Here is a 62,330-nt window from a genome sequence, read left to right on the forward strand (position 1 = left end):
ATGATGATGACCCCTACTCCCCCCCCTATTTTGGATGGATGAACCGTCAGTTTGAATCATCCATCTTTCCACGTCGCCTGTATCCCTTTCCCCATCAGGGATTGTAAATTCAGTGATGAAATCTACTAGTGCCTGTGCCTTAATAGTGGTCCTGGGGTGGTATTCTATGTCGAATTGGCTAAGCTCTATGGCCCACTAGACCATCCTCCCAGCAACTTCGAGCTAGTTCATGGCCTTCTTTATAGGTTTGTTTGTCATTACCATGATAGGGTTCGCCTGAAAATAAGGGCACAACTTGTGTGAAGCAACGATTAAAGCAAATGCGATCTTCTCTATCCGTGGGTATTTAGCTTTTGGCCCCTGGAAGGCCTGGCTAACATAATAGACTAGAAGTCGCCTTCTGTCCTCTTCTTGAATCAAGGCAGCACTTACAGCTATAGTTGACACTACCAAGTATAAATACAGGTTCTCTCCCTCTTTGGATAGACTCAAAAGGGGTGGATTGCTTAGGTATTGCTTGAGTTCCTGGAAGGCCTTCTCACATTCATTAGTCCAAGCAAAAGCTTGCTTCAATGTCTTGAAGAAGGGTAAGCACTTGTCCGTCACCTTAGAGACGAACTTGTTAAGTGCTGCCATTCTTCCTATGAGCTTCTAGACTTTTTTGATAGTCTTGGGTGACATCATCTCAAGTATGACTTATACCTTCTCTGAGTTTGCTTCTATCCCTCTTTAGGATACCATAACCCCAAGAACTTCCCTAAGGCTACTCTAAAGGCACACTTACTGGGGTTCAACTTCATCTGGTACTATCTGAGTGTGACGAACGTCTCTCTAAGGTCGTCTAGTTGAGTAAGCTCTTCTTTACTTTTGACGAGCATGTCATCCACATATACTTCCATGTTTCTCCCGATCTACTTGCTAAACACTTTATTCACTAACCTCTAGTAGGTTGCTCCTGTATTTTTCAGCCTAAAGGGCATTACCTTATAACAATAGAGCCTTAGCTCGTGATGAAAGCGGTTTTCTCCTGGTCTTCTTCAGCCATCTTGATCTGATTGTACCCCGAAAATGCATCCATGAATGTCAATAGTTTATGCCCTCTACTATGGAATCCACCAACTGATCTATCCTTCATAGAGGAAAACTGTCATTTGGACAAGCTTTGTTTAGGTCCATAAAGTCGAAGCACATTCTCCACTTTTCGTTCGTCTTTTTTACTAGGACGACATTGGCGAGCCAATCTAGGTAATAGACTTCTCGAATAAAGCCTACTGATAACAGCTTCTTGACCTCATTTTTAATTGCTTGATTTCATTATAGAGCGAAGACTCGTCATCTCTACTGAACGGGCTTCTTCTCGGGGTCCACGTTTAGCCTATGTTGAATGACTTTTGGGGATATGCCTAGCATGTCTTCATGACTCCATACAAAGATGTCCAAGTTTTCTTTGAGGAACTGGACGAGCTTCTTCTTCATGTCTGCACTCATGGTCGTCCCTACCTTGGTGGTCTTCATTGGCTCCCTATCTACCAACTCTACAGTTTCCAAAGCTTCCACCTTCTCCTCTTCTTTTTCCTTGATCATCCACGTATGATTTTCCTTGGTTGCAAACATTGCTTGGTAACATTCCCTAGCTAGTACTTGGTCTCCTTTTACTTTGCCTACCCCATTTTCCGTTGGGAATTTCACCTTCAAGCAATAGGTGGACGTGGCTGCCCTCCAACGGTTGAGTGTGGGTTTTCCAATGATCACATTGTATGAAGAGGGATAATCTACCACCAGGAAATCTAACTGACGGGTCAGTTGTCACGGATAAGACCCTACTGTGACCGTTAACGTCATTATGCCTTTAGGATATACTCTGTCCCCACTGAAGCTGACAAAGGGGGACTCAAAAAGGCGCAGCCTTCCTGGGTTTAGCTTCAACTATTGAAAAGCGGAGAGGTAGATGATGTCCACGGAGCTACCATTATCCATGAGGATTCTCCTAGTATTGAATCCTTCTATTGTGAGCATAATGACCAAGAGGTCATCATGAGGCTGCTTCACTCCTCTAGCATCTTCTTCCAAGAAAAACATGTCCCTATCCGTTTATCTCTACTTTGCAAGGGATATTCTGTGGACGCTGTTTACTTGCCTCTGATATGAATTTTTGAGGGATTTGAATGACCTGCCTGTCGACGGCTCACCTGTGATCGTCTTTATCTCCTCGATCACACTTTGTAATCGTTGGGATGTGTGGTCCTCATCCTTTGGTGAGGCTTCGTGCTTGTCCTTGTTGTCATCCCTGTACTTGCTAGGTTCTCCCTTCTTCACAAACCTCTACAATTTCCCTTTTCATATAAGTTCCTCTATCTGCTCCTTCAGGTCCCTATAATCTTTTGTGTAGTGGCTGTGATCCTTATGGAATTGGCAATACTTTTTTTTGTCACATATGTTAAGCGACGAATGTAATGGCCTTGGCCATTTGAGGTAGTTCTCTTCTTTAATCTACAGCAAAATTTTGTCAACAGGCATAATTAAAGGAGTGAATTTTACCGTCCAAGGAGCCTTTTCGTCTTTCCTTTTACCCCCGTCAATAGTCTGACGATTTGGGTGCTCCCTTTTTCGTCTTCTCCGGTCATCTTCCTTCCTTCCTTTTTTGTTGGCCTTCTCTTCATCTCTTATCACGGCTAAGGCGTCTTCGACGTTCATATATTTATGTGCCTTCAGGAGCATTTCTGCCATCATCTTTGGAGGATTCTTCGCGAGCAAGACCACGAACTCCCTGGATTTCAATCCAGCTTTAAAGGTTGTCAGCTACACCTTGTCATCAGCTTCGTCTCCCTCTAAAGCTTCTCAAGTCAAATGCTTCACGTACAACCTCAGGGTCTCCTTCTCTCCTTGTCTGATGGTGAGTAAGTGGTCTACTGGCCTCCTCGGGCATTGTCCTTCGATGAAATGGCGTAGAAAAGAACTGCTCAACTACTCGAAGTTATCGATGGACGATGTTGGTAACTTCATGAACCACTCCCTTGTAGCTCCTTTGAGAATGGTGGGGAAAGAGTGGCACAGTATTTTGTCAGGGGGCTGTTGGAGTCCTGGTGTCATCTTGAAAGTATTGAGGTGGTCCAAGGGGTCCTTAAGTTCATCAAACGGTTCTAGCTAAGGCAAGCGAAACTTTGACGGCACTGGGCACTCTAGAACTACCACTGTAAAGGGTGAATCCGTCGTCCTAACCATTCTATCCGGGTTTCGATCTATTTTCCCTTTGATGGCATTCTTTAGCTCGTCCATCTCTTTTCTCATTTTCCAAAGAAGATCTGAGCTCGTTTTGTCTAGAGTGGCCGGCCTTCGATGGTCACTCTTCCTTTGACTATCACCCTCGTCTTCCTGATTGGTCTTGGACCAGTTCTCCTCTTGTTGAAGTCGCTGCCTCATCTTCTAGTTTTGTTTGGTGAGCTCTTCCACACTAGCTATAAGTGCTTGGATTTGTAGGGCTAGTGCTATAGAATCCTGATTGGGCAACATCTGGATTTACGAATTGAATGGAACTATGCTTTCGAACCTAGGTGTGATGCGAAAATGTCATCCCCACAGACGGCGCCAAACTGATGATGCATAAGATTGTTAATCTTGTTGGTTCGTCCAGATGGAAATGAATCCCCATCACTACTCCTGCAAACCTAGGACAAAGTCTCTCCTAAGGTGGTCACCGATGTAGTGCCTGCCATAATGTCTCCGATGCCAAAGTCAGTATATGGAAGTTCTTCGGGAATAATAAGAAAGCTCTAAATATCAAGTACTTTTTGGGTGAATCTTATGTACCTTGTTTGTCTTTGATCAGTGTGTATATATAGCTTCATAGTTTCTAGTCGTTGGGGCCTTAATTGTGGCTTTAATGCACCTTTTGTAACGCCCCTGGGTTCATGAATATGGGTTTTGATGAGGCTCCAATGGTCTGACAATTGTTTGGTAATTGCCCGAGGTATTGAATTCTCTCATTAATGACTTGCCTGTCTCCATCTATGTCATGTCAAGGTGGATGAATATACTCAATCAAGTCGTCCCGAAAAAAAGGAGTTCGTCGGTCCTATCAAATGGTTCTGGCAAATTTAAATGGGTTTGATGAATTTGGGATATAGGTTTAAGATTTGGGTTTTTGCTAGTAATTTGATCTTCAACATTGGAAATGATGATCTCTAGAGGCCGCTATGTCCTGCCTGCCAAAGAAATTTTTCAACAATGATTTCGATTCAACAATGTTTTTGGGATGAGAGAGAGAGAGAGAAAAAAATCTGATGAGGTGAGAAAATAAAATAAAATAAAATAAAAAATTATTTGCATAAGCTATAGTGACTCCTAAATTTGGACTAGAATTGTAGTAAAATCTCATTTTGCCTCAAGGGTTCATTATTTGATGTGGGTGATTTTTTAGTTTCACTTGCTAAATTTCAATTTTATGTTATTTTGCATTGGCTAATGTGAATGCTCTAATGTTATTTAGTGGAAGGAGGGGACAAAAGGAATTAAATAAAAATAATACTAAGTAGATGAGTAATTTTGGAATTTTAAAAACCGAAATGAGTGAGAACTTCTAAGTTTAGTTTGGTATTGACTACTGGGAATAACACAATGGTACCATTTTAAGTTAGCATTCCTAACCTATAATAAAGATGCGATGATTTTCTTATAACTCAACTGGTTGACATATTCTGGTATTTCTAAAACATCTTGGGGTTCAAATTTCTTATCACTTGTTATAACTATGGAATTAAAAAAAAAAAAAAAAAAAAAAAAAAAAAAAAAAAAGGTAGGCATCTATATTGTGCAAATGTGATTATAATGATGTCAAGTATTACAAAACACTGAGTCCTTTATTATTGTGAAGCTATGGAACTTATAGTTCCGGAGAGAAGTTCCTAGTTGTCAGAGGCTACTTGCCCTATGTAGATGCAAATAAATCTACATTTTTTATACTAATATATGAAATGACGGAAAAATAATTAAAAGTTGGCAACAATTTAGCCAGCCATTATTTTTGACTAGTGGATAGGATTTAGTGAAAATAAATTTTGTTATATAATAACCACCAAGGTCAGGAGTGATACAAATTATTTTATTGGGTATATGTGTTGTTTTGAGATAGTGGATAATTTATTGTAAATTTTGAAATATAAAATATGTTTTTGTTAAATCCATCAAAATGAGCCTATGAAAAAAAGGTTGGTCGTTCAAAAATGTTAGGTTCATAGAATTGTATTGGCAAACCACCAACGATTGTAACACTTAGAATCTTATTTGGTCTTGTTTTAGTATTGAAAATATATCAAAGAACTAGACAGTTGATATACATCTAGATTGTCACTGTGCTAGAATTCTACACAAGCTCGGTCGATTGAGATTCATGTAGAGTAAATTCTAAAGGATTTTCTATGAGCTATTTAATCTAGGGTTACTTGCATTTTCTTGAGGTGCAATTTTTTCATTCATGCCACATGCCTCAATCCTATTTAATCACATTTATTTATTCATCAAAAAATACCAAAATATTACCCATAAATTATTTTGGGCCTCCATGAATATTTCTCATCCCATTGGTCCACAAATATTTCATATCTAATTATCTAAATTGGGTCATGATATAAACTATTACAAAAAGCCCAAAAAACACATATTTTATCAAATTTTATTATCATTATTTAGCTAAACCCAAAACCGGCCCTATGAGCCCAATGCACACATCACATTCTATTTAAAACCCAAAAATACTTATACTTGGCAATATTTGAAAAGCCCATGATTCAAGTCCATCACAAAACAATTTTATCAATAGAATTGAAATCCATAATCAAAATCCATGGCAATTTTATCAATGGAATTCAAATTCCATAAGCAAAGCCCATGGTTCAAGCTCATGACAATTTATTTATCAAAAATCCAATTCACATTAGCAATATCAAAAACCCAATTCTCATTGGCAATATTAAAAGCTCAATTCACAGTAGCAATATATCAAAAGCCAAATTCTCATTGGCAATATTAAAAACTCAATTCACATTGGTAATATATCAAAAACTCAATTCTCATTGGCAATATCAAAACCGAATTCTTATTGGTAATATCAAAAGCCCAATTCTCATTCGAAATATCAAAAACTCAATTCTCATTGGAAATATATCAAAAACCCAATTCTCATTGGCAATATTAAAAGCTCAATTCTCGTTGGAAATATTAAAGGCAATATATCAAAAGCCCAGTTCTCATTAGCAATATCGAAAGCTCAATTTACATTGGTAATATATCAAAAACCCAATTCTCATTAGCAATATCAAAAACGCAATTCTCATTGGCAATATTAAAAGTCCAATTCACATTGGCGATATCAAAAGCCCAATTTACATTAGCACTATTAAAAGCCTAAGCTAATTACTTGGCACTATTTAGTAAAAAAACCAATGTTATCAATACTTGACAAAATATTATATCATAAGTATTTCACTTAAAATCCAATGATAAACAATGTTTTAAGTTCTTAAATCTATTACTATAATATTACAAACTCATGGAATCTATGACAATTATCTATTCTCAAAACCCATGGAAATCATCTTATAAAAGCCCATGGAAAGTTATGATTATTTATCTTAAAGCCATGAAATATATTTATTTCATACCATATTATAAACTTATGTTAACTATTTATGTTACGTAACTATATTCATTTTTCCAAAACTCATGGCAAACGTATATCAAGCACATGGAGAATTATGAATTTGTGCTGCTAATATAAAAGCCCATGGAGAATTATAATTATTTATCTTAAACCCATGACATTTATTTATTTCATACCATATTATAAACCCATGGAATTTATATAAGAACTCATGGTCACTATTTATCTTATATTACAAAATTTATGATATTTATTTCCAAAACTCATGATAATTATTTATCCTACAAGCCTATTATGATTATCTATAGAAATAATTAAACTTATATCAAATATTAAACTAAACAAATTTTTATTTAAAACTCATGGAAATTAATATCCAAAACCTATCATAAATACTTATTAAATCTCATGAATACATTTCATTTTCACTAACAACTAAAGCCATGAGGAATAAAAATCCATGGCAATATATGGTAACTTTGTCAATTTTGTAGGGCTTACAATGAGAAAGCAAAAGATAGGCCTAAGTGGAGAGAACCACCAAGTTAGTAGCCTTCCAAAATACTCAGCCCTCATGGCCAAGCCCAAATTGAAATCTCAGCCAAGCCCAAATCCAAAACAGCCCATGTGTGCAAACTGGCCCAACAGTAGAACTCCCTTCAGTTTTGCCTTCAACTAGAGGGCACCTCAAGAAGTAACTAAGCTCCCAAAACAAATTAGGAGCTGGCCACCTATCCCATCAACCTCTCTACCACTACCAATTTTGATGTGAATAGTACCAAAGGCTGGGCCAACACCTAAAAAACTAATGGGCAATAAATACTCTTCTTCTCCAAGTTTTGGTCACAACTCAAGGAAGCCATAACCAAGACCTCCAAGCTCATGAAATTCTCAACTAAATAGTTTATTTTATTATTAGAAATGTATGTAATTGATTCATGAACCAAACCCATGAATTCCTGAAGGGGAAATTTAGGGAAATGTGGTTTGGAGGGCATAAAAAGATCCCCAGTGAAGCTCCCTAAAGTAGGCTAAAAGATTGACACTTGGCTTAGGGTGATAGCTCCTACTCATTGAAGCTGAAATCTTATTTGCAGCAACCAAATTCTAGCCCCATGTTTGTCTTGATCTTATTGGCTGAGATCAATCTCTAAATCCTAGCACTTAATGGCATTACCCAAAGAAGATAACATACCCAAAAGCAAGTCACACTATTTTTTACCAAATCCTAAGTTAAATGCTCTGAATTTCAGCTCCATCTGACATTACCCAAAGGAGATAAACATTTAAAAAAGAGATCACATCATTTTTGGCCAAATCTCATGATGGATCTCTTACTGATTAGACCCAAAGTTTTTGGATTTTGCTAATTGCTCCCTAAGCTTCACTATAAAAGGAAAGAACCATTACTCATCAATGGGGACAAAATCCTCTCAAAGTCTCCATCAATCTTGCTATTTTTAGCCCTTAATTCAGAAATAAGTTCATAGGCCCATACCCATCAAGTCACAAATATTCCTTTTATTTTCTAACAAAACCCAGCACCATAAAAGTCTCATGATTAGCCACAATCAATCTCTCTTCACCATAGCCAAAAATAGCCAAGTACCTTTGCCATTTTATTCCCACATCACCATATATTTGCTCACCCACTCATGTAAGAGTAGTTTCCATCATTTACCAGACATCCTTCCATATATTCCATTATGGGCATAAGAACCTTAGTTAATATTTGCTGCACGAAATTGGGGGTCTTTCTCTTCCTTCATTCCATCCTAATTTTTCATCTTTTACTTGTAATTATGAAGCCTTTAATTTTTGTTTATTGCTATTATAATGAAGGTCATAATGTCTTGGATACTATGGAATTTTTCCCTCATGTTGACCTAATAATAATCAGGAAAATATATGATTTTTATCATCTAAACACATTTATTAGCTTATCAAATGTTACTATTGAAGGTCTATCATATTCACTGCTAGACAATTTTCCTCATGTACTTGTTATAATGGGCCCACTTTTATATTAACCAACTATGGAGGAAATGCAAAAATTTTACTATGCAAATACATTTATTAATTTTCTAGAAATCTACCGTTGGATAGTTCTCTTGTTTACCACTGGACTATTATTTAAGAACTTATTGTGGTGGGCAATCCTTTGTGCTAGCTCATCTTTGTGGAGATACTTTTAGGGCCTTATCATGATCTTTGTTGGATGCAATCCAGAACTTGAGCAAAAATAGGCCTTTCACACTTCACCGATAGCATTTGGGCCATATTCCAAGCCCAAAGTAGAGTTTTGGTCTTGGCTTCCCAAATATCATATTGGCAATGAAAAAACCGCCCCCGGCACATTTCAAGTATACTATATAAGTAAACCTAGAGCATGTTTTTAAGTCTATGGGAGAGTACTGTTTTGTACATAGTATATTTCCAAGCTCTCTTGAAGCATCAATAGGAGACCTAGGCTCATACAAAAGATTTGGTGATCAAGTAATGTTGTTTTATCCAATTTACTAGTCCAAATATTTGAAAGGTGCTTTTGGAATTGTGAGAGGACATTCATGTGAAACAAATCCAAAATAGAAGAGTCTGTGGATTTGAAGCTATATGTTGTCACGTTAGTAAGTACTACAAGAGGTAGATTTAGGATTAAGTCTGTTGTATAAACTTTCATTCTATTTTAGTGAATTTGTCTACCTTGAGGATTGTAAGTTAAATCCCCTCAAAGGTTTTTATTGTGAAATGATTTGTTGGTTTTCCGAGTTCACCATTTTGGCTGTCTCTTTGTGATCCATGTTCATGTGATGTTCATCAATTCAGATATGAAACATAATTATCGAATTAATTGCTTGGCTAAGAATTGATTAACTTTGTCAACTAGGGCCCGGCCAAAACCCCAACAAAAAGTTATACAAAATGTTTTAGCACATGATTTTATAATACCGTCATTGTCTATACTTTTTGCCTTAGTGTGCATGAGGAAAAGGAATCTATAAATATTAAATATAGTCAAATGGTCTAGTAAACATTGGTGGAGATATGGTTGATAGTCCAAATAAGATCATGAACCACATATGAAGTGACCCAAACTAGGGACTAGAGGTCCTGAGAACTAAGTTCAATGGGAAGAACAAATCATAGAGTGTTGGTAGGAAATGCACTCCAAATTTTTAATTTATTTATTGGGCCTATCCCCATGGTATCAATGCATCTATCTTGTAATGTGTGGATGGCTGAGTTTTTCAAAAACTCTTAATGAAATCTGTAGCTCTTGTGAGTGCGATAGTTATTATGTGGTAATTATTGGCTGAAAATAACTACCACCTATTGCTTACTAATGAAAATTTGAAGTCTACAACCAAATTTCTCTGACACATCATCCAACAATGTGATCCTCTATTCAAGGGAGACCAATCCATGCTCGTAGGGATGGAGATTCTCCTTCACATGACTATCTAGGAGTAGGCATTCAGAAAACAATGGCAATAACGGCAAAAAAACCACTTTTGTGATATATTCTGCAAATGTTGTTTTGCAGTTCCGTTTTTAAATGGCCAAATCGGTTGAATGTCAGAAAATTTCGCCACATCCTATAATCTGGTCTAGACCAAAATTGGCCTTAGAATTGAGACTAAGTGTGTGTTTGGCAAAAATTATTTTTGCCAACTTATTTTACTATTCAGCTTATTTTTGCTACAATTCATGAGCCCTACTACAATTTTTGGTACTACTCATGGGTCCTATTGCATTATTTCAGCTAAGGGTCTATACTATAGATAAAGGTAAAAGTTAGCTGAAATAGTACAGTAGGACCTATGAATAGTATCAGAAAGTATAGTGAGACCTATAAATAGTAGTAAAAATAAGATAAATAGTAAAATAAGTTGGAAAATTAATCATGCCAAACGGACACTAAACGAATCAATGTGCATTTATGTAAAATTGGAGTAATATATCTTCTATTTATTATAGTTATTTCTAGCAACCAGAGGGAAAATAATGCACCTTGATCATTTTTGTATGTAGCATTAGCAATTTAACACCCGGTGTCATTAGCAAAGATACATATTTAGAAATTTTCCTTCCTACAAGACAAGCCACGGGTTGATTGCAGTAAAGGAAAGTCTAAGAGGAGACTTCATAACTTCATCAAATAAAGAATAGGGTTGACGAGAATTTGACAGTTTCAATGCCAGCATGGAAATTCTCTTATCCGTTGTCCCATCGCATGACTAACAAAACCACTATTTGTGCGAGGAAAAGATTTCTCAATGCCTAAACGCCAAAGAAGAAATAAGGGAAGTGTTTTTTATGCAAAAAATTCGTTTGAGCCATAGCCCAAACTGATGTAGAACAGACAGCAAAAGTCTTCCAAAAGCAACAACAGCACTGAAAGTCACGGCGCAAAATCAAGACGGGTGCCAGTAAGGCCATCAAGGCAACGATGTCCGGATTGCATGAAATTTGGCAGGTTAAAGGTGAATGGTATTCTGATCCAGACTTGAGTTTTTTCGAGTGTCACTTAAATTTAGGCAAATTCCTTCATTAAGGTCTCGAAAACATTGTTTTTGCTATTTATAGTAATATTTGTTTTTCTTTAATAACTTTTGGTTTAAAAATCAAAATAAGATCCCGTCTATTTTAGGACGTCTCTTAGAGAAAGTATTTTCAATTTTCGTAATTATTTCAATTTTGCAATTTTTGGCAAAAATTACTATTTTGCCACATAATTACGTGATTAGTGAGAATCAGGGTTTCTGGGCATTTTCCTAGCCACCCTAGGGTTTCTTTTTACTATTTCTCTCTGATGGATTCCAAAACCCTATCACCTTGTGGATTGAAGAGACCCTCATGGATTCAAGGTTTTCATTTACAAGCTAATGTGTATAGTTTCTTTTTCCATTCAGAAATCAACGTGTTTGTTTTCTTGTACCTTCTACAACATCATAAACTCACACCAATGCACTTCGTACCCCAAAATTCTCTTTGCACAAGGTTCACTTCAAGTACGAATTACAACTGTAAACTACAAAAAATTCTACAAGTTTGCACACAAAGTTCATTTTGATTGTGAACTGAAAAATTTGAGCTCGCATGCAAAGTTATCTTTTAATACAAACTGCGATCATGAACTACAAAAGCTCAGCAAGCTCGCACACAAAGTTTGTTTTGATTGCAAACCAAAAATCTCATTAGCAAGCGTAGTTTGGTAAGTTTCTTATATGTGAAAATAAAATAGTAGTCATAGTTATTTCTTACAGATAAATCACTCTTCCTTGATTTGAGGGTACTTATTGGCTAAAACTACCACGTATTCTCCCCCGCAAGACTATCTCAGAGCAGGGGGAGTAGACAAGTAATTTATAGACTTTCTTGTAATTATACTATTGGGCTTTGTCAATTTCAGTTTATTACTTATTCCTTTTTTCCTGTTTTCTATGGTAATCAAGTGATATTGTACTTGTGCTATTATATTGTCAAGTAAGTCATGTATTTCTTAATTTTTTTTTTTTTTTTTTTTTGGTTTGATCATTTGTGCACTTGATTTGACTTTATTTTTTCACTCTCATTGGTAATTTGTACATGTTTATACTACAATTAAGTTTGGTAATTACCAAACCCAACCCTTTTTAAGTGAAATCTTGCCTCAAATTAAGCTTCGTCATTGAGAGCAATGTAAAAATTGGTTTGTACTCCAAACATAAGCAATGCAAAACAAAATATTCCCTAGCCCCGGAAGATAGGCTAAGGAAATCAAGAGCAATGACCATAATAAATATCTCTACCATTGTGGAAGGTATCAAGTTTCTTGCTCCTCTTCCATTTTCCCTATGTTTGCCTTCATAGCCACCTCAGTCTCTCTTTCTCTCTACATGTCCATCTCGACCTCTTATATCTCTGCCTATCCCTTCAACTACACTTGCAACTTCAGTTCTCACATCCTGTCCTACCAAACTTTCATGTTATACTAATAGTCTAGGGTTTAGTAGCATATATATACTCATGTTAGGATTCATTGTAATACAATTTATTGTACTACACTCTTATGTAATAAAGATGTAGCCCTTAAGGGATTTCTCTGTGGATGTAGGCCGACAAGGGTGAACCATGTAACCCCCATGTTTTCAGTGTTCCTATTCTATGCTTCCCCTTTTGTATCCACTCTAGCATATACAACATGCTATAGCACATCGTGTTGCTAATATAATATATTTAACATGGTATTAGAGCCAAACTTTGTTCTTGGCATCAAACAAAAATCTTTACACAGCAAAGAAATTTCCCACGTGCACACAGATCAATCCTCCATACTAGCCACTTGCCTTGCTGCCTCTCAGATCTGGACCTCAAGGAATTATGCAACCATCGTCACTCACACCCATGTCTAAGATCCACAAACCAAGCAATTCATGCCCCTCTTTCAGATCTATACAAATCAAGCCTTCACCTAATAAAACCAACCACACAGATGTGCTACTCGACCTTTCATGAGAAAAACCTAGAAGTTTAGCCACCATCGGCAGCCACATGCGCCTCCACATGTAGATAGAGTCCTCAGCTCTTTCTCCCATGCACCGCCACAATTTCCTCATGTGTAGCTCATCCATTGGTCACACATGCCATCCTATCAGCCATGTCGACCGCCCATTTGCCTATGGAAGAAATCTAGTAGTCATCCACTGGAGCATGTGCCTCCATGCGTCGACCAATTTCTAGCCTCTCCTCCACACGCCAGTAGACACATCATGCTCTAGCCATGTGCCGAAGAACCCTTGCTGATGTCATCTGACGCCATCCAATGATGTCATCACTCTACGTCAGCAGCCATACAAGCACATCCACGTTAGCCCTAGTCCATGTCACTAACACATCATCGTATGACATCAGCAACTCTGTAGCCAGATCATTGACCCAACCCAGATAGTGTAGCCCATTGACTGACCTTGACCGTTGACCTTTTCTATCGATTGACTTTGATTTTTTGCATTAACCATTGACCAAAAGTCAAAATATCCAAAAAGGACTATCTTGCTCAGTTTTTTGGCATAGATTCTGATTTTGGACTCTATTTCTTTATTTGAAACTCCAAGATTGGTCAATTGGCACATTGTTCATCGTGGTTTCTTCAAAGGGATCTTCAAGGGATCTTCTCATGCTTATCTAACCTCAAGCCTTCATCGAGCTTCTGCCTTGAGTTTTAGGGAGGGTGTTAGAGATATATTAGACATATTAGCCCAATGTAATAGGCACAATCCCACTCTTGCATGTACTAGTAGTCTAGGATTTAGTTGTCTATATATACTCATATTAGGGTTCATTGTAACACACACAGGTTATTATACTACACTATTACATAATAAAGATGTAGCCCTTAAGAGATTCCTCTGTGGATGTAGGCCGACAAGGCTAAACCACATAACCTTCATATTTTCAGTGTTTCTATTCTATGCTTCCTCTTCCACATCCACTCTAGCATATACAACATGGTATAATACATCATGTCAGAGATTTTTTTTGGGGGGGGGGGGGGAATCTTAGTATGTGTGTACACAAAAAATTTTCAATTTGCCCCAAAATATTTAATCTTGGCTCCCTCCTTCCAAAAAAGTTATAAATTGGCCCATGAAATCCAAAGTATATGTCCTATTCTATCCCTTTTACCAAGTTGCCTGAAGAATAATTACAATAACCTCTAGATAATAACAAATAATAATAATAATAATAATAATAATAATAATAAAGCACAAATCTGGTCTAAAGAAACCCAATTGCCCAAAAAATAATATGAATTAAAACACAATTGCCCCAAAAGTAACATGAATTACCTGCAGACAAACTAATATTAACATTAAAGGTAAAGCACAAATCTAGCACTATATCAAATCATATGATTTTCAGTTCACTCAGTGTGAATTTTGATGTGATTGATTTTTTTTTTTTTTAAGTTACTTTTGGAAAAGTTTTTAGTTGTGTTTGCTGTAATAATAATGTTAATTTTTTTAATTAAAAAAAATTTATAATGAGTTTGCTATAATAAATTGTTTGGTAGTGTAACTTTTTAAGAAATAAGAGAAATTTGTCAATCTTATGTCAAAATATTATTTAAATGGTTAGGTAGATGTAGGATAAATTCCTTATAATTAATTATTGTTGCCTTTTTTTAAGATCATGGAAAAATAATGTTCAATTTTGATTTTTTTATTAAGAAAAATTCAAAATAATTTAGAAGCTCATATTGAAAATGCAGTATTGTCAACATCAAGTTTGATGTCCTAATTTCTAAAATCATCAAATAAATTTTTGAAAAATCACCATATATAAAATTGATAATAGTTCATTATAGAATAATATAGAATTCTCAAAAAAAGAAAATGTTAGAAATACAGAATGATTGTATTGTATTTCATAATGAAAGAATATACATGTGTGCCTTTATATAAGAGGCATATGTGTGTAATACAAGTAAGCCTATGTGTGCGGTACAAGTAATGTGTAGTACAAGTATAAGTGTGCTAAACAAGTAAACTAGCTGGGCCTAAAGCCCATAACATAATATACATTAACAGCCCCCCTCAAACTCAAGGTGGATGTGAGACCAGCTTATGGTTGTCAACCAAATCACGAGTGCATCCCTTAGGAAGTGACTTGGTGAAGATATCTGTAAGTTGATCTTTGGAGGATACGGAGAATAGCTTGAGAGCACCATGGACAAGATGATAACAGATAAAATGACAATCAATCTTGATGTGTTTAGTCCGTTCATGGAAGACATCATTGTGAGCAATATGAATGGCACTCTGGTTGTCACAATAAAGGGGAGTAGCAGAAGATGTGGACACAACCAAATCCTTAAGAAGCCACCATAGCCAAAGGAGCTTAGATGTGGTATCAGCAAGAGCAAGATATTTTGCTTCAGTACTGGAGCGGGCCACGAAAATTTGTTTCTTACTTCACCAAGAAATCAAGGAAGAACCAAGGAGAAAGCAATAACCTGTAGTGGACCTGCGATCAGTGGGGTCTCTTGCCCAATCAGCATCAGAGAATGCACGAAGTACAAGAGGAGACTGAGCTAAGTAGAAAAGGCCATGGAAGAGAGTGCCCTTCAGATATCGAAGTATGCGCAGAACAGCAGCATAGTGAGTTGATCGTGGAGCAGACAGATACTGGCTCACTTGATGAACAGCATAAGAAATGTCTAGACGAGTAACTGTGAGATAAACTAAGCTGCCAACCAATCGTCTGTAAAGAGAAGGATTAGACAATGGTTCCCCCCCCCCCCCCGGAGGGTGTCAAATGCACATTAAGCTCAACTGGAGTGTCAACAGTTTTGCTATTAATGAGTCCAGCTCGAGACAAAAGGTCAGAAGCATACTTGGCTTGAGTAATATAGAGACCATCTGTGGAATGAGTAATTTCAAGACCCAAAAAATAGCTGAGATTTCCAAGATCTTTCATCTCAAACTGCTGACTGAGAAAATCCTTGAGTTCTTGAATGTCTTTAAGGTCATCACCAGTTATGATCATATCATCCACATATAGAAGAAGCAAAATGGTGCCTGTATTAGTGCGACGAAGAAATAATGCAGAATCATATGGACTGGCAGTGTAACCCAAGCGAAAGATAGTGGAGCTGAACTTGACAAACCAAGCTCGTGGAGCTTGTTTAAGGCCATAAAGTGCACGTCGAAGGTGACAAACCTTGTTTAAATCAACAGAGAGGCCAAGAGGAGACTCAGATCCCCATTAAGGAAGGCATTTTTAACATCCATCTGAAAAAGATCCCATTTACTAGCAGCAGCAACAGCTAAAAGGGCACGAACAGTAGAGATAGGAGCCACTGGAGTGAAAGTCTCTTTATAATCAATCTCATACTCCTGTGTAAAACCTTTTGCAACAAGACGAGCCTTGTAGCGCTCAATGGACCCATCAGAGCGAGTCTTGATCTTATACATCCACTTACAACCAACCACAGACTGTCTAGGAGGGAGAGTAACCAGATCCCAAGTATGGTTTTTGGTTAATGCATCAAGTTCCTCTTTCATTGCAATCTACCATAAAGGGTCAGTGGAGACCTCACAATAGGTCTGAGGCTCATGAAGAGTAGCAAGGGCAGTGTAACAATGATAATCAAGTAAATGTGGTGGAATGGATATTACCCGGGTTGAGTGGCGAGGCAGAATGTCTTGTGGAGGATCTTCAGGCGAAGCAGGAGCAGGGGATCTAGGTCTAAGGTGGGGTAGCTCGTCATCAACCTATTCATTTTCGACCTGTCTAGGAGAAGCATCAAAAATATCTGGAGAGAAGTTCAACGGAGGATCAAAAGTATTTGTAGAAGGAATAAGAGATTCATCTGGAAATATTTCTAAAATAGATGAGGTAGGTAGGGAAGAACGAAAGTGAGAGATTTCAACAAATAATCGATGTTCCCAAAAGACAACATTACGAGAAACACGAAGTCTATGAGAGACAAGATCATAACACCAATACCCTTTTTGAGTTTCACCATAACCAAGGAAACAACAAAGTCTAGATCGAGGCTCAAGTTTGTTGTGCTCATGAGGCTGAAGAAGAATGAAACAAGCAGATCCAAAGGAGCGAAGATGATGATAGTCAAGGGGTGACCCAAAAAGACGCTCATACGGAGTCTGATTATGGATGACAGTGTTTGGAATGCGATTAATCGCATGAACAACATGAAGAGCAGTTTCACCCCAAAATGGGGCAGGAACTTTGGCAAAAAGAAGAAAAGCACGAATAGTGTCAAGAATATGACAAAGTTTTCTTTCAGCTCGACCATTTTGCTGAGAAGTACTTGGACAAGTTAGATGATGTACAGTGCCCTAGGAATGTAACAAAGCTTGAAATGCAAATTAAGTATATTCAAGAGCAATATCAGAATGAAAAGTTTTGATACGTTTGGAGAATTGTGTTTCAACCATTTTTGCAAAGTTGCTGTATATTGGTAAAATTTCAGAACAAGAATAATCATCAATAAAAACAACAAAATATCGAGATCCACCAATACTAGCAACAGGAAAAGATCCCCAAACATCAGAATGAATTAACTCAAAGATACTATTAGAAACGGATTCACTATTATTGAAAGGTAAAGCTGGTTGTTTTCCTAACTGAAATGAAGTACAATTAAAATTTTCTTTGGACACGGAACCTAACAGACCCTTAGTAGCTAACTGCTGTACCCGAGAAGATGATGCATGACCAAGATGAGAATACCAAAGTGCGAGAGACGGTAAGGAAGAAACTGTAGCAGCTGCAGCAGCAACAAAAATAGGAGCAACAGGTGGAAGATGAAGATTGTCCACGGGAAACATACACCCAACTCTAAGGCTAGTCCCAAGCTCTTATCCTATCCTCGGATCCTGCACAATACACCTAGAATAGTAAAAAATAAGGCGATAACCTAGTTTAGCTAATTGTCCCACAGAGCACAAATTATAGGATAGGTCAGGTACATGGAAGACTCCAGGAACAGAGAGGTTGGAGGTCGAAACAAAACCTAGACTATTTCTATGCATGGTGGAACCATCAGCTATATGAATATTTAGAAAATGTAGTGCAAGGTCAAGTTTGGAGAATAAGGATGAGTGAGGTGTCATGTGATTGCAACAAGCAGAATCAAAAGGCCAAGTTTGAGACTTACAGGGTAGAACTGAAAGAGCAGTGGAAAGAGATGCATTATCAGCCATACGAACAACCTGAGCTATGATCTCTTGTAGTTCAGTGGGAGAGAGGTTGATAGTCGATCCAGAAGACTGGGACTCAACTGAAATGGAAGCCATCAGCGGAGTAGACTCAGTATTAGCAACAACAGCAGTAGATTTGTTGCGACGGTAACAAGTCTCAATGGTGTGGCCAGGACGCTTGCAATAGTTGCAGAACTTTTTGTTGGTCTGCTTGCCGCAATTGCTAGAGCCAGAGGAGTCACCTGAGTGTTGAGGTTGCTCTATGGGCGAAGCAAAAAGAGTAAGAGCCAAAACATTAAGCTTGTTCTAAGCTTGAAGGGTTGCAAGACGAGCTTCTTCTCTAACCAACTCGTTCACAGCAGTATCAAAAGAGGGAGCAGGACTGCGATTTAGAAGTTGACCTCGAATGGGCTCAAAGTCCTTGTGAAGGGACATCAAGAATTCATAGAGGCGAAATTCATCTCTGATGGAAGCATATTGCTGAGCATCCTTTGAGCATGCCCAAGTTGGATCAGAAAGGTCAATTTGGTCCTAAATGAAGCGAAGCTAATCATAGTAGTCATTGATGGATTGCCCTGGTTCTTGCCTGAGTTGATGTAATTCAACCACTAACTGATATTTCATGGAGCCGTGAGTAGTGGAGTACCTTTTGGCCAACATATCCCATGCTGATTTTGCATCATCAAAGTTGCCCAACAGATTGGAGATGGAGGGAATGGAAGTGTTCCGAATCCATGTGAGGATCATGTGGTTGTAACTATCCCATCAATCATGCGACCATGGAAGGCAGTATCTTCTTCACTTGCTCCTTTGACAGGAATAGTGACCGCACCAGTACAGTAATGCCAGAGCATGCGACCCTTAAGAAAACTGCGCATAACTTGAGACCAAGATAAGTAATTCTTATTCCCCTCCAATATAGTATTGATGGGGCGAGGAAGAAAAACATCTGTTTTATCCACTTAGAGACACAATGTGCAAAAACAAACTGCAAAAATGAAATCTACGCGAAAAACTGGGTAACGAGAACCTGGACTGCAAAAGTCAACCCTGGAGAAATATCAACGGCCGATCAAAGTCAACAGTCAACGGTCAACGGTCAGCAGATGACGTCACAGGATGACGTGGCGCTGATGACGTCACGGATGACGTTAGCTGGAACTGATGACGGCGCATGTGGCACATGTGGCGTGTGGGTCTCTGACGCAGAATCTTCAAGTTGCGCGTGATGGCGCGTGCTGTCTCCGATGACTTCGAGGCTTGCACCGACGGGTAGATCTGTTCAAGACGAACGCAGTAATATCTCCAGAAATGTGATCGGAGCAATATTCGCGGTGGCGATGACACGTGCAGTGTTCTATGCGGTGTTGAACTCCTCAACGACAATGGCTGCAAGTCCGGAACCCAAGGACGATGGCTGGAAGACGTCGGAGGTTTAACGGTGAGAGGCTGCGGCAACTGTTGTGATAGCGAAATCGATGTTAAGAGTAGAGTAACACCAATAGAGACAAGACTGCTAAAAAAAGGTCAGAGCAGTTACTCTGATATCATGTTAGAAATACAGAATGATTGTATTGTATTTCATAATGAAAGAATATACATGTGTGCCTTTATATAAGAGGCATATGTGTGTAGTACAAGTAAACCTATGTGTGCGGTATAAGTAAAGTGTAGTACAAGTATAAGTGTGCTAAACAAGTAAACTAGCCGGGCCTACAGCCCATAACATAATATACATTAACAAAAAAAAGAAAAAAAGAATAATCTAGAATTACCACGAATATAATTATGATGTTAATTAACACAATGCAATTGAACAAGCTTATGTTAAGTTTGGTCTATACCAATTTTTCTTTCCGAACCCTGATTCCATCCCTACATTGTGCTCCTAATATATTTAACAACCTTTAACAGGACAGTGTCTAGAGAGAAGCTGAACCCAACTGCAGACCCGCAGGATGGCATTTTAAGTTTTCAACTGCCGCAATTGAGTGCAGTCTGTGTATATACTAGTATCGCAATAATGTAGTAGTGTGATTTCAAAACGTATTTAGAAAAAGCAATGCAAATTATTGTACGTACTTGTTTAGTCGAAAACAAGAAGTCAAAAAAAGAAAATTCTCGGAATTGTCAAACCCATTAACCCTCATTATACAAATTTTCTTGATTTCTTTTACCAGTGAAAATGAAAATTTTTGGTGGCATGTTTCTCCAGTTATCACATATTTCAACGCGGTGTAGACTTTTTGACTCATGATTGCCGCAAAGAAAATTTAGGATGACTTATTTAGTACCATAATTTTGACATAATTTTAATTTAGTAGATTATAAGTGGTGAAGGAAAAAAAAAAAAAGTAATGAATTCAAATGATAAGCTGATTTAGGATTACAAATTTTTGTACCATAAATTTTTTTTTTATGTGATAAATTGTTAATAGAAAAAAAAAAATGGACATTTCACTTTCATATAAATTTACAATTTATTTTTTCTACCACTCTCTGTTTATCCCGGTAAAATTGTAATAAAGTTATTATAGCACAGAAAAATTGTCATCCTAAAATCGGTCAAGCAGCGCTATAGCTAGACTTGACTTTGGAATTTCGCGGATAAATTTCAAGGAAAGTTTCGGTCCGTCAATGGGGTCCATACTTTTGAAAGGTTACTTGTTCATTCATTAAAAAAAAAAATGGTTACTTGTTCAGTTTCAACATACTTTCAACTACAACAAAAGAAATTTCCGCAGTTTCAGTACTTCCCATTCAAGAAAGCCTTCTTCCCCTTTCAATGAACGTCGTGGTTCACAAATCCTTGAACTTGTGCCCGATGAAATCTATATTGTACATATCCTCCACTGCAGCTACCATTTCTATAGTTCTTCCACATGAAAACGTAGACGGAAGTCCAGTTCCGGCTCTCTTCAAAGACCGACCGCCAGACTATCATATGTTTCTAATGTTCATCCTGTTCACGTTTTTGGGCGCATTTAGTGCCTTGGTGCTCCAACACAAACCAAGGTTTGGAAAAATTTTCAGGATTTCTGCCATTGCTTCCATGTTGTCCGCACTTGCAATTGTCCTTAATGCCGTAGCTCTCTGGTTTGCAGGCCCGCTCCTTAAGCACATCAATTAATTACAATGAGTATGAATAAGATTTACTTATTATGTATTAAAACAGTGTTATAAATAATATTGTTAAGTCTTGTTGTTTGGGTAGTTAGTACGAAGTTGTCTCTTTATTTATTGATATATATATATATATATTTTAAATTCAACAGGGTATGGATCGTAGATTTGAACCCTAAATATTTTTTCTATGCAAACAGTAGTTAGTTTGTCTATAAAATTCCTAAAAATTTTAAACAAAATAGTGTTTCAGTCTTTGGTTAGATTATTTCACTCACTATCCATAAGACATCTCGAAAACTCCATATACGAATAGCATGATAGATTAAACTAGAGAACTCGGTTTATGTTATGCCATATACCAATGGTCTCACCAACTAGGTAACCTAGTAGGGATGAATTTTCCCATCTATTTAAAAGGATTAGGATCCTCTTTCTTTTAAGCTCAGTTTATTTTGTCCATTACAGTTTAAATTAAATTTTACAACTCTAAAAATGTAATGTTATAATTTTAGGCCTGCAAGAAGGCCGAAGACACTCTTATGGGTAACCCATCAGTTAAAAAAGTGTAGTATTTCCAAAGACATACATATAAGATTTATAGAATGAGTCGGAATTTGGTAAGGAAGTAGTGCAAACCCCATAGTTTACCCCTCCAAGTATAGTGTGCCACATCAATATCACACACAATCACTACTCATCCAAATCCAAAAACGCATATGCTCTCTCACCAAACAGCCAACATGGGCCAATCTTCTCTAGATCCACCTTTCACCAGTTACCACCACAGTCATCCATGGTCATGACTCCAATCAAATCACCTTCCACAAACAAAACCCAAAAACCAAACAGCCACCATAGCTCCATATCTCACCAATTATCCAAACCCACCATTTCAAACTGATCCAAAAATCAAACCCAACTTCAACCACCTTCTCAAAGTCAAAATTAGTGGCAGAGAAAACCAACTTTTGTGGTGTTCAAGGTGAAGGAACTAAGATTCACCACCAATTGTGGCAGTGGCAGGATACCTTCTATCAAGTACTACGTGAATGGGCTTCTCCAGTCTTCGTTGGCGAACACAGCGTAACTTTCCTCTCTGTCTGCTGCAAGCTAGTAGGTCCCGCACTCGGTTTGGACTTGGTCTGCGTCTTTACCCATGCTTAGCCAATAGAAGCCTGCCCTTTAAAGTCTGCGGTAAAGGCTGACCTCCCCACAAGATCCGCAAGTCTTGTCATGTATTTTTTTCAACTTTCTTTGGGCCTCCTCCTGCCCCACACATCTAGACAAGACCCCACCCGGCATCCTGCAGTACAATTACCCTTTTACCAGGGCATAGTCCTTCAAGATCTTCATTTCTGCGATGTCTTCTTCCTCGGTCAAGGCCTCCGCCAATCTCCTTCACACTATTCCTCCTGGAACCTTTCCTTCAATGTCTCAATAATAGACTTTTTCCTCTTGCCAACTTCTATCCTGGTGCTATCCCCTTCAAAAATTATTTGTGAGCCTAGTGTGGCTAGTGCATCTGCAAACCGATTTCCATTCCTTGGAGCATGTTCTATCTCGAAGGTTGAAAACTTTTCCTCCATCTTTTGGGCCATTGCTCTGTACGGGGCTAGGCTGGGTTCTTTTAGGGAGAAGCTCCCCTTGGCCTGGCAGACCACCAAGTTTGAATCACCCATTACCCTTAAATGTTTGACTCTCATTTCGAGAGACGTCACTAGCCCGGTTAGATAGGCTTCGTATTCTGCCATGTTGTTCGAACAGGGGAATTCCAGTTTGAATGATAGCGCCACTGTCTCATTTTCTTCATGGTAAAAAACTACTTCCACTCCTCCTGATTGGGCGGTAGAAGACCCATCAAACTTCATTACCCATTGTTCTTTGACTTCTTCAACCATGGCTACTTCCCCTGGAACTTCATCATCCAGCGGGAATTCTTCCTCTCCTGAAAACTGCGCCAACAAGTGTGCTATAGCCTGACTTTTTATCACCTTGGGCATTTCTGCTTTCAAGTCGTATTGTGACAATGTAACAACCACTAGGATATTCTGACAGAGAGGATCGGTTGCCGCAACAAAACTTTGACAACATAGGACTTGGTCATTAGCCATACTTCGTAAGCCAAGAAATAATGGTGTAACCTCTGCGAAGTATGGCTGATGAAGTATGGCTGATGACCAAGTCCTTTCTGCCCTTGGGTAACGAGTTTCTACATTTTTTAAGGCACGGCTGATGTAGTACACTGGTTGCTCAATGCCACCTCTATCCTCTTGGGCGATCAATGCACCAATGGCATACAAGTTAGTGGCCAGGTAGAGTAGCAATGGCTTTTTGTGGATTGGGGCTTGCATAGTAGGGAGGTTCATCATGATCTGTTGCAGCCTTTTGAAGGTCGTCTACTGCACTTCTCCCCATTCAAAGCTTTGTCATTTCCTAAGTAATTTGGTGAAAGCAGAAGTAATTGATGCTAGCCCAGGGATGAATCTTCGGATATATGAGACCTTCCCTAAGAAACTTTTTAACTCCTTTACCGTGGCTGGAGGTCTCATAGTTGCTATGGCCATAGCCTTGGCCGGGTCCACATCTATTACTCTGCTGTGAACCAAGAAGCCCAAGAATTTCCAAGAGGACACTCCAAATGCGCACTTGAGAGGGTTCATTCTTAGGTTGAAAGCTCTACACCTCTCAAATACCTTTTTCAACACGTGAAAGTGTTCCTCTCTCCTCCTTGATTTCACCACTATGTCATCCACATAGTCGTCCAGCTCCTGATGCATCATGTCGTGAAATATGGACATCATTGCTCGTTGATAAGTTGCACTTGCATTTTTTAACTCGAAAGGCATCACAGTGTAGTAAAAGTTGTCCATGGGTGTTCTGAAAGCAGTTTTCTCTGCATCCCTTGGTGCCATTCTGATCTGATTGTACCCACTGAATCCGTCCATGAATGAAAACATGGCACTTCCTGCCGCAGAATCTATTAACAAATCCATATTTGGTAATGAGAACTCGTCCTTCGAACAGACATTGTTGAGATTTTTGAAATCTACATAACATCTTATCTGCCCGTTCTTCTTCTTCTTCACTGGTACTATGTTAGATAGCCAGCACGGGTGTTGAATTGGCTTAATGAATCCTGCGACCAGCCATTTCTGCACCTCCTTGACTATTTGCCCTTGTATCTCAATATGGAATATCCTGGTAGGCTGGGCCACTGGCTTGGCCTCTGGGTCCACATTCAACATATGCGCCACTAGCCCGGGATCTAGCTCTGGCATTTCACTGTAATCTCATGCGAAGACGTCTTTGAACTCTTTCAACAGTAGTATCAGTTTTGATTTTTCCTTTTCTGTCAAACTTGCATTAATTGAGATAGGTCTTGGTTCTTGTGAGCCAGACCCTAGGTCAACTTCTTCCAACTCTTCTTCTGCCACTACTTGTACATCCTTTTCTGCCACAACTTCTTCATCTTTCTCTTCGTTTTCCTCTTCCTCCGAACTTTTTTAGGCCACACAACACACCAACTCTTGTGCTGCCACTCTTAGGTGGGGCCCGCTTGTATCCCACAGGTGGGCCCCGTGTGCATTCATAATTTGTACACAATCCTACTATCAAGGCCTCGAACCTTGACACATTGCGATGTGTCATCTGATTCTACAACGGGTGCTTCCTTCCTTTTCTTTTTTCGTGCTAGCAACTCCCTCAGATCAAGTTCCGGATCACTTTGGATGTCTTCCCACTTCGGTACGAAGGTGCCTCGTGGCTTTGATACTGAGCTTTGCCCATATGGAGCCCATTGGTCGTAGAACATAGTTTCTACTAAATGAGCCTCCGCTTGCTCGAATGGCACGGGATTTTCTGTTATGCGTATCATTTTGTCATTCATCCTTCCCTTCACACACTAGTGATAGGTGGACGAGACCAATCGATGTTTGTGCAACCATGGTCTCCCCAAAAGCACATGATATGAGACCTCCATCTTCACCACGTGGAACTGGGCTAAGGAAGCTATGGGGCCCACCTTTAACCACAGTTGGATGTGGCCTGCGGTGTATTCACCCCTTCCGCCAAACCTTGTCACTTCCATTGGGCATCCCTAAATCTTTCTTTCTGAAATTTCTGCTGCTTGTAAAATGCTCAATGGAATGAGATTTACAGAAGCGCCTATATCTACCAAGGCTCTCTTGATGGGGATTTGATTTATGGACATTGCTAAGTAAAGGGGTCTCCTATGGCTCGGGTACCCCATTTCCATATCCTCATTACTAAAAGTGATTTCAGTTGATTCCTATAAGAGAGCTTTGTCATCTATGACTTCCACTGGTAAACATTCTACTCCTACCCTGGAGGCAATGCTCACCAAAGCCTCTGTGGCTATCTTTCTCTCCTTTTTTGTAAGTCCCAACTGGTCAAACAAATTTTTGAATTTGGAGCTTTGCTTTAAGGTGGTAATTGTTGCGGCAGGCAGGGCTGGATTCTCCTCTTCATCCTCCCCTGGATCTACGCAAATTACTACCACTGCTACACCCTTCCCTTTGTGGTTTGGGAGTGGGTTTCTTTGAACTTCTTACTGAGATAGTTCTAGAGTCCCTTCTTTGATCCTGCGATGCACCAGCCTATGGAGCGCCCAACATTCTATGGTAGGATGTTGCACGTAGTTATGCAAATGACAGAAGCATGGGTCCCTCTGCTCCTCTTCTGTGGGCTCTCTCGAAACTTGATTAGGTTTAAAAACTCCGTCTGCTATCCACTTGTCTAGCAACACATCCAAGTCCTTTGGGGTACATGGTATTGATGGGGGAGTATCATATTCCCTTCCATCAGTCTTCCTTCTCCGCTCACCAGTGGATACTGCCATAGCCTGCGGAGCATTCCTCTTGTCGAAACTTGGTTTCACTGACTGGGTAGTTTTTCTGGCCTTTTGCAACAACTGTGCAAATTAGGAGATTTTTAAGTTTTCCAAGACTGCCCTGTACTCCCTGATCATGTTTTTCATACACATTTCCACCGATGTTCTTTCTTCACAATGATCGTAGCAGTCAAGTGCTATGTCCCTAAACTTTTTGATGTATTCCATTAAATTCTCACCACTTCTTTGCTTGGTTGCTTGCGGGGTTGCAAGCATTACTGTTTCTTCCCCGTGGAAGTATTTAGTACAAAATACGTCCACCATGTCATCCCAAGTTAGGATTGATCTTGGCTTTAGGCCGATGTACCAAGTGTACGCTCGGTCACATAATGATTTGGAAAACTCTCGAAGACATAAGTCTTTGTCTGCGGCGTAAAGGCCAAGAGTATCAATAAACTTGCTCACATGCTCCACGACACTTCCTTTCCTACCATCATACTATGCAAAGGCCCATAGCTCATACCTTTCGGAGTATGGTTTGCTGAGTACCCTTAGTGGATATGGCGGTCTTCATGCGTAGAACCTCTCCTTAGGTGCTCTGGCCTTCTCCTATTTCAGGAGGGCCGCTACCTCGGCCATAGTGATAAAACGTTGATCCGTATTCTGTAGGACACCTCCTGCTGGTGTCTCCTCTTTGTTTGTCGCATGCTCTGAGACATGCTGGCTCCCTTTCTCTGTTGTCTTGTTTGTTTTCAGCTGACGAATTTATTCCATCATTTGCTGTTGTGAGTGCTGCAATGACTGTAACACTTCTATAAAGACATTAGCATTGTCTGTGGGGATTTTTAGCTGTGGTTGGGATTCAACCCCTATTCGGTTGGCACCTTCCGTCTGGTTGGGCTACTGTTGGTGTGGCGTTGTTGGCTTGGACTCTACTTGTAAGGGCACGACGCTCATGTTTCGTGTCGTCCTAGATTTTAAGGGCATTGCTTGTAAGGGCTTCTGTGTTCTGTCCTTGTCTGTTTCCCAACTCCCCAGTGGAATCACCAATTTAATGTAGTGGGCCTTTTTTTACAATGTTAGGCTGGACTGCTTCCTGCGGTATTAGGCCCAAATGTTTTGAGTAAGGGAGTCGGGATCAGTCCAACCGCAACTCACTTTGGTCCTACTTGCGCACAAACTATGCCCCATTTGCCAAGCTTTGATCACAGGCCCATGGTAGGTAGAGCTGCTGCAGGTAAGTTATGGCAAGCAAATATGATAAAGACAATACAAGAAATGGTAGATAAAATGAATAAAAGAGAGCGACAAGAGGCAACCCGTAGGCCAAAAATAAAGAAATAAATGAGGAATAATAATAATGGGGTTATTGAATTAAAGAGGAGAAAATCAGTCTACCATGCTGTAGAGCTAGAACCAAGAAGGTAAACCACTTCCTCAATGCGACTAATCTCCTAGGGGAAAGAAATTAATTGCTTTGAGGGAATGGGCTTGAATGATTTATGTTTAATGGGGATCCTCTGTCTTTTTTGATAAAGAGCAGGGCTTTAGAGAGAGAGAGGAGATCAACCTATTGGTGCATGTCTGCCATTCTATATTCTCTATCCTTCCTAGTTTTTCATTTCTTTCTTTTTTTCCTTCATTTTCTTTCTCTATGTTTTCTTATTTTGTTGTAATACTCCCCTAGAGGTTGCTATTACAGTGTTTTTGTGATTGTGATCCTTGACTGTCCTCCCCCTACTGTGTAGTGCAAAGCCCCTTTTTATAGTGCTTGTTGTGACCGAATTTTACTATTTTAACCTTTAACAACCTTTGTCTAGTCTAGGTGTCCTTGCCGACCACTTACTGGTTTGTCAGCTACCACCACTTGCTTGTGCTGGCCGTGATACCAGACAAAGAATGCTATTTTGATTGTTTACCTACCGTGTTACAATGTGAGTGCTCTCTCTCTCTCTCTCTCTCTTCCTATCCCTCATGGCATGCACCTAGTGGTCCCAACTCATCCATGCTTCCTTTGGGTGGTATGTCATCCCAGTAGGACATATCCCCCAAAAAAGCCCGAGCAGGAACCCCAAAATAGGTTTTCCCCTCTCCCCACCGCTAGACCATGCCATCTTACCTCTGACCCATGACCTTACCACCTCTTATATTGGCTGGGTACAGGCTGGTGATGTCTAGGCCTTGCGCATGTTTCACTTCCATGTATATTTGAAATCTGCCTGTTGCTCACGCGTCTGCGTGGTCTGGAGACGTGTCTGCACATCTTGCCGCCCGTCCTTGGCTTCTTATGGCGTGAACTATTTTCTGGCTTCTCATTCTTTAAAGCCTACTCCTTTCGGCGCTGGGCTTTTGCTTGGTCGTGGGCTTTTCCTCCTTCGGGCCACTTCTCTTGTTCTTTTTTGCAGTCTTTGTGTGTCCTGCCGTACTGCTCTGCCATTCCTACCGTGACGTTATTTGACCCAAGCCTGCTGGGCCTCTTTGAGCTGTTCCTTATTCTTCCCTCAATGACTCGGTATAGTCATTTGAGCCTTTTTGGTTATGTTGGGCATCCTTGGCCCATTTAGCATCCTTGGCCCATTTACTTTCCTTGGGCCCTTTTGGCCCTTTTCCTAACTCTGCATTCTCATGAGTTTTTACTAACTCCTTTGGGTTTCCTTGGCCCAATTTCCTTATCCTTCATCCTTGGGATTCATGGACTTTCCATCAACCCCTTACTTTCTTTACATTCATTACTTCGGGTCTGCTGTGGCCTATTCTCACTTTTCTACATCACATACTGTCCATGAGTTTGCTTCTTCTCTCTTTCTGGGCTCCTTTAGGCCCGTCTACTTCTTCAAGGCCCATTTGTTTATTTCATGGGCCTGCAATCCATTATTCCTGTCACTTGGGGTTAATGGTTTTTCCTATCCACTTACTAACTCTTTTCTACCCATGTTGCTAGATTTCTTCTTTCTATTGGGCTTCCAAAAATGATCATCAACAAAAGTTTAAGATGAAAATAAAAAACCAAAATAATTCCTTAAAAACTTTATAGGTTCCTCTTTGATTTTCTGGGTTTAAGGGTACTTATTTTAGCATTTGTTCTTAAGAAAAATAAAAGGAAAATGAATTTCTTTTAAAGAGATTATTTTGGTTTTATTTTTTTTATTAACATGCTAACATGGAATTTTTTTTAAATGCCAAAAATAATTTTTTAATATTATTTTAATAGTTATATCAGCAATTAGTGAGTCAGCAGTTCACTCTCCATGCCACATAGGCTATTCTCATTAGTGAGATGACAGTAATGACTAAATTGAAAATGATTTTCGAATTTTACGGACCAAAATAAGAGCCCAAAAAATATGGGAACTAAAGTGGAAATGGCCCAAAATAGAGGGACCAAAAATTTATTTTCTCCTTTCTTATAAATTTTTTTTTTTTTTTTAAAGTTCAATTTCAAGAGATTTTATTAGCTTTTTTTGTTAGTTTAATTGTGTATCTCAATATATATATATATATGTGTGTGTGTGTGAGATTTGATGAACATTTTAGTTTATTTAAGGTGAAAATACACTTCTGGTCTTTACATTTTGGGCCAATTCTCGTTTTGGTCCCTAAATTGATTTTGCACCTAGGTCAATCCCTGAAATTAGAAAGTCGATTTTATTTTAGTCCCTACTATCAACCCAATAACAGAAAATGCATATGTGGCAAACGGAGTGCATTGTTGGCATGTTATATGCTGACATTTTGGGCCAATTCTCGTTTTGGTCCCTAAATTGATTTTGCACCTAGGTCAATCCCTGAAATTAGAAAGTCGATTTTATTTTAGTCCCTACTATCAACCCAATAACAGAAAATGCATATGTGGCAAACGGAGTGCATTGTTGGCATGTTATATGCTGACGTGGCTAATAAAATAATAATAATAAATTATATTTAGCATTTTTAAATGCCACATCAGCATTTAAATTAATAATAAATAAATAAAAGCCAGCTCAGGAAATTTAAATTAAAAAATAAAATAAATTTAAAAAAACCTTAAATCTAATTATTATTATCACTACTACTACTTTCATTATTTATTCCGCAAGAACAAGTTCTTCCCAAATCTAAGAAATAAACCAGCAACCAAACCAATCTCTAGCAAAGCCTAAATCCAAGTCCAGCAACCAAATCTAATCTCCATCAAATCTAGAAAAACAAATAAATAAATAAAATAAACCAACAGTGCAGGTCGAACCCAGAACAAGAGCAAGTTGATTAAGAGCAAACAAGAAAACTTCACGTTCTCATGATCAAACCCACCACCACCATCGATTAAGAGCAAGTCAAACCCAACCAAATAAACCCAAAACAAGAGCAAACGATCAAACCACCAATTACCACCATTGCCACCGATCAAACCATCTCATTCTCTAAATCCAGATCAAAGCCAAATCCTATAGAGAAAGCTGAAAGAGAGAGATCTTGATTCGAGAAAACGAAGATCGGTCAGACCGTTTGGATCTCTGGATGTGGGAACCATGATATGAGAAACATACCCACTTCAGCACCTTTCACAACAACACAAACTGATAAATCAACCCCTTTTTCAATGCAAATTTGCTTCAACCTTATCGTTGCCAATAACCCTGTCGGTCCTGCCCCAACAATAACAACATCATACTCCATGGATCCCTATCTGATTCACTATTGAAACTCCTTAATCCACTCACAAAGCCCTGAACCCTTAAAACCCCACTTCCATTTCTTTCACAAGTCCTTAAATTTGCACAATTTAGGGTCTATTTGGGATCCACTTATTCTGCTGAAACTGAAAACTTTTTGTTAGAAGTACTGTAGATAAAGGTAAAAATTAGCTAAAATAGTACAGTGAGACCCATGAATAGTATCAAAAAGTGCAGTGGGACCCATAAATAGTAGAAAAATAAGCTAAATAATAAAATAAGTTGGCAAAAATAATTTTTGCCAAACACACACTTAGCCAATACCCAGATGAAGAAACCTTACAAAAACCAATCTTGGAGCTAAAAGAACTGAAATTTTGATCAAAATGGTGAGAAAATGAATACCCATCTGGAGTTTTCTTATAGAATTGAATTAGTTTAGAGGAGACCCAAATGGGTTTGCAGAGATAGGAGAGCTTGTGGGATTACAGAGATGGGTTTCTAAGTGAGTAAATGAATAGGGTGATATAGAGATTTTCTGAGAGAATTGGATATGGATTTGGAGGAGATAGAGAGAAGCTTGAGCGTGGTTGAGACTAAGAGACAATGTAATAAAGACTTTGTCATTGATCAGTGATGAGCTTTGTTGGATTATGCAGATTAGCATAATATTTAAGGTTTTTTTGGAAAATTTAATTTAAATTTTTGTTTTTTACGCATAAATTTTTTTAAAAAGAGTAAAATTAGATTTAAGGATTATTTATTTATTTTTTTTAGTTTAAATTTTCTGAGCTGGCTTTTTTTATCAATTTAAATGCTGATGTGGTATTTAAAAATGCTAAATATAATTTATTATTATTTTATTAACCACATCAGCATTTAACATGCCAACAATGCACTCCATTTGCCATGTATGCATTTTCTGTTACTGGGTTGATGAAAAATAGAATTGATTTTCCTATTTTAGGAACTGACCTAGTGGCAAAACAATTTAATGACCAAAACAAGAATTAGCTCAAAATGTAGGAACCAAAAATGTATTTTCGCCTTTATTTAATTACGTAAGTGATTTTCATGAGCCTTTGATTTGTTTAATTATGTATGATATATTTATAATCCTTTGTATTATTTTCTTAATGTTATATTTTTTATGGATTTATGTTGGTTAATAAGATAGTAATCCTGTTCATCAAAAATAAGATAGTAATCCTAAAATGGTAACAAATAGATACCGATACTGAATTATTCTTCCAGTAATTCAGAACAGTTTTCAAAACGGAATTCAAAGCTTTCACTACTCCATCCATCATGATTTCCTCCCTTTAACCTTCTTACAATATGAGAGCACTTGCAATGCTGAATGCTGAGAAACTAATCAATGCATTTATACATTTTATGACCTTTGTAAAATAAGCTTGTGTGAGAGAGAATAAAAATTGGTAATGAGGACTCTGGTCAGATGCACAAGTAGAGAAGAGTAAGAATGAAAATTATATAAACCCAGAACTTTGTATTGGATGGTTGGGACAACGTAATAGTCAAATCTACAAGCATTTTTACATTCAAGCATTTTAAATCTTTTGAAAGCCCCCAAAACACAAATAATCTAGGACATAAATTAAGCATATCATATTAAAGATAAACCCATGATCAACCCAAGGCAAATACCAAAGATATCAACATAGAACTAAACTCAATATAAGCCCCTCTAAAAGGAATAATTCATGGCTAAATCAATCGATTTCCAAGGCACATGCCATTAAATCATCCTTACCTGATAGGGGTAATTACAATAAATTTATATGTGCTTTGGCTTGAATATACATTGTCTGCTAGTAATTTGAAAATTTTCACTTACTAGATTTGCTTAATTTGTCTCTAGTAACCCACCTTTGTTAAAAAGGATGGTAAATATGTATTTTTACCCTATTTTTATGTCTCTCTCAAAAAAAAAAAACACCTAAAAAACAAGAGAAAATAAGATCTAAAGTTGGGTTTTGTAAAAAATTAAAAATTAAGAATAAACATAATCTAAATCCCATTTCCATCTTCTCCACCACAACCCATTTCAGCTTTTTATATCCAAACGGCTTTCATTGATAAGCTGATCATGTGGATTGCAATGGTACTGCTTATAACACAGCTGGAGGAAGCAATGAGAGGAGGAGGAAGGCCTTCAGTCTTCAGAGTTGAAGAAATGTGGTAGTAACCCTTCGTCTCCGCTCATAAAAAATTACCCTTCTCCTCAATCAGGTAGAGAAGGCCACCTGCTTCCATCATTTCCCTTCAATCAGCAACTTTATCGAACAAATTGGAAACCAAATACAACAACAAATCGAAGAATCATAAAGAACAACGTTAAAAATCAAGATGTGTCTTTTAAACATTAAAACCAAGAAAAGACTTATAAAGACCAAAAGTAGGAAGATTCATAAGACCCAGATGGTTCTCAAATGATACATTGAAGCCAAGAAGAGTAACAGAGCAGTAGCTCAAACATTGCAAGCAACATTGTGCTGAGGGCACGATGAGGAGCTCAATAGAAACAGTCAAACAGAAATTGTGTGTGGATGGAGGGGCTCTTAATCAACAACCACAAATACCGATCATCTTTAGATTACACATTAATAAGATAACACATTCTGTTAATTGTTAAATGTAAGTTCTGCCTCTAGTTGTTAACTGTACAGAATCAGCACCAGACATTAAAGAAAAAGTCCATCCATATATATATATATATATATATATATATATCATACAGAGCTAAATAGAAGCAGAATGTGATAACAAACATTCTTTTAAATGTAAGTACTGTTACAGTTGTTCTGTTCAGAATAAGCACCAGACATTAAGGAAAAGCAAATGCTCATGCCCTAAATATGCCTTGATATATATGCTGCCTGCCTTTATCTTCATCCATGATCTTTAGGTATTTGAAAAAATGAGGGGGGTTGGAATGGAACACTTCGCTCAAGAAGAACAAGTAAACTCTTTTTTTTATTAAAACAAACAAATCCAAGTGCATGGGAAATAGAACAGAGAAGGGGAGAGAACAAGTAGCTTGATGTTGCAGAGTCCAATAAGTGTGCAGAAATAAAGCTTAAAAAAAATTATTAAAAAAAAAAAAAAAAAAATCAACCAGCCATATGGTTTCCCTAAGTTGCGTTTTTTTTTTTTCTTTTTCTTAACTACTAAAATATTTTATCAAAAAGTGAAAGAATCTCCTATTCGCACAGCACATTCAAGAGTTTCTCCTTCAGATTACAACCTAAAATTCAATAGATCTAGAATCCCTAGGCCATGGTACATAAATGAACTATCAAATCATCCACAGAATCTAGAGCACTACTATAGCAGATAAATAGTCAAATAGAACACAATATCATGTTTGAGCTTGGTTCGTATAATAGTACCCTGATGGAAACAAAGATGGAATTGATAAATGACTTCCTTTGGGTGGAAGACAAACCACAAGACAATTCTAAATTCATCAATGATCAGCCTACTGCCTACATCATCTATTTAAAAATAGTCAACTACTTCAACATTCAAACTAAGGATAAGATAAATTAAAGATAAAGATAAGAAGCAATTTGAATTCAAACTCCTAAGATTTCTGTAACTGCTCCTCCTGCACAGCAGTAGGACTCTTATTATTCTTATCTCCAAGAATAGCCAGGTATTTTGGATTAGGTTAAGGCTTTCTAGGACTCTTGCGTGGCTTTCCATCATACACATATATAGCCTTGTTGATTACAGCCTGCAGTAAGGAAGAAATGACTGCTGTTTGCATCATTTGAGATATTAGGCAAAAAGAGTCATATTTTATTTGAGTAGAACATTCGAGGCAAAGACATGTTTTCCAAATTACAAATGTACATTCCTGCTCAAAAATGCGGAAGAAAATTTTTAATGTTGTAATTTGTAAACAATGGCAAAGCTTAAAAGTTTGGGTTCTACAAAGAAATCTTAAAACTTAAGAATGGCAAATAATTGTTGCAACATGCACCAATAATTAATTATTTTTTCCCATCATAACTAAATCCTGAAGCAAAAATGTATGATTAGACTTTCGCTGCACTCTACACCTAACCTCATGCAACAGTTGAAAGGAACCATGAAATGTTAGTATTGAGCTCCTAATAACTTTAATGGTCTAAGCGCATTCACATTAGTCTCATCAATTTAATATTTCAGCAAAAATTATCTAAACTCAAGTGAAACAAGCGTGCATCAGCCTTACGAAATTAACTAAAGTTTTTAAAGAGAATAGTCTTATCACTACATGTAGTGAGCCTCTATCCTCACTACATTAAATTTCAATGTTGATAAAGTATTGATACTTGAAAGTTCAATTAGTGTGTAGAACACTAATGAATGTTTAGACCCCCAATTTTAACAATACCAACACAAGCTTATACACAAACAATATATGTGCGGAATAATGTATATAAGCAATAACCAAATAGGTAAAACTCTCTAAACCATAATTAATTACAAACACAGCAGCAATTAAAAGGTAAAGAGTAAGGGAAGAGAGATGTAAACACAAAGATAACACCAGCACATGTTATCGAAGGGGAAACCAAAGAACTCGGCAAAAAACCTCTCTGCCGCCCTCCAAGTGGTCAAATGATCCATTAAAGAATACAGTTGGGATACATGAATAGCAGAAGACCCTCCAAGCCTAATCTACCCAATGCACCTAAGCCTTCCAAGCTTCTTGCTCCAACAGGGTTATGCCAAACTTTGTCTTCTTTAGCTTCCCGGATCCCGCAATAAGCCCATTGCATCAACCAAGTAAATTGGTCATCTTAGAACTGCTTCTCAAGCACCAAAATACCTCCTCATAAATATGGGTATGGTGAGATAAGAATTTGGCAAAATGTATCTCTCAAGGATATGTCAATGAAGAGGGTGAGAGTAGAGGAATTTAGAAAATCAAATGATGAAGATTGTGGATGAGTCAATCTTGTTTTTTTCTAGGAAAAAAAGTTTCCCTCTCAAAATTCTCTCTGGAAGCTCTCTACCATTCGTGGGTATAAGCGTATTTATAGTAGTGTATGTAAGGAATGTAAAAAGGTAGGTTTCATCCAAACAGGGCATTCTGGCAACTCAGCCTCGCGACTCGAGTTGCGAGCTAACTGCCTGATCAGACTATATATTTTTGTCATATAGTGCTCCAGCTATGGTGACCCTTCAATTCCCTGCATGCTTCACACGTGTGCCACTTTGGTGACTTGCCAATCGTGAGTCAGTCACGAGATCCAGTGGCGAGAATTCTTTGATTGCACACATCTTGAGTTTTCTTCACACTCTCTCACACACAACCTTTATATAATTTCCACCTAAATACAGGGTATCTAACTGCTAAACTACAAGCAAATTTGGCATAGAATAAAGATAACACATAATTGAATAAATTCAACCTTACAGGGCTGATGTATGTGTATGAAAATAGTAGATAGCTAAACTAACAAAAGTAGAGTTTTTTTGATTAATTTAGCTAAATGTTTGAGGAGACTAATGTGAATGCTCTAATGGCACCACCCTTGATACTAAGTACCTAGGGGCAAGCGAGGTCTCGGATTTCAGGCTTGGGGTGGGCAAGGGTGTGGGGGTAGATTTGAGAATTTCTAACAATATAAAAAAATTAATTAACTAATTAACTTTTTTTTTTTTTTAAAGAAGCTCTGTTTTTTGTGATGCCCAAACATGGACTAACAAACAATGATAATTATGTTCAAAATATTATCAATTGAAAAGAAAAAAATAGTCTTTGAGTAGCCTAAGTACCAAACTGGTTTAAAGAAAAGATCCACAGTATTTGATTTTGATGGCTTCCTTTCATATGCGAGCTACTGTTGATTGAATATGAAATTAATGCCCATATAAATTCACAAACAAAGAAGCTTAGGTCCAATCAAGTTTTATACCATGGGCTTATTTGGTTTAGCAAAAACAATTTGGGAAAGTTTACTTTTGCTCAATGAACTTGCATGACCATTTACTGAATCTAGTATCCCCCACGTCTATTGCATCATCATCATCAAAATCATCATACGTCCCGAGTTGTCTGTTTCATTTCAGCTTCAATGAATTATTACTCAAAATTTCAGAAAGAAAAACCAGAAACAATTAGGGGTGGTAAAATAAGTTCAATCCCATTTGCTCATCCAAATCCACCCACTCTAATTGAACCCAAACTTACCCAATTATTATTTGATTAAATGGATAACAACCCAATTAGACCTAATAATTATTGAGTTTTAACTAAAAACCCATTGAACCCCATTTAACCCAAAAATAATTAAACCAAATTTAACCCAGCCCTTTCCATCCAAAATTTAAATAAATAAATAAATAAAAACCAGCCTACCCCTCTTTCAACCGAGGTATTGTGCATATCAGATTTCTTCAACCATTCAAAATAGTTAGTTAGGCACGTTTTCAAACAATTAAGGAAACTAACATCTCGAGTTTTTGAAACTCGAGATTCAACTTCAAAACCGAGTCTTATAGAATCGCTTTCCATTTGTTCTGCACTGCTGAGGTGGCAAAAATTGCCACGCGGATCTCGAGTTTTTAAGACTCGAGTTGTGCTTGACACAAACCGAGTCTATAAGACTCGAGATTCAATTAGAGGAATAATAATAATTTCAACGGATCTCGAGTCTTAAAGACTCGAGTTTTGCCTGGCACAAACCGAGTCTATAAGACTCGAGATTTACTTATCCAAACATTCTAAATAACTTTGAACAGAACTCGAGTCTATAAGACTCGAGTTCTGGTGGAACTATTTTACTACTCCATTCCGTCCACACTTAAAAACAGATAGCAGTAGTTTTCAGAACGTGTGCCTGGGACTATATTATTCAGTCCACACTCAGTATCTTCAAACTCTCACCCAAAAACAGAGCATCCTCAACTCTCACCCATACAGTCAGCCTCACTAACTCTCACACCTCTCACTCTCACTCACCACATTGCCTCTCTCACTACTCTTCTCTCTCAAGAATTTCATATTTCAGGTATGGGTTTTTTGATTTGATTGTTATTGTAGTTGGGTATTAGTTGTGTATGGGTTTTGCCACTAAGAGAACTTCCCAATGACTTTATGGGTTTTCCAATGACTCCATGTTTTTTCCTAATATAAGATGTTCTTCTTGTAGTATCTTTTTGTTGTTGATTTCAATTCCGTGTTTTTATTGGCTTGCATGTCATTTGAGCTATATATTATTTGTTATATTTTCTTTGATTTATTACTAATTCATGTGATTAATCTTAACCATCTTGATAAAAATATGTTTTTGCATTAGCCATTTTGGTGAAATAAAAAAAATTCTGTTCTCATTGACTTTATTCTTTTTGAGGTGTTTCCCTGCATTAATTCTTCTTGATCAAATCTGCCAATTTTAAAGAGAATGAATCTTTCATGAATTAGATTCACCAAATTCTTGTAGGTTAGAAAATTTTATGAAAGATTCATAGCAATGTACGTTTCCCTTGTTATCTGAGATGTGGAGTGTTGCTTGAAGGAGCTAGTGGATTGTTTGAATTTATTGTTAAAAGACAAAGAAAATGGGCACATGGTTATAGTAATTGTTGAAGTTACAAAACTTCTTCTTGAAATAATGCGTACAAAAGACTAGCAGGACATGAGTATGCAGATATCTCAGGGGATTTAGGTGTGGATGCTAGGATGTAAGTCTTGCTTTGAAGTTGACTGTGTTGTTTTCCATGCCTGGAAATTGTTCACATCTTAGAATATAGTAAAAAAATAACTTGGAGAGGATTATTTGTGTAGTGACTAAGAAGTACTTTAAGGGCTGCCTAATATTTCCTTCATTTTTCTTTCTGACATGGTGCTAGAGACATTAATGTAATTTTAACTGCTTGAGTTGCCCCTTTTCAGTTTAGTAAATGGTAAACGTAGCACTAGAACATGACAGTTCCTTTATTTAGGAATTGTCTGCCTCTATACAAGATGCAGACGTAAGAACCATTGATTTTGTTATAGGTAAATCATGTGGACGTTTACATTTTTTTTTTCCAGTGAAACCTTTAAAGTCCCTAACACTTTTTATAGTGATGTAGCAGATTGAGTTTAGATGTGTATAGGTTAATATAGATGTGTATAGGTTAGTACAGGTTAATATAAGTTAGATGTGTATAGATTAGTACAGGTTAATATAGATGTGTACGTGTGAACAAAATATTATGGAGCAGAGGTTCTCTTATTCATTTTTGAAGGGGCTTTTGTTGAGAACAGTCACAATGTTGAAGCAGATTTAATTTGTAATGAGTGTGTATCGTGTGTTCATTAGGCTAAAAGGTCCACTCTGATGTGGTTATTAAAGGTAGTCTTGGAATCTAATAAAATAGTTGATTGGGATTTCAGTTGATACTAATGTCTTAAGCATGAAATATGTTGCAAATACTGAAAAGGTCTCGATTCTTTTTTGTTTGGGGGGGGGGGGGGGGTTTGTATGTGTTACCAAAAAATGTGGCTGTGTTTGTGTTACAAAATTATATGATATATCTTTTGCAATTATTTAGTCCCCCATTATCTTTTGCAATTTTGTATGTGTTAAAAAAAATTGCGTTTGCAATTATCTTTTGCTTTACATGTGTTTACCTCTCATACCATGTTGCTGTAATTAGCCTTTTGTATATAGGAAGGATAGATGGATTTGTATATGTTCAATTGTTAAATATAGTAGTACTACACTAACAAATGTCACGAAAAAATGTTCAGTTTGTATGTATGATGAAAAGCAACTTATAAAAGTTTCTCAGCCGCATCTTTTTATTAGAAAGTTAAAGACCTACTAAAAAGTTTCTTTTAGATCAGGGAACTTGAAAATGTTTGTTAACTAACATAGTAACTTGACTGTAACAGGTTCACAATGCCTGAAATTGATATAATCATATACCACGGTGGTCCGTTGAAGAATGCCAATGCGAACAAGGGATTGCCATTTGAAGGGCCGGGTATAAAGACCTATTATACCCAAATTGATCGTAGGTTGAAGACCCTTGATGAATTGAAGATGATGGTTATGGAAGAGTTGTGTGAGAACCCTGCCGTTCACAACATACACATTACTTATCGCATGCCAAATGAAATCCTGAAGCACCGGATTAATTACAAGTACATGGCGATAGAAGCAGACAAACATGTGAAGATCATGTTTGACAAGTTGGAGAGAATACCTGAAGTAACTAACATTGAGTTGTACATACAGTTGGAGCCACGTGCAGAAGTTGGTATTGAGGAAATCCAACAAACACAAACAAGTTTACAAGTTACAGTTCCAGATGCTCAATACCAGTATTTTACACATGTAGAGCATGCTGATGTTCATGCCGATGAAGATGTTCATGCCGATGATGATGATGATGAGGATGAGGATGATTATGATGATGAGGACGATTATGATGATGAGGACGAGGATGAGGATGATGATGATGACTATGTTGATGAAAATATTGCCATTAATGGTGAAGATTTTGGCGATAGAGATGAGATTGAAGACAGGATTGAACAAGGGGACTTTAGGGACTTTGAGAGGGACATTGATGACGATGAGACATTGGACGGTAGTCAACCTGATGCATACAATGTTCTTAGTGTCCAAAACATTACAGACACAATCCCTGTGTACTCACCACCTGCCTTGTCATTTTCTGAAAATACTTGGGAAAATTTGGTTGATCCTTCACATATTGAGACACCATTTGTGTCTAGTTGGAGAGAGGGGATGAATTTGTGCAAAGGCTTGACTTTTGCCAATAAAATGGAGGTGCAACGCGTATTAACAAAGTGTGCCCTCAAGGAAAACAAACATTTTATGATCAGTAGGTCAACCACGACAAAACTTTGTGCGAAATGCGTTGATGAGTCATGCACGTGGTATGTCTGCGTAGTCATGAAGCCCAAGTTCCACAATCTATGGATAGTCACCGTGTACAAGGGTCCTCTCACGTGTATACGGACTGGGGTGCGAAATGATGGTAGAATGATGAGTTGTAAATTTATTGCAGATGACATCCTTAAGAAGTTATGTGAGGATCACACTACCCCAATTAAGCATCTCAGATCTATGATAGAGTCGAAATATGAGGGACAAAAGCCTTCTTACTACAAGGTGTGGGATGCGAAACAAAAGGCGATTGGGAAAATGTTTGGAATTGGGAAGAGTCTTATCAAAGGTTGTAAAAGTTGCTAATGGCATATATTGATCAGGATCCGACTACCCAGGTGTTCTATCGTACCACATCCACCGGTGAAGATGACACAGTATTTTTGAATTATGTGTTTTGGTCTTTCGGTCCAAGCATTGATGGATTCAAATATTGCAAGCCGGTTATCAATATTGATGGGACCCATCTGTATGGTAAATATCAGGGAAAGTTGTTGGTTGCAACGGCAACCGACGCTAACAACAAGGTATTCCCTCTTGCCTTTGCTATTGTGGATTCTGAGTCAGGGTCTAGTTGGAGGTGGTTTTTACAATGTCTCAGAGATGCGATTGGCCGCGTGATACCTAACGAAGGCATTTGCATAATTTCTGACCGACATCTCGGTATCAAAAACGCCATTGCAAACTGGCCTAGAAGGGATGATGGAAGAGCACTGGTATTTCATAGATATTGCCTTCGACATGTTGCTAGCAACTTTAACACACATTTTCAGAACTCGACTCTGAAGTCAGCGGCGTTGAAAGCCGGATATGCTAGTCAGGCAGTGAAATTTACCTCCATAATGGAGACCATTAAGCAGGCGGAAATTGAGGCCATTAGAAATAAGAAGAAGTTGACGGGGAAGGATGGCAAGGAAAAGAATCAAGATTATCTTCCATACACATACCTAATGGGCGAGTCTGTGGATATGTGGACCCAGTCACATGATGGTGGGAGACGTTTTGGGGCAATGACAACCAATATATCAGAGTGCTTCAATGGTGTATTGAAAGGTGCACGGGGCCTTCCTATTGCCGTGTTGGTTGAGTTCACTTGGAACAAACTTGTCAGTTATTTCCACGACCATCGCAAAGAATACATTTTTGAGTTCTCAGAGGGTAAGAAATGGAGTAAATATGCCTTCTCCAAGTGGGATGAGAATAAGAGTAAATCTAAGAAACATTATCTCAAGCCATTTAGCAATGAAGAGCTGATATTTCAAATAGTTACCCAACTCAACACGTGTAGTGCAGGAGGGGGAAACCACAGTTATGAAGTTCGGTTACAGGAAAGAACATGCAGTTGTGGGAAATGGCAAAACATAGGGATCCCGTGTTCACATGCAATCAGAGTATGTGACTATTTAAATATTGATTCGACCACATATATTCACCCGTGTTATGGTTTGAACAATGCCATTAACACTTATGAGCATGCATTTGTGGTTCCTAAGTCTCCGGCCTTGTGGAGGGATCCCATAGGGCCAAAGTGGTTGCCTAATCCAGCATTGTTGCGGGCCAAAGGTCGACCAGTGAAGTCGAGAATAAGGAATGAGATGGATGGAGTGAGGAATAAGGATCGAGAACCGGGATGGCGGAGGGAGGATGCAGATTTGATAGAGAGTCAGTCCAAGCAGACATGTGGACTGTGTCATGCTTCCGGGCATAACCGCAGAAAATGTCCGCAGTCCCGTGGCACTTCCACAAGCGGTCATGTTCCACACTAGGTAGGTAGATGGCAAATACTTATGCATCGGTTAAATATTTGTTGTTCATTCCATGTTGACCTAATGTTTACTATCTTTTCCCCTAATGTGATTACTCTACGTTTTTCAGGCATGCTTCCAAGGACGATGTTTTTGTTGTGTGGACAGCCGATGTTAGGAAAAGTGACTACGTTGTATTGGCTCTATGTGAACTTTTTGGTTTTTGTTGAATGTACTTGTAAATCTCTATTGAATGTATGCCTATGAAGATTGTGATTTCAATAGTATGGTTAGAACTGCAAATTAAGCGTGGTTGGGCATGTTTAGAATGTTGATATTGAGAATGCCTTTTCTTGCGATGTAACTGCATTTTGCATTGTAAAACCATGTTTATACAGAGAGCGTAGAAGTTTCAGTAGTTTCATTTGATGTAATGTACGTGTATTTACATTCTCAGCTTCTTTGCCTCTAAATGAGTGTTTATGGATTATATTCGTAGTTTGTTTATCTTTGCTTCTCACCAGGTGCATGCACACGTTTCAGTTTCTGGTTTGTCTGCATAACCAGGAAAAAAGAAAAAAAAATTCCCCAGTGAATGATTCCTGGAATGAGCAGAGGAAAACAGAGCAAAACAAAAAAAAAAATTTCCACAGAACTCGAGTCTATGAAACTCGAGTTCCACTGGAAAAAACAGAGGAAAACAGAGCAAGCCTCTTGGACCTCTCTGAGTAAACAGAGCAAAACCAAGGGAAAAAATTTTCCACTGGAACTCGAGTCTATGAAACTCGAGTTCCACTGGAAAAAACAGAGCAAAACAGAGCAACCCTCTTGGACCTCTCTGAGTAAACAGAGCAAAACGAAGAAAAAAAATTTTCCAGTGAAACTCGAGTTCCACTGGAGAAAACAGAGCACCCTATTGGACCTCTCTGAGTAAACAGAGCAAAACGAAGGAAAAAAAATTTCAGTGGAACTCGAGTCTATGAAACTCGAGTTTCAGTCGATTCGCGAGTTTTATAGACTCGAGTTCTACTGGAATTTTTTTTCCTTCGTTGTCCAGTGGAACTCGAGTTTCATAGACTCGAGTTCCATGGGATTGAAATTTTTTTATTTTATGTATTTAATTTTTTTAAGGGTCACAATTGTTGTTCTTCTCTAGAAATGAGCTTTTTAGAACTTTTTAAGGGGAAAACTTCTGTTTATGTTTTGTAATTTTGTTTTTAACCACTTGGCCTCCTTTTATGTGGAGTAGATGTGTACACTGGGATTTTTTTATTTTTATTTTTCTTTTTAACTTTAATTGATTGAGCTCCTGTGTTACCCAAACCCCAATGCCAATACCATTAACTCTAAATTATATAATAAATACACGTTTCATAAATGGTCCTCCTCATGGAAGTAGCTTTTGCCGCACTCAGTCTTCGATTAATTGGAATCACCGGCTCCTATATTGTTATGCCTTCTACCTAGCATTATTGCTAGGTTATATTTAGATATTTTGCATATGACTGATCATTTTAAATTCACATATACCCTATTTTCGATTAAGAAATTTTAAAATTTTTATGCTCATTGTAACCTATAGATGCATTGCATTGAATAAACTATTCCACTCCATAACACCAAATGAGTGTTTTTGACAATATAGTGAAATGATCTTAACTCCAAATAATATGAGACACAAGGTTTTGATCCAAAAAATGTGTCAACTACATAGTTCTCTCTATACAAAACATAAAATTCCTGCCAATCAAGGCTTAAATATCCACATCTCAATACATTGTTCGCTCTATACAAAATTTGCAATCACACTAAGAAATGGCACGGAAAAGAAAGTTATCCACCCTTTTAAGACGGTAACCAAACCAAGATAAGGTGGCAATGACAATGTTGGTCTCAAATCCCCCCATTCAACTTCCAACTGTCAGGCATTGCAGATGGCTTTACTTGGTCCTTTGAAATCGTCATGATGGTACCTAATACAAATCACAAACAGAATTTTATCACATTTCCCAGAAATCACAAATCACAAAAAGTAAGAATTAAACCTTTAGCCAGACCAGCTAGTGAAAATGAACTAAACAAAAAGTACTTAAATGCTAAATACTCCTAGCTTACCAATGTCCTTATGGTTATGGAGACAGCATATATCTGTATATTCATGCAAGCTAATTAGTTTTACCATTAAACAAAAAATATATACAAACAAAACTATGGAAAAAACACATGACAACTTATGTGTAACAATCATGTTTGGTACTACAAAAGTTTCTGATATATTTTGCATGCTTATTGCTTAGACATAAAAATGACAAGTAACAACTTCAAGTCTAGGAATCAACCTTCCAGGGTGATATTGAGAAGCAAGTTCTTGTTTGAGATTATGAAATGGGAAAAGCACTTGCTTTTCAGCGAAGGATCCTGAATTTGAAGGAGGTTCACACTTTAGATGGATATCAAATGTAAATCCAACTTACATTATTTATGTCTTTATCAATTTTTCCCTGGTCGATGCATGTTCTAGCGCTCATGCATACGGTGCTGAAGCAAATGCATCTTCTACATCGAATGTTGACGAGCTTCATCAAGAAATCTCAGTTCGTTCAGCAGTAGTCATAATTCCATTGATTATTGTGTGGACACACACACATATTCCTTGGAGTATTTTCTAGAAAATCCATAGAGGAAGTACAAGAGAAGAAGATGTTGCTGGAAAAGCTACAAGTCAGAATGAATGAAGCAGAAGCAAAGGCCAACAAGCTTAAAGTGTCATTGGAGAATCTATGTGGTATACTAACAAGGTTTTTACATTTCATATTTTGTTTTTATTATAAATAATTCCAATCATTGAAGACATTTTTCTTCCATAAGGGTATGTTAGAGCGCAATCAGACGATGGGAAATATCTATCGTAGGAAAAAGTAGAACATGATCTGATAAAGCTTGAACAAGCCCTGCATGATGAAGAAGCGGTCTGCCTTCTTTTCCTGGACTCTTCACCTTCCAATGCTTCAAGAGGTTTGATATAACAGTGATATCTGTGCCTACAAATAAAGCAATAATTCTAATCAAAACCCAATGCAATTGAAATTTTGAATATGTATGTCATAATAGTTTTTTTTTCAAAACATTGAATCTAATACTTGCCTAAAACGAGTATGTTTCTCAATGAAGGAATACAACTGGCTGCAACGTCGTAGTACTAAGTGCACAAAACTTATTTATATTTGTGGGGTTTTTCAGTGGTTAAGGTTGAACCCACAACTACTTTTGGTGAAAGGCAGTTGTCATTGCAACAAGGCTTGACCACTAGTGCAACTGCTAATTCAGACCACTAGAGCAAGGCTTGATTCAAGGCACGATTTATATGTGCAACTGCTAATTCTCACTCTTAACATTTTCAAAACGCATTATTAAAAGAAATTAATTTTAAAAGCCAATCAACCATACCTTAACCCTTTTCAAAAGATCTTTTGCATTATTGTCATGCTTGAAGTGTTCTCTTACACGCTACAAATAGACAGAACAAAGATGGTAGAGCACAGAGTTAAGGAATTTGATGATTTATAGGGTCCCTTGAGCATACTTTGCAATAGCCTTATAGTGTCCAAAAATTCACCTTATGTTTGGATGGGGCAGTTCCAAACATACCGTAAAGGATGTGGGCCAATCAAATTAAGGTCCTACCAATTTAATCATATCAACATGGTAATGGGTTGCAGAAGTCCAACATCATTTATCCAAAATGTGTAAAGTAGTGGCATGACTCCCCAAAGTGATGGGGAATCAATCTACCTAAGAGGCATTAATTAGAGCTAAATGGATAAAAGGAAACAACATACCTCTAGTATTTTATTGAAAGCCTTTGCCAAGGCTGGTTTAATATCAGCTCGATGTAGCTTTCCACTTTCATAGTAAGCAACCAATTCTTCAAAGCTTTCGAAGCTCTTGGATTGTAGAGAAAACTTACATTGCAAGAAAACAATCTGAGTTACTATTCCCAATGGAAAATGATTTTGAAAAAATAGCACAAGCAACTATAGGTCTATTCTTAAGGAGCACGGACTTTGAACAAGATGCAAGGGTTGACATGCATGTGAAAAGGCAGATGTCGTACCATTAACTAAATAAAATAAGTAAAGCTTTCATAATAAAATCCTTATGACTTACTTGTCACCACCATTCTTTGCACTGCGCTCTAGTACAAACTTTTTAAACCAAGGTAAAATGAGGTACTTCACATACTCCAAGCATGGATTCCCTTCCACAATATCTGGAGGACAGTATGCTCTCTTTATCTTCAAATTTACTTTCGCCTACAACATGGAGGCAAGCTAAATCTAAGGTTAACCTAGTTTATAATTCAGTATCATTATGCTATGCGCAACTAATAAAGAAAACACTATGTAGCCCCCTATATGGCAATTTGATACCCCTATACATGCACCCTACCTCGTCATCTTCCATAAAAGTTGAAGATAGTGGATCACTTTTCGACATCTTCTCCTGACCTTGTTGTAAACTGGGTAACATGTTTGTAAATTACCAGTAAGCAAAAAAAATAAAGACCACACATAAGCACATTGCATGCGTGGGTAGAAAATTTGTGCTGCAGTGAACTCGTCCTCATCACTTCGACCCATAATGTGACCACACCTGCAGCAAAATATAATAGAAGTAAAAATAACGACTACATCACTAGCATATTAAAGTAATAATAATAATCATCATACCATAATTCACGTTTTTATCCTTGAAACCGTATTCCTTTGTGCTATATCCATCACAAGAGGCTAGTACTCATGAGCTTGATTCGGTTTATCTCGTTCGACGACCGCAGAAACTCCACCTTCCCTCCATCAGTATCCATCCCAACGGCCTTCCAAATCTGAATGAGGTAGCGCCCAACAACATCAATTTTCCTCAACTGACCTCCCATCTTATTGGTTAGCTGGGCAAACCAATCTACAATCCATATTTTCACTCTACACCCAGCAGATGTCAACTTGTTCACATTTATTTATAAAAAAAACAAAATATAGTTCGTAAAAACCTTGTTAGTATACCACATAGATTCTCCAATGACACTTTAAGCTTGTTGACCTTTGCTTCTGCTTCATTCATTTTGACTTGTAGCTTTTCCAGCAACATCTTCTTCTCTTGTACATCCTCTTTGGATTTTCTTGAAAATACTCCAAGGAATATGTGTGTGTGTCCACACAATAATCAATGGAATTATGACTACTGCTGAACGAACTGAGATTTCTTGATGAAGCTCGTCAACATTCGATGCAGAAGATGCATTTGCTTCAGCACCGTATGCATGAGCGCCAGAACATGCATCGACCAGGAAAAATTTGATAAAATTTAAAGGACCTGCATAGTCCAGCCCATAAAAGACCTGCAGATTCTAGCCCATAAAGGACCTGCATTTGGGAAGTTAAAGGAATAAACAAATTAAAACAAATTTATGCAATAGGTCTTCCATGCAATAAGAAAAATCAAAATAATTTAGTTATTACATAATAATGCAATAAGTATGGGATAAAAATTATGTTACGAAGAAAGTAATAAGCAATAGCCACTGTAGCAGATACACCAATTATGTTAGTGATCTCATACAGAAATGAAGATTACAAAATTAAAAACATCCTCTAATCCAATCAATTGACAAGTCGCTCATCTAGGAAGTTGTACTGCACATAAGGAAATAACCTAAGGAATAACACCTAAGATACAATATCTGGAAGATTAAAATTTTGTAGTATTTTTGTATTTTTTTTTTTTATTTTTTACAATTCAAGCCACAAACGAATCCTAAATTTTAGGATTTCAGATTCTCTACTAATGGCCTACTAACCAGCACAGTTTCCCATTATAAAAAATAAAATAAATAAATAAAATGTTTTAGGATTTTAGAATCCTAAATTATCTTTGTGTTTTACATTTATTTTTTAACATTCGTTATTATGTTCCACGGTTGAGATTCAGGATTTTGGATTGTGCAATATTGTTAAGGATAAATTGCTATGTTTAAGGATAACAATATCCAATAGAGTTTTGGTGAAAAATAAATGCATTACTTTTATTGTTTCAGTTAATCAATTGTGATCCTTGAACGTTGCGTTGATAATTTTTTTACAATTTCAAGCAAAAATAAATAAATTTAAAAACCCATGTTTAGGTAATTTTATTCCTAAAAGTTTGCCTATTATTTAGAAGCCATTTTGGGTATGATTTTATAATTATAACTTTAAAGAGAAGAGGAAAAAAAAAAAGTTTTTACGTTTTTACCCGGTATTTTTATTCCTAAAATTTTGCCTATTATTTAGAAGCAATTTTCTCCATGATTTTACAATTTTATCTTTAAAGGAAAAAAAATTTAAATAAAAAAAACCCCCACGTTTTAGGTTTTTACCCGTAGAAGTTAGTCTATTCTTTAGTAATAATTGTTCCATTTTTATCTACTTCCGGTGTGCCTATTGTGGTGTATTTGGAGGGAGCGTAATTGGCGTACTTTTGAGGATAGGGACAAGTCCGATGACTAGTTGCTCGCTTATTTTAGTGGCTCTCTTTTTGATTGGTCTAGGGCTTGGGGACTCACCTCTAGTGATTCTATCCCTATGTTCCATAGTTCTCTTCTCTGTAATTAATATGCTCTTTGTTGTCTCCGTTTGTTTTCTTGTTTCAGTTATCTCATTGTCTCTCTTTTTTGTTTGTTTCCTTCTCTGTATTCTCTGTTCTGCCTTGTGTTTTCATGAGGTACCTTTTAATATATATCTTTCTTACTTATCAAAAAAAAAAAAATATTGTTCCATTTTTCTCAATCTGTGGCAATTTATTTTTTATTTTTAATTTTTTTTTACAAATCTATTAGTAATATGTATATAATGGTCAATCACTCTCCTTTGCCTATATATTGTATGCTTCGAAATAGAGGTCACTGCAATATAATTAATTGATACGTGATACTTATCCAAATTGCACAATTTGTATTTCTTGTATACAAGATCATACTCATCCAAATTCCACAGTTGTTGTCTGATAATATTGTTATCAAAAAAGTCACAGTAATATTGCAATAAAAAAGAATAAGAAAAGCAATGACTAAGCTTTAACCTACAATAAAAACAGGAAGTAGTTGATTTGGAGGGAACATTACACCTTCGCCCAGGCTCTTCCTGACCAAATTCTTCGCGAAATTCCCTAAACAACTTGTGTTGAATTCTTTTTTGTTTTCAGACTTGGAACCATCACCCATCATGCCGTAGTCGATGAATTTGACTGCACGACTGGTAAATACGTGGTACAATTCGTCCAGATTGGGTTTCTCCATTCTCTTCTTCTGTGCAAAATAAAACCATTAGCGAAGAAAAGTTACCGACCTTAAAATGTCAAATGCTTAAGAGCATAACTAACACAAATGTAGTAGCACATTCTACAAAATTGCATGATAAGGCTATTACAAGTCCAAAACACGTAAGGTAAGAAAACTTAACAATTGTTTTTTCCTTCCCAAATCATAACTGCTTTGAATTTTTGCTCAACCGAAATTCTTTGGTATGCACTTTTAACTTCAGCTTGAACCCTCTTGAACCCAATACAAAATACACCTCATTTCAAGTATTGAAATACAAATCGATTGAAAAAGAAAACACATGGAAAATTGTCCTGCAATTAGCCAATGAGGTAAAGATCCTAACAACATGAAAAGGCAAGGGATGTATATAAATGTAATCCCTTTGCTACTACATATCAAAGAGGTTCAGCTGTTCATGTGCTAGAAGGTCCAGAATGAAAGATTCCAATACCATTACAAACATGCCTGTTCTTTTCCTATTCCATACTCCAAATCAGACCATCAAATGGCCATAAACTCAACAACATACAGATTAGATGACTTAGTTGTTGATTAAACAAAACCCTAAACATAAATGGATTTGGTTCAATGAAATTTCAGGAAAAAACAAGCAAGACCATCCATAAAAGATGGACCCAAGATTCCGAAGACCAAAACAGCATATACAGAGTCTTGTGTCTGAAAGAACTGATTCCTTTATTTCCTAGGATTTGACAAAAGAATAAAAAAAATGATGTTAACTAAAACAATATCCAAATCAGTAGTTACCAAAGCCTTCTGTGTGACTCCAATGGAACAGAAGATGTGACTATCAAAACTTGAGCCCCAGTAGGAGCAATGTATACACAACAAAATACAAAAGAGGTAGAGAAGGAAAACATCCAGTGTTTTCAGATATAAAGAAAATACATGTTCAATGGGAAGTTGCTCATCTTCGCATGTTTACTTTATCCTACTAACATCATGCTGCAAACTGTTACCCAGTCACCTTCACATGTTAATGTTCTTCCTGAGCAGCACATTTGTTACCTTGGACAAGGAAATCAAGAAACTCTCCGTTTTTATGATGGAAAATTTTGAGACACTAATATTACAAACAAAATAAGATAAAAGGGGAAAAGTTTGAGATAAAAGGAAATCCAGAAACTCTCCATTCTTATCTTGCTTAACCTTATTTTGAAATCTACCAAGAATATCAACCAATTTTGTTTAATATTCAGATGCAGTCAACAAATGGACAAAATTAATGCAATTTAAATATCCAAGAGGATTCAAGTGCTCTAGAAAATCAAAAATTTGGTGAAAATGACTATATACAATAACGGCGAACTGAAGACAATAATCAAGAAGATATGTTGATGGGGTTGGAAGAATCAAAAGCTCATGAGTGGAACAAATAAAATAAAAGAGATTTTTTTTTATAAGATACCTCCAGCTGTGGATAAATTTTTGACATGGCATCCTTCACTCTGCTCACCTGCACATTAATCACTAAATGAATATGGCAATAGGCATGCTGAACCAATCCAATCAAAAGACAACAATATCAAATAAAAGGAAACTCATGCAGTAAAATTTCAGAAAATCCATATTCAAATGCTGTGCATTACGTATCCTCATTTTAATCAAAGTCATATACTCACATTTGAGGGCAACAGTTCTTGACTATATTCTTCATTCTTAAACCAATATATTATATTTTGGTAAGTGTTCTTAAAACAATATACTACTGAAAAGACATACAGAGTTCATTCTTCTATTCCAATATCAGTTTTGTATTATCCTTGCCACAATGAAATTGACATTTCTAATACTTATAGAACTTGAAGTTCTAAGAAAATATTTAATAGTTAATTATCATAAGATTTGGCATTATAATATTTCAAAGCAAGAACAAGATTTCAGATAATAGATTTAGAAAGTTTATCAAAAATCTGAAACCATGATAAATAATCCAGTAACTCCTCACAACCTTTAATTTGATAACATCAAGCCCATAAACTGCATTAGACTTCACCTTAATCTACTTAACATTGGAAAAATTATAGTGTTATGCACTTTACCAAGATGCTTATAGTGGTTTGCTGACAGTTTACTATCTATAACTCTTTTGCCCACAAACAAATGCTCAAACATAAATAAATAAATGTGTTTAACATGACTCTTGTCCATGTTAACAAATACAACACTTACCTTAGCATAAAGATATGATGTAGTAATTGGATATGAAGACCAAAAGTGCGTCAGTAATTCTTGAATGGATATCCAATGCTGGAAACAAAAAAAAAAAAAAAAAAAAAACTCTTCTTATTAATATTAAAATCACTGAAAAACCAAAATTCATAGAATATACAATTAATAAGTTCAACATAACACAAAAAAAGAATTGATTCTAGCACACAGCCGGCTTAATCAATTCTTCAACAAATAAGATATCCATGGTGTTTAGCCACATTTTTCTAGAAGAAGCTATATATTATTTTAAGAAACACACATCTACTCACATGTAGTAGTTCCTCTTTAGTTGTGTTGGGCAAGCTGTTCAGTATACCCTCTTGAGCATTCTTCCCAAGTTGAAATTTGGTACTTGAGATGTTCTGGGTCAATCCATTAAGGACCTGAATCATACAAATTACACACTTAAATTATGCAACATGTATATGATAGCATAGCACTTTTTCGGGGTTTTTGGGGATAAGTAATAATATATCTAATATCTTAAGGCTGGCACAAAATAAAGATGCTATTACCATAACAGCAACCTCAGGTCTGACTACAGGATCACTTAATCCCATTGCTTTTATCTGTGATATTGAACCCCTCAAAGAACCATATGCTTCCTCAGAGCTCAGGCTACATCTTAATTGTTCTGATCCAACTCGTGTATCATCAGAAGTTTTAAGTTGTTGGGAATCAAAGTTATCACGAGGATCCTGATTTCGGAAAAGCACGTATAAAACATCTGTATGACAATAATTTAGAAGCATTGTACAATGTATACAAAGTTCGACCTTGATACAAAGTGGAGCAAGAGGGTGATCATACCATGCCTGAAGGTCCTCCATCTCAGTCATCCGTGAAATTCTATCAAGCCTCTCCTGCTTTGCATTCTCGTCAGATTCTTCACCACAATAGTACAAGAATAAGTGCAAATTCTATAGAAGACTTGAAAAAAGGAAGTGGGATGTTTTTAACAAACAAAAATAAATCATGCTAACCCTGTCTTGACTGCGCAAGTGCTTCTGCTACAGTTCGTGGATCTTCCAACTCTACATCTACATTAAGGTTACAAACCAAAGTTATCTACCTATATTTAACGAATAAAAAGGAAACTCAGCTAGTATAAAATCAAATAACTGTCTGAAGAAAATGAAATTTGGTGAGAAACAGAATAAATAAGTTCAAGAGAGATCCTTACCAATAGTTTTTCCTTCGAGAACAACTTCACCTTGTCAGTTAAGATCTTGCAAGAAAGTTCTCTTGAATTGCTCATGCTGTGAATCAGTTATTTCCTTGCTACCATCACGAAAAATTCCATGATCCTGCAATATACAACCAGATAAGATACATAGGGATGTACATTTACACCTAGAAATTTTCCACTATAGAAGCAGATGATTTTATCTAATAACATGGAAAATTAACCAGATAATAAAAACTATCCCATTTGCTATTTTCTACTCTTAGAAGAAGTAATGGTTCATATATCAAGTACAGAAGTAAAAACTGCTGACATGTTCCAACTTTTAGCACAAATCACCAATTAGCTCCCTCAAAAATTTGTCAAAGCAAGTTATCGTGACAGAAGCCAATAAACAAGCGGGAATCTAATTACACAGTGAATTTGAAGTGACAAACAAAAAAACCACCTTTTAAATGGATGCCGATTTTGAGTAATTCCATGAATGCAGAAATGATAAAGTAAACAACTGTGAATCTTGTCATTTAAAAGAAATCATTTACCACCTTTCTTTTTTCTTTTTTCTTTTTCTGTGGGTGGGGGGGAGAGGGATTTAAAGAAGTATGGTTTCTCCAACAATATTTTTTGAGTTCAAAAGCTACTAGCATAAAAGAGTAACTTTGTATTCCAAATAATAGAATTGCATAGACCTCTTCAAAATGAAGTCTTAAATCTATAAAGTCCTTCCCAACACTGACTAGTAACTTCAGAGTTTTGTAATTACTTCTTTGCAAATCTCTATGTCAACTTTTCTTGACTGAAAAATAAATAAATAAATAAAAAACTTGCCTAAATTTGAATTCCCCTTCCCAAGGATAAAAGCAAGAAAATGAAAAGAAGATGGAGAGACAGAGAGATTAATTTAATATATCAACCAAAAGAAACTACAAGAGTGGTCTAATCCCACATACTGGGAGGTGCATGTAATCATCTCCTTGGTTAGCTTCCATATCAAGAGTTGGATCAACCCGTCGAATCTGCAAACAGAAAATACAAAATAGTAAAAGTACTCAAGTAATCATACAAAATAATGCAGGAGTATCCCGTGAAAAAAAGGGAAACCCCAATTCTCAGAAAGAGTACCTTCTGCCGAGCTGCATTTGCCAATATGTCATCATCCTTCAGAAAAATGGCTAGCTCCTCGTCTTCAGCAGCCTCTGCTGCAGCTGCAACAACATTTTTTTGTACTATGGATATATTCTGCTCTAAAATATTTTCTCCAGAAATCCTTTTCTGTCATCTGGAATACAAAAGTCAAGGGAAAAAAACACCAATACACACTTTGAGTAAAGAATATGAGAAATTAAAATTATTTTTTTTTTATAGGTAATAAAAATTTTATATAATTTCATAAGTAAACCTCCTTCACAATTAAAGTGAAAGAAGAATTTGTTTCAATGCCCTCACTACCTTATTGGGAACATGATTAAGGAATGCCCGGTGAACAGCTGGTTTTAGAGCAAAAATCTGAAAGAAAAGTAAACCATTAACACTAAGGAAAAGTAAGCAGAAAAAATTCATGATCAATAAGCCACATCAATATCAAATTGCCACTACCCAAAGTCTTATCTAGACCATGGCAGAAGCAACTATGAAGAAGCTGTAGCTCAAAATTTCAATATTTGAGCATGAACAATGATACTATCAAAAATATCCATATGGAAACAAATAAACCCTTTAAAAAACAAAGGATGAGGTCATGTGTTAAAGACCCATGGGGTGCGTGTGTTGACTAACCAATAAAAATCACTATAATGCCAGTGCATGTTTATAATCACAATCGGAGTGTTTGTTTCTTATCTTTCTTTGTATTTAATTATTCTCCAAATTATTTCTGCATATAATGACCAATGACAATGTTTAACACATGCTTACATCTTAACCTCAGCCAGATATATTCACATTTCACAAATGATTGCCAACTATGTTTGGCATCAGTCAAAGATCTTATGGTGGGTAGGTCTCAAAAAAACCAACTGCTAACAAACACCCAAAAAAACCAAAAACCAAAAAAAGAAAGAAGGACCATGCCTGATATTTGATCTCTGGTGTCAAATTGAATGTAACCTTGTTTGTCTGGAAACACAACAGAAGAAAGAAAAATATTAATTAGTCCCCATGCATGAAACCACAAGCAAAATGTAACTTGCAAAGGAAAATAGCATTAACTCTTGCAATAAAGAAAATGCAATAATCGTAATACACCAATGTATGGGAAAAAATTGTCTAGATCTATAAGATCTTCACATTGTAACGCAAGCACACACATGCACACCCAACCACCCAAGTGTCATCACAAACATGAGAGAGAGAGAGAGAGAGAGAGAGATCTGATGTACCCGGCCATCAGTCATGGGTTTGATGTCTAGAATCATTGAACTTTTAAAACCAACCCGTTGTTTGGACTTTGTGCCACTGTCTCCATCAAGCAACTTCTGTATTAAATTTTAAGTTCAGAAAACGTTAGAAAAACATATCAAGAGAGCAAAAGCTTTTTATTCAAACTCTTCCATTGAATGTTACGAATTCTTTTCAACAAGTCAACAGGTTCTAGTAAAGATCTTCCACTGGAAATTTAGTAAATTACAGAAAGGTCTAATCCAATTGAGCTCAAAGTTCAAATATTAAACATAAAGCAAAAGGCAGCATAATTAAATACATACTCAAAAAGAAAACTTACCTTCCTTGTAGCCCAAAACTCAGATTCTGTCAAGATATTACCAAGCACAAATTTCTTATGAAGGTTCTGCAGCTCACTGTGAAAGTTAAAAGTTCAGGGACATCAAACAGTAACTAAGAATCTGAAAGTAAGAAAACTATAAGGTGTAGGAAAATCACCACATTTAACAGCAAGCATCCAGTAAAGAACAATACTGATTTATAGAATTATTCCTAAAACATGCAAATCAAACTTTCTTTAGCACAAAAATTAACCAATGCTTATCATACTTCTTATTTCTTGAGCATCATATTTGTCATAAACCAAAGCAAGAGTAGATCTCGATTCAACTAAAGCTGAATTAGAATTGAGATATACGTCTACAAAAAATATATAAGATGCCTTAAACTTATAACTCAAGAGGTGGACCACTACCAAATACATCATACTAAAGAAGGCATGTTAATTACAATTGTATAAGAAAAAACATTTAACCTATTCTCTCTCAATAGCTTTATTCGAAGCTCCATTTCCGCTGAACTGATGAGTTGTTCATCAGGATAAGTAACTGTAGATCTATCAGAAGTGGCTTTCACAGCCGCTCCAGACTTCGCTTTTGCAGTGTCTCCAGACTTTGCTTTTGCAGCATCTCCGGACTTTGTAAGAGCATTTCCTGTTCATAAGGACCACACCACATCTTCAGGATAAACAAATTTCCAGCAAATGCAGAGGGTAAGTATTTATAGAATAATTAGATAATCAATATATCAAATAATACAATGCAATACAAAAAGTATGTATAAGAAAAAGAAAGTGGTATGTTCTTCTTAACATTCTACAACCCTCAGTTGCAAATGGCTATTCTTCAAATGCATTTACAAAGGGGAAGATCCATATCAACTACACTGACCTAACAGAATGTCTAAACCTTTGAACTAGATTGACAACACATAATTATAGGTCAAGAAGCTTGAAATAAGTAATGCGCATAATAGTTGAGACTTACCCACAAACTCTCGACAAACTTGAAGATCTAAGAAATTTTCAAACTCAAAAATGTAACTTCCACCCTGGAATAACACATAAATAGAAATTTGCATATATCATCAAATGAGGGAAAATAACATTTAGTACAATGGTAATGTATTGAAAGTCAATTAAAATCCTAAAGTTTCTAATATGTAAAGTATGAAACATAATTTTCAAGGCACTTACTCAAGGTTCACCAATTTTGTGTTTTTTAGCCCTCGTGTAATGTTTGGGTGGGGGAGGAGGCTGCGGGGCATCAACCTTAGGGTCATCATCGTGCTGCAAATTCCATTACATGCATGCAATCAATATTCGATATAATGGTAAGAGTAAAGTGAAGTAGAAAATATATTATTACATTCAAATTAAAGTTATCATACCATAGCGGGGCCTCGGTGTCCTATTTTGTGTCCACCTGTCCCACAAGTGGGTGCTCTTCTACTGCGTTGCGGTCTACCTCGTGGGGGTGAGGGCTGATGAGGGGGATTAAGGTCCGGTGCATCAGTATGTGGCTCTATAGTGTCAATCCCAACCGGAGGTCCTAGAGGGTCAGATGAGGATGCGGTAGGTGGGTAATCCTGCTCTATGTAGAGGCCTGGAGTGGGTGCACTAGAGCCAGTGTGTGGGTATGAGGGTGTCTTGGGGAGTATAGGAGGGGTCACATTTTGGTCAATACTGACATCGAAATTGGGCTGCGAAGGTGGGCTGGGTGAAGGGACCTCGGGCTGAGGAGATGCATATGGGATGGGTGAAGGGACCTCAGGCTGAGGAGATGCTTGCGGGATGGGTGGAGGCATCTCAAGAGTAGTTACAACCCGAGGGGTTGTTGCACGCCGACCACGGCCCCTAACTGCACTTGTGCTTGGGGTTGCTGTAGCAGGCCGAAGACGACCCCTAGCTGCGCTTGTGCTTGGGCTTGTAGTAGCACGATGACCACGGGTCGGTGTACTTACGGGTGCTGCACTTGTGCTTGGGGTTGTAGCAGCTGCTAGTTCAGTCTCATCCCCATTGTTTGCATGCTCATTTACTGCAGGACCACCACCAAGGCCAGCCACATTATTTAGAACACGCCGAACATGGTTGTGAGCTTGGCTGCCTTCAGGAAGCATCGCCAACAGCGCTAAATGGCTTTGAATCTGAAACAGAGAAAGAACCAGTACAATTAGACTTGAGACATTTATGTATCAATTAATGAATGAATAATATAATACTTATGAATCTACTCAAAACTAACAGTTCTATTAGAATACTATATGTATCAAAAACTATTTCATTACATGTCAGTCAAATCAAACCAGATTTGCTGAGAAATTCATAGAAATTGATTCTATGTTCATACATGTACTCAAGTAAAACGAAGTAGGCAATCAAATGTAAGTAGAACACATTACCATAATATCTAATTTAGCGCTGTTGCGGTCGACATACTTTCGAGTGACCGGACGGTACCAGACGTAATAGGCATGATTGCGGGGCATCTCACCAATCTGAGGAGGTGCATGACAAACTTGTTGTCGTCTCATTTCCCAAGAAATGATATACTATCCATGCTCCTCCCTCCAATTCTTTTCCACCTTCCCACGTAAGTCGATTTTATGCAGCCTATCATCGTAGACAACATGGTCAGGCCGCTCCTGCGCCAAGCCAAACTGTCGAAGGACACGGTCTGGGTGGTGTCTCTCTACTATGCAAAAACACACAAACGGCACCCTTGCTGTCCACGTATCCCTCCCTGCAACGCAGAACTCAGGAAGGTGGGTGAAGTGTGCCTCGTATGGCTGCCACACAATCTACGATAGGAAAAAAAAAAAAAACAATTATCATAGCATCTTCAAATGTGAAACAAGGGAAAATACATAGATAAAGGGTAAAAAAACTAAAATTATAACAAAAGATATGTTAAAGGATGAAGCAATCATATTATTAACGAAAATGATCATAACCAAACAAATTTTTTGAATATTATTACCTGCTCTGGCTGCATTGTAACTAATAGCTCGCGATAGTGGACCAAGGCCATGCCGGATGGTCTACTCTTCGGGCTTGGCACCCGCACCCACCTACAATTACAAGCAAGCAAATAACATAAGAACAATAATACAATTTAGTTACTAAGAAGAGTACATTGCAGAACAAACTTGGTATCAAGAAAAGACTTACTTAAATGCAAGTGGAGCATATGGCCATGGGCCATAATCACATCCAGGTGAGGGCTCTATCCTCGGGCACAAGAATGGCAACCTTGCCCATGCCCAATACTGGACCAAGGTGCACGCCCCACCAATCTGCGATGCCCCTTTCTCGCTTGCCCGACACAACTCCCTATATAACCAGGCTAGGCAACCACTACCCCAACTATACTGTGGCGGATCACGAAGGTTACGCATGAAGTCCAGGAACATCAAATGCACCCTATCTCCTGACTTGTCCATGAAAAGTTTGTCCCCTATTAGCACTAAAATATAGCACCGGGCATACTGGTGTATCTGCATCTCCGTTGCGTCATGAGGCAATGGCGCTGCAACGGCCTCAACAAGTCGGCTGATGAGAATTCTTTGCCCCACCAATGTTTTATTGTCATTCGGCGGACTAAAACCCAGCAACTCCGTACACAATTGCCTCCAACCCCCATCATCCACCACAGCAGTCGGCCCAACCAAGACGTCACCGTCTATAGGAAGTCCGAAAATTACCTCCACATCTTGTAGGGTGATTGTCATCTCACCATGTGGAAGATGGAAAGTATGAGTCTCCGGCCGCCATCACTCAACTAGGGCCGATATTAGGCAATTATCTATCTCTCTTGAAGGGGCTCTAAACAATCCTTCTAGCCTTAGCAATTTGATAATATCAATGACTCGATTATCTTGCATCTGAACGTTTGCCATCTCCTTAGTGCGACCACGGCACGTAAGTGGGCCCGAGTCCTACAAAATCGATCAAAATTATAGCGGTTGTTAGAACTAGAAATTCAACATTGAAAGAACTTGCTAACTAACAATCAAAGACAACGTAAATATTAAAGCAGTTGTTAGAACTAGAAATTTCACCTTGCCATTCCAAATGGCCTCTGATCGATGATATGGCTGTCGTGTCAACAATGACCTCTGACGCGGACCGGGGTCCAAGACCTCTAACTCCTCATCAATCCGAGGCTCCATACTGCAAACAGTGCAACTGTGACATCATTAATAGTGTAGGGGCAAAGGAGTGCTACTGTAAAATAGAATTTTCTTCAAAAAAGGTAAGTTCGCAATCATACCAAAAAACATGCAAATCGATGATGTTTACGCAATCAAAGAAATTAGAATTGGTAAGTTAGAAAAAAACATAATGAATTTTTTGGAGTTGGAATAATTTTGTAAACTTTTACAATTAAAAGAAATTGAATTATGTACCAAATAAAATGACTACTTTCATTAATTCTGCTTTGTGTTGGTTATGAACTTTTAGCATGCTTATTTATCAATTGGTTGAAGATATATGGACTGTGTGAGTATCATGTTTCCTGCCACTTATAACATTATAAAGATAGATGTACTCAACTTATTCTTTCTTGATAATGTTACGGTGGCCTCTTTTAACTTCATGTTTTCACACTCATACTAAATGTTCTTTGTGTTCTCCTGGGATTATTAAAAAATTTCTTAATTTATCAATTATGATCTGTATATGCTAAAGATAATGCTTGTACATTTTAAATCTTCTACTACCTTAGATGCCTATCTTCTCATGGAGAAGGCAGCTCACCAGTTGTCATTGCTAGCTTTGGTGTTAGGATCTTGGATATTGGGTAGTTAAAGAGTATGAAAATTAAGGCGATGGCTAGATTCGAGGGTAGCGTTGCTTCCTAAGATGTGAGAGAGAGAATGAAAGACTAAAAGGTAAAACTGGTTTATTCATCAATTGATCATAATACAGCAATACAATTGAGCAGATCAATTGTTAACTACTTAATCAGCTGTAACAACTAACTGACTACCTCAAACACCTCTAACAACAACCAGCTGACATCACTGTTTCTACTAGTAACAGCCTATCACTTGACTTCTTTAACACTTGTACATTTGCACATATACCTGTAAGACATGCATCCCAACATAGCACAGGAAGTACATATCATAATACTACCAACTTCTAACTTCTAATTTCAGCTTAGTGTTACCTCTGCACAATCACCCCAGTGCATTAACTTCTTAATGTTTAGTTACACATGAGGTTCCTAACCTTTGGGTGGTTAAGAATTGAAAATGACTTTTTTATAATCCTCCTCCTCTTCTTCTTTTTTTTCCCTCCCTTCCCCCAGATAAGTAAATATAAATTAAAAATAAAAATGTAATTGCAGAAAACAGATTTGTGGACCAATGTTATATAAGATCCATAGGTTCCGGTTCTTCCTGAGATGCAAAACACAGAATCGCTCTTGGTCCAAACACTCCAAACACAGGTATAATCCTCTTCTTGAACTAATATTTTTTTATCTTTCATTCCTTGGCTTGATTTGAGTATTTTTAACCCAATAAAAAAAAATTCTTAGATGTATTGTTTTGTTGACTCCATTTCCTTCCATTGTTTTTCTGGTGTAAGTTCTCATTTTTTTCAAATGAATATTCTCACTTATTACTTCACAACTCATACACCGTTCATAGAACCATTTCATCAAACCCATAATTTGCTTTACAAACCCACAAACGAAAATACAATCAGAAAATTAAAACAAACCCAAAACAAATCAGTGAAAATACCATGAAACAAGATACACAAACAAATCAAACAAAACCCACAAACAAATCAAACAAAATCCACAAACAAATCAAATGAAACCCCAACAAACTAGATTAAATATCAATGTAATCCAGATATTAACACTTTTTACACTAATGAAACCCAATCAAATGCTCAATCAGTTAAAAAAATTTAATTTCCCGAACAACCAAACAGAATAATATACATGCATTCACTGAAATGACATGAACCACCAAAACCCAGAAAGATCCGAAATTGAAAAACGAAATAGGAAACATCATGAAATTCCAAAACCTAAGATTGAAGTTGGAGAAAGAGAGAGTACCTTAGGTGCACGGTGGTTCAATGGGAGCAGTACTGACTTTGAGTGCCTGACTGTCAATGGAAGCAGAACTGAGTTTCGGTGGCTGAGTGT

General features: G+C 37.3%; 2 protein-coding genes, 1 long non-coding RNA gene and 1 pseudogene across 4 annotated transcripts; 1 reads left to right on the forward strand and 3 right to left on the reverse strand.

Moving 5' to 3' along the window:
• Positions 1 to 22,895: 22,895 nt before the first annotated feature.
• LOC126703783 (uncharacterized) lies at positions 22,896 to 23,861 on the reverse strand. The gene has a single exon (XM_050402854.1). It carries the CDS (start codon positions 23,859 to 23,861, stop codon positions 22,896 to 22,898), a length of 966 nt encoding a protein of 321 aa, XP_050258811.1.
• A 17,363-nt stretch (positions 23,862 to 41,224) lies between these two features.
• LOC126703784 (uncharacterized) lies at positions 41,225 to 42,685 on the forward strand. The gene has a single exon (XM_050402855.1). It carries the CDS (start codon positions 41,225 to 41,227, stop codon positions 42,683 to 42,685), a length of 1,461 nt encoding a protein of 486 aa, XP_050258812.1.
• Positions 42,686 to 45,533: 2,848 nt separating this feature from the next.
• Positions 45,534 to 47,568, reverse strand: LOC126702272 (uncharacterized). Of its 2 annotated transcripts, none has more exons than XR_007647698.1 (5): positions 47,395 to 47,565; positions 47,114 to 47,317; positions 46,832 to 46,977; positions 46,504 to 46,626; positions 45,534 to 45,705 (listed from the first exon to the last, which is right to left on the reverse strand). It is a non-coding gene; the product is annotated as an uncharacterized LOC126702272 (long non-coding RNA). The 2 variants fall into 2 exon arrangements; XR_007647699.1 differs by having other exon boundaries at positions 45,537 to 45,699; positions 47,395 to 47,568.
• A 2,027-nt stretch (positions 47,569 to 49,595) lies between these two features.
• Positions 49,596 to 59,889, reverse strand: LOC126703785 (uncharacterized; annotated as a pseudogene).
• Between the last annotated feature and the right edge of the window lie 2,441 nt (positions 59,890 to 62,330).

Source organism: Quercus robur, chromosome 10 (assembly GCF_932294415.1).
Source record: "Quercus robur chromosome 10, dhQueRobu3.1, whole genome shotgun sequence".
In the NCBI taxonomy this organism is placed as follows: domain Eukaryota; kingdom Viridiplantae; phylum Streptophyta; class Magnoliopsida; order Fagales; family Fagaceae; genus Quercus; species Quercus robur.

Excerpts from the sequence above, each read along its gene's own strand:
- LOC126703783 (XM_050402854.1), bottom strand. The coding sequence starts at position 23,861 with ATGATGAACCTCCCTACTATGCAAGCCCCAATCCACAAAAAGCCATTG.
- LOC126703784 (XM_050402855.1), top strand. The coding sequence starts at position 41,225 with ATGGCATATATTGATCAGGATCCGACTACCCAGGTGTTCTATCGTACC.